Source organism: Ranitomeya imitator, chromosome 3 (assembly GCF_032444005.1).
Source record: "Ranitomeya imitator isolate aRanImi1 chromosome 3, aRanImi1.pri, whole genome shotgun sequence".
NCBI lineage: Eukaryota > Metazoa > Chordata > Amphibia > Anura > Dendrobatidae > Ranitomeya > Ranitomeya imitator.
Window position 1 is genome coordinate 129,380,310 of NC_091284.1, and position 72,089 is coordinate 129,452,398.

Sequence of the window (72,089 nt, forward strand, 5' to 3'; positions counted from 1 at the left end):
TTTCCTATTTCTAGTCCTTTTATTCCCACAAGGTATAAACCGCTTACACTGCCTATTTAGGATGTTCTTAAACATTTCCCATTTATTATCTGTATTCTCATTTCTGAGGATATTGTCCCAGTCTACCAGATTAAGGGCATCTCTAAGCTGTTCAAACTTTGCCTTCCTAAAGTTCAATGTTTTTGTGACTCCCTGACAAGTCCCCCTAGTGAAAGACAGGTGAAACTGCACAATATTGTGGTCGCTATTTCCTAAATGCCCAACCACCTGCAGATTTGTTATTCTGTCAGGTCTATTAGATAGTATTAGGTCTAAAAGTGCTGCTCCTCTGGTTGGATTCTGCACCAATTGTGAAAGATAATTTTTCTTGGTTATTAGCAGAAACCTGTTGCCTTTATGGGTTTCACAGGTTTCTGTTTCCCAGTTAATATCCGGGTAGTTAAAGTCCCCCATAACCAGGACCTCATTATGGGTTGCAGCTTCATCTATCTGCTTTAGAAGTAGACTTTCCATGCTTTCTGTTATATTTGGGGGTTTGTAACAGACCCCAATGAGAATTTTGTTACCATTTTTCCCTCCATGAATTTCAACCCATATGGACTCGACATCCTCATTCCCTTCGCTAATATCCTCCCTTAAAGTGGACTTTAGACAAGACTTTACATAGAGACAAACCCCTCCTCCTCTCCGATTTTTACGATCCTTTCTAAACAGACTGTAACCCTGTAAGTTAACTGCCCAGTCATAGCTTTCATCTAACCATGTCTCGGTTATTCCCACTATGTCAAAGTTACCTGTAGATATTTCTGCTTCTAGTTCTTCCATCTTGTTTGTCAGGCTTCTGGCGTTTGCGAGCATGCAGTTTAGAGGATTTTGTTTTGTTCCAATCTCCTCACTGTGGATTGTTTTAGAAATGTTCTTACCTCCCTTCTGAGTATGTTTTCCTGGGTCGTCTTTGTTCGAGTCTAATGTTTTTCTTCCCGTCCCCTCTTCTTCTAGTTTAACGCCCTCCTGATGAGTGTAGCGAGTCTTCTGGCGAATGTGTGTTTCCCAGGTTTGTTGAGGTGTAGTCCGTCTCTGGCGAGGAGTCCATCATACCAGTAATTCACACCGTGGTCCAGGAATCCAAATCCTTGTTGTCTGCACCATCGTCTTAGCCAGTTGTTTGCATCAAGGATCCTGTTCCATCTCCTGGTGCCATGCCCGTCTTCTGGAAGGATAGAAGAAAAAACTACCTGTGCATCCAGTTCCTTTACTTTCTTCCCCAACTCTTCAAAGTCCTTGCAGATTGTCGGTAGGTCCTTCCTTGCCGTGTCATTGGTGCCAACATGTATCAGAAGAAATGGGTGGACGTCCTTGGAGCTGAAGAGCTTTGGTATCCTATCGGTCACATCCTTGATCATCGCACCTGGAAGGCAGCATACTTCTCTTGCAGTTATGTCCGGTCTGCAGATGGCTGCTTCGGTGCCTCTCAGTAGTGAGTCTCCCACCACCACCACTCTTCGTTGCTTCTTGGCTGTACTTTTTGCTGTCACTTGTTGCTGTGTGCCCTTTTCTTTTTTGCTTGCTGGTATTCCTTCATTCTTAGGTGTGCCATCTTCATCCTCTACAAAGATTTGATATCGGTTCTTCAGTTGTGTGGTTGGTGATTTCTCCATGGTCTTCTTGCTTCTTTTGGTCACATGCTTCCACTCATCTGCTTTTGGAGGTTCTCTGACACTTTTTGCACCTTCTGTGACCAGTAGAGATGCTTCTGTTCTGTCTAGAAAGTCTTCATTCTCATTGATGAGTTTCAAAGTTGCTATTCTTTCTTCCAGACCCCGCACCTTTTCTTCTAAAAGGGCCACTAGTCTACACTTCTGACAGGTGAAATTGGATTCTTCTTCTGGTCGATCTGTGAACATGTAGCACATGCTGCAGCTCACCATGTAGGTTGTCACATCTGCCATGTTGCTCCTAGATCCTGCTGACTTGCTGTGTGTTTTCCTTCTTGTGTAATCTACTCAGCCAAGCTCTCTTGCAATAATGTCCTACAGGCAAAAATTTGCGCGCTGTAAGGCGCGCGGTTTGGTGATGCTTTCCAAGCAGCTGGTCCTGGCTGTACCCAACGATCTTCTTGCTTAGGGAGACTCTTCGCTTTTCCCAGAAGGCACCTGGAATATGCAAATTATCCTCCTCAAGCTTGAATCCCTGGTTTGGTGATGCTTTCCAAGCAGCTGGTCCCGGCTGTACCCAACGATCTTTTTGCTTAGGGAGACTCTTCGCTTTTCCCAGAAGGCACCTGGAATATGCAAATTATCCTCCTCAAGCTTGAATCCCTGGTTTGGTGATGCTTTCCAAGCAGCTGGTCCCGGCTGTACCCAACGATCTTCTTGCTTAGGGAGACTCTTCGCTTTTCCCAGAAGGCACCTGGAATATGCAAATTATCCTCCTCAAGCTTGAATCCCTGGTTTGGTGATGCTTTCCAAGCAGCTGGTCCCGGCTGTACCCAACGATCTTCTAGCTTAGGGAGACTTCGCTTCTCCCAGAAGGCACCTGGAATATGCAAATTATCCTCCTCAAGCTTGAATCCCTGGTTTGGTGATGCTTTCCAAGCAGCTGGTCCCGGCTGTACCCAACGATCTTCTTGCTTAGGGAGACTCTTCGCTTTTCCCAGAAGGCACCTGGAATATGCAAATTATCCTCCTCAAGCTTGAATCCCTGGTTTGGTGATGCTTTCCAAGCAGCTGGTCCCGGCTGTACCCAACGATCTTCTAGCTTAGGGAGACTTCGCTTCTCCCAGAAGGCACCTGGAATATGCAAATTAGCCTCCTGAAGCTTGAATCCCTGGTTTGGTGATGCTTTCGAAGCAGCTGGTCCCGGCTGTACCCAATGATCTTCTAGCTTAGGGAGACTTCGCTTCTCCCAGAAGGCACCTGGAATATGCAAATTAGCCTCCTGAAGCTTGAATCCCTGGTTTGGTGATGCTTTCGAAGCAGCTGGTCCCGGCTGTACCCAACGATCTTCTAGCTTAGGGAGACTTCGCTTCTCCCAGAAGGCACCTGGAATATGCAAATTAGCCTCCTGAAGCTTGAATCCCTGGTTTGGTGATGCTTTCGAAGCAGCTGGTCCCGGCTGTACCCAACGATCTTCTAGCTTAGGGAGACTTCGCTTCTCCCAGAAGGCACCTGGAATATGCAAATTAGCCTCCTGAAGCTTGAATCCCTGGTTTTGTTATTAGTCAAGTGTATCATATACGTTGTGTACTTTTTTGTTTTGAGTGAAACTGGGATGTTATCTAAAACGTTAAAGGTGCAAAGCCTTCATTTATGCCCCTCTTCCCAATCTCACTAAAAAAAAAAAAAAACAGAACAAAACAAAAACAGAAACTACTTATCAGACCTTTAAGATAACCCCTTTAAATAAAAATTAAAATGATAGGTAACCTTTAGGGTATGCACACACGTCAGGATTTCTTGCAGAAATTATCCTGACAAAAAAAACGGACATTTCTGCCAGAAATCCGCATGCGTTTTTTCGCGTTTTTTCATGCGTTTTTCCCAAATGCATAGAATAGCGGGAAAAACGCAGAAAATCCGTAAAATTAATGAACATGCTGCTTTTTTTTACCGCGATGCGTTTTTTTTTGCGGAAAAAAACGCATCATGTGCACAAACATGCAGAATGCATTCTAAATGAATGTATGCATTTTTAATGAGTTTTTATAGCATTTTTACCGCGAAAAAAACGTGAAAAAAAAGTGAAAAAACCTGAACGTGTGCACATACCCTTAAGGTCAAGCAGGTGCATTCACCTACATTCCGAAATAGCGTACTAGTTATCATACAGTCTGTGCATAAATTAATCAATCAGGGATTACAATGATGTTGAAAATTGGCATGCATTTACCGTATAATGTATAGATGAAGGTGGATCTTTAGACTTATTTTCACAGTTATCTAACAGATTATTCATTCTGGTTGAACTATATTCTAATTTTTAGGGTTCATTCTTTAATTTCTTTAAATAAAACTCCAGCCATGGGCCAATTATGCTAATCACACTCTGATCAGCATTTGATCAGAGTGTGATCATAGTGTGATCCGCTTTTTTCAGATGGAAAAAAAAGTTTCTCCATCTTCTACATTCTATCAGTCTATGAAAATCAGACCACATCAAAGTGCAGTCCGAGTGCAGTCCAGTTGTTTGCACAAAGTCATTGACTTGCATGGCCGAGTGTACTCCAAATATTGGATGCAAATCGTGCATGCTGCGATTTTTTTTCCTTGGATAGGCTCTGTCTGAGAAAAAAATTTGGCCACGTAAGTATAGACTAACATTGGTCTGAGTTTTGTCGGATCGCACTCGGACTGAAAATACGGCCATGTGCACAAGCTCAAAGTCTTGCCAATGTCATTTTGCAGAGAAAAGACTTGATTGCTGGAGTCTTAGTCTATAAATCTCATTAAATATTACATCCAACTGATGACATCCCCAACAAACAACTGATTTTTTCAGGAAGTTGCATCCATCTAAAATATAGTATTTGGCAGCGGCTCTTCTCTTTTATGAATTACTGTATATTGGGATCAGAAGCAGAAGACCCCCATCTGTGCCATCCTATGCAACACAGGGGTTGTCCAAATACCAGTTCTCAAGAGTGGCAAGAGATTTTACACCTATATTACATTTTTAGATGTACAATGTTTTATATATACCAAGCCGTTTTACATTTAATGAGACGACATGAGACCTTTTTTTATCTTGACAGCGTCCATATGTCCGGATTCCCCATTAGTGCATCATACATTCAGTTAGCACTAGATTCCAAGGTGTCTCATGAATTACAGTCGTCTGAGTCCTCAAGTAAAGAAGATGACGTGATGCTGCCGGCTCTGGACATTCCACCACATTAATGTCCGTATTAATGATGATTCTATAAGTGAAGAATGGATACATTTCTTTAGAACGTCTTATTTAAATTCTTTTGTAATTTTTTAATACAGTTAAAGTGGCTGTCCAGTCGTGAGCTGAAAGATGATTTGTAAGTTATTACTTAGGTCATCTCCATTAAGAAAGGAATGCTGAGCTGTGTTCGACCCCGCCCACAGCACTGTGCATTGACAGAAAGCTGCCAATCAGTGATTTAGGTGGGGTTACACAGAGCAGGACTACATAGCACTAGGAAACTAGTCCTCCAGTGATAATCTCCTGCTGATAAAACACTGATTTTATTGAAACAAGACACAGCCTAGTAAGTGGCACATCACTGGAATAAGGGTCTCTGTCCCTACATGATGCTGCTCTCAGATTAAATAGCAAAAACTTGGTGACAGATTCCCAATAACTATAGTGACTACAGGGGGTAAGTATGAAAACCGCTACTTGCCTCATTAATGGTTCAGATACCTGTTCCATACCTTCACATGCATATTCTTCAGTTGGCTGCTTAATTTAGCCTAATTTCATTGCAGTTCTCTATTGGTACAAATTGGTACTCCCTTTTTTTATTGCCCCCATTTTAAGATCATGATAATCGGAAGACGACACTGCTGGTAGAATCAAGCCCTGGACCCCAGAGATTATCCAAAACAAATCCATTATTAACTGAGCAAATGCTGCAACTGGAATTCTGGGGAATATAAGGATTTTTATTTTTTTTTATGTACTGTAATGTGACCAAAAATAGTGACACAGACATGCAGGTAATTATTTACACTGCGTGCAGAATTATTAGGCAAGTTGTATTTTGATCACATGATACTTTTTATACATGTTGTCCTACTCCAAGGTGTTCAGGCTTGAGAGCCAACTACCAATTAAGTGTTGTCTAATGACATCAAAACCCTATATAAGGTGTGCTTAATTATTAGGCAACTTCCTTTCCTTTGGCAAAATGGGTCAGAAGAGAGATTTGACGGGCTCTGAAAAGTCCAAAATTGTGATATGAATTGCAGAGGGATGCAGCAGTGTTGAAATTGCCAAACTTTTGAAGCGTGATCACCGAACAATCAAGCGTTTCATGGCAATTAGCCAACAGGGTCGCAAGAAGCGTGTTGGGCAAAAAAGGTGCAAAATAACTGCCCATGAATTGAGGAAAATCAAGCGTGAAGCTGCCAAGATGCCATTTGCCACCAGTTTTGCCATATTTCAGAGCTGCAACGTTACTGGAGTAACAAAAAGCACAAGGTGTGCGATACTCGGGGACATGGCCAAGGTAAGGAAGGCTGAAAAACGACCACCTTTGAACAAGAAACGTAAGATAAAACCTCAAGACTGGGCCAAGAAATATTTTAAGACTGACTTTTCAAAGGTTTTATGGACTGATGAGATGAGAGTGACTCTTGATGGGCCAGATGGATGGGTCAGAGGCTGCATCAGTAAAGGGCAAAGAGCTCCACTCCGACTCAGATGCCAGCAAGGTGGAGGTGGGGTACTGGTATGGGCTGGTATCATCAAAGATGAACTTGTGGGACCTTTTCGGCTTGAGGATGGAGTGAAGCTCAACTCCCAGACCTACTGCCGGTTTCTGGAAGACAACTTCTTCAAGCAGTGGTACAGGAAGAAGTCGGTATCGTTCAAGAAAAACATGATTTTCATGCAGGACAATGCTCCATCACATGTCTCCAACTACTCCACAGCGTGGCTGGCCAGTAAAGGTCTCAAAGAAGAAAAAATAATGACATGGCCCCCTTGTTCACCTGATCTGAACCCCATAGAGAACCTGTGGTCCCTCATAAAATGTGAGATCTACAGGGAGGGAAAACAGTCCACCTCTCGGAACAGTGTCTGGGAGGCTGTGGTGGCTGCTGCACGTGATGTTGGTCGTAAACAGATCAAGCAACTGACAGAATCTATGGACGGAAGGCTGTTGAGTGTCATCATAAAGAAAGCTGGCTATATTGGTCACCAATTTTTTTGGGTTTTGTTTTTGCATGTCAGAAATGTTTATTTCTAAATTTTGTGCAGTTATATTGGTTTACCTGGTGAAAATAAATAAGTGAGATGGGATTATATTTGGTTTTTATTAAGTTGCCTAATAATTCTGCACATTAATAGTTACCTGCACAAACAGATATCCTACTAAGATAGCCAAATCTAAAAAAAAAAAACCACTCCAACTTCCAAAAATATTAACCCCTTCCCGACCCAAGACGCCACGTAGGCGTCATGAAAGTCGGTGCCATTCCGACCCATGACGCCTATGCGGCGTCATGGAAAGATCGCATCCCTGCAGATCGGGTGAAATGGGAGTTAACCCTTTCACCCGATCTGCAGGGACAGGGGGAGTGGTAGTTTAGCCCAGGGGGGGTGGCTTCACCCCCTCGTGGCTACGATCGCTCTGATTGGCTGTTGAAAGTGAAACTGCCAATCAGAGCGATTTGTAATATTTCACCTATTATAACGGGTGAAATATTACAATCCAGCCATGGCCGATGCTGAAATATCATCGGCCATGGCTGGAAATACTAGTGTGCCCCCACCCCACCCCACCGATCGCCCCCCCAGCCCCCCGATCTGGCCGGTACACTGCTCCGGCTCCCCTCCGTCCAGTGCTCCGCTCCCCCCAGTCTCTTGTCCGCCCCCCCCCGTGCTCCAATCACCCCCCCGTGCTCCAATCACCCCCCCTGCACTCCGATCCACCCCCCCCGGTGCTCCGTTCCAGCCCCCCGTGCTCCGTTCCAGCCCCCCGTGCTCCGTTCCACGCCCCCCGTGCTCCGTTCCACCCCTCCCGCACTCCGATTCCCCCCCCCCGTGCTCCGATCCCCCCCCCCGTGGTCCCCCCCGTGGTCCCCCCGCCACCCCATCATACTTACCGATCCAGCCGGGGTCCCGTCCGTCTTCTCCCTGGGCGCCGCCATCTTCCAAAATGGCGGGCGTATGCGCAGCGCCCGCCGAATCAAAATAAAAAAAATAATAAATGACCCCCCCCCCCCCTTTGTCACCCCCATAGGTAGGGACAATAAAAAAATAAAGAAATTTTTTTTTTCCCACTAATGTTAGAATAGGGTTAGGGCTAGGGTTAGGGTTAGGGGTAGGGTTAGGGCTAGGGGTAGGGTTAGGGCTAGGGGTAGGGGTAGGGGTAGGGGTAGGGTTAGGGCTAGGGTTAGGGTTAGGGCTAGGGTTAGGGTTTCGGTATGTGCACACGTATTCTGGTCCTCTGCGGATTTTTCCGCTGCGGATTTGATAAATCCGCAGTGCTAAACCGCTGCGGATTTATGGCGGATTTACCGCGGTTTTTCTGCGCATTTCACTGCGGTTTTACAACTGCGATTTTCTATTTGAGCATTTGTAAAACCGCTGCGGAATCCGCACAAAGAAGTGACATGCTGCGGAATGTAAACCGCTGCGTTTCCGTGCAGCTTTTCCGCAGCATGGGCACAGCGATTTTTGTTTCCCGTAGGTTTACATTGAACTGTAAACTCATGGGAAACTGCTGCGGATCCGCAGCGTTTTCCGCAGCGTGTGCACATACCTTTAGAATTAGGCTATGTGCACACGGTGCGGATTTGGCTGCGGATCCGCAGCAGTGTTCAATCAGGTTTACAGTACCATGTAAACATATGAAAAACCAAATCCGCTGTGCCCATGGTGCGGAAAATACCGCGCGGAAACGCTGCGCTGTATTTTCCGCAGCATGTCAATTCTTTGTGCGGATTCCGCAGCGTTTTACACCTGTTCCTCAATAGGAATCCGCAGGTGAAATCCGCACAAAAAACACTGGAAATCCGCGGAAAATCCGCAGGTAAAACGCAGTGCCTTTTACCCGCGGATTTTTCAAAAATGGTGCGAAAATATCTCACACGAATCCGCAACGTGGGCACATAGCCTTAGGGTTGGAATTAGGGTTGTGGTTATGGTTAGGGGTGTGTTGGGGTTAGGGTTGTGGTTAGGGGTGTGTTGCGGTTAGGGTTGTGTTTAGGGTTATGGCTACAGTTGGGATTAGGGTTAGGGGTGTGTTGGGGTTAGTGTTGGAGGTAGAATTGAGGGGTTACCACTGTTTAGGCACATCAGGGGTCTCCAAACGCAACATGGCGCCACCATTGATTCCAGCCAATCTCGTATTCAAAAAGTCAAATGGTGCTCCCTCACTTCCGAGCCCTGACGTGTGCCCAAACAGTGGTTTACCCCCACATATGGAGTACCAGCATACTCAGGACAAACTGCGCAACAATTACTGGGGTCCAATTTCTCCTGTTACCCTTGTGAATCAAAAAAAATGCTTGCTAAAACATAATTTTTGAGGAAAGAAAAATGATTTTTTATTTTCACGGCTCTGCGTTGTAAACGTCTGTGAAGCACTTGGGGGTTCAAAGTGCTCACCACACATCTAAATAAGTTCCTTGGGGGGTCTAGTTTCTAAAATGGGGTCACTTGTGGGGGTTTCTACTGTTTAGGCACACCAGGGGCTCTGCAAACGCAACGTGACACCCGCAGACCATTCCATCAAAGTCTGCATTTCAAAAGTCACTACTTCCCTTCTGAGCCCCGACGTGTGCCCAAACAGTGGTTTACCCCCACTCATGGGGTATCAGCGTACTCAGGAGAAACTGGACAACAACTTTTGGGGTCCAATTTCTCCTGTAACCCTTGGGAAAATAAAAAATTCTGGGCTAAATAATTATTTTTGAGGAAAGAAAACGTATTTATTATTTTCACGGCTCTGCATTATAAACTTCTATGAAGCACTTGGGGGTTCAAAGTGCTCACCACACATCTAGATAAGTTCCTTTCGGGGTCTAGTTTCCAAAATGGGGTCACTTGTGGGGGGTTTCTACTGTTTAGGCACATCAGGGGCTCTGCAAACGCAACGTGACGCCCGCAGAGCATTCCATCAAAGTCTGCATTTCAAAACGTCACTACTTCACTTCCGAGCCCCGGCATGTGCCCAAACAGTGATTTACCCCCACATATGGGGTATCATCGTACTCAGGAGAAACTGGACAACAACTTTTGGGGTCAAATTTCTCCTGTTACCCTTGGGAAAATAAAAAATTGCAGGCTAAAAGATCATTTTTGAGAAAATAATTTTTTTTTTTTCATGGCTCTGCGTTATAAACTTCTGTGAAGCACTTGGGGGTTCAAAGTCCTCACCACACATCTAGATTAGTTCCTTTGGGGGTCTAGTTTCCAAAATGGTGTCATTTCTGGGGGATCTCCAATGTTTAGGCACACAGGGGCTCTCCAAACGTGACATGGTGTCCGCTAATGATTGGAGCTAATTTTCCATTCAAAAAGTCAAATGGCGCGCCTTCCCTTCCGAGCCCTGCCGAGTGCCCAAACAGTGGTTTACCCCCACATATGAGGTATCGACGTACTCGGGAGAAATTGCCCAACAAATTTTATGATCCATTTTACCCTACTGCCCATGTGAAAATGAAAAAATTGAGGCGAAAAGAATTTTTTTGTGAAAAAAAAGTACTTTTTCATTTTTACAGATCAATTTGTGAAGCACCTGAGGGTTTAAAGTGCTCACTAGGCATCTAAATAAGTTCCTTGGGGGGTCTAGTTTCCAAAATGGGGTCACTTGTGGGGGAGCGCCAATGTTTAGGCACACAGGAGCTCTCCAAACGCGACATGGTGTCCGCTAACGATGGAAATAATTTTTCATTCAAAAAGTCAAATGGCGCTCCTTCCCTTCCGAGCCTTACCATGTGCCCAAACAGTGGTTTACCCCCACATGTGAGGTATTGGTGTACTCAGGAGAAATTGCCCAACACATTTTAGGATCCATTTTATCCTGTTGCCCATGTGAAAATGAAAAAATTGAGGCTAAAAGAATTTTTTTGTGAAAAAAAAGTACTTTTTCATTTTTACGGATTAATTTGTGAAGCACCTGGGGGTTCAAAGTGCTCACTATGGATCTAGATAAGTTCCTTGGGGCGTCTAGTTTCCAAAATGGGGTCACTTGTGGGGGAGCTCCAATTTTTAGGCACACGGGGGCTCTCCAAACGTGACATGGTGTCCGCTAAAGAGTGGAGCCAATTTTTGATTCAAAAAGTCAAATGGCGCTCCTTCCCTTCCAAGCCCTGCCGTGCGCCCAAACAGTGGTTTACCCCCACATATGAGGTATCAGCGTACTCAGGACAAATTGGACAACAACTTTCGTGGTTCAGTTTCTCCTTTTACCATTGGGAAAATAAAAAAATTGTTGCTAAAAGATAATTTTTGTGACTAAAAAGTTAAATGTTCATTTTTTCCTTCCATGTTGCTTCTGCTGCTGTGAAGCACCTGAAGGGTTAATAAACTTCTTGAATATGGTTTTGAGTACCTTGAGGGGTGCAGTTTTTAGAATGGTGTCACTTTGGGGTATTTTCAGCCATATAGACCCCTCAAACTGACTTCAAATGTGAGGTGGTCCCTAAAAAAATGGTTTTGTAAATTTCGTTGTAAAAATGACAAATCGCTGGTCAAATTTTAACCCTTATAACTTCCTAACAAAAAAAAATTTTGTTTCCAAAATTGTGCTGATGTAAAGTAAACATGTGGGAAATGTTATTTATTAACTATTTTGTGTCACATATCTCTCTGGTTTAACAGAATAAAAATTCAAAATGTGAAAATTGCGAAATTTTCAACATTTTCGCCAAATTTCCGTTTTTATCACAAATAAACGCAGAATTTATTGACCTAAATTTACCACTAACATGAAGCCCAATATGTCACGAAAAAACAATCTCAGAACCGCTAGGATCCGTTGAAGCGTTCCTGAGTTATTACCTCATAAAGGGACACTGGTCAGAATTGCAAAAAACGGCAAGGTCTTTAAGGTCAAAATAGGCTGGGTCATGAAGGGGTTAAGCTTTGATATTTATGAGTCTTTTGGGTTGACTGAGAACATAGTTGTTGATCAATAATAAAAATAATCCTCTAAAATACAACTTGCCTAATAATTCTGCACGCAGTGTAGTACTTTGTATGAATGAGATAGCAATGTGTACTTGAAAAGCCTATTTATAGTTTGCTATATACATATAATAGCTTAAAGAAGCAGTCTCATGAAAGTTTTTTATCCTCTTAATATATTGCAATCATCATATTATACAGCACTGTGTATTTACAATTGCTCAATTTGCCTTTTTACCCTGATAATTTTTCTGTTTTTTTTTTTCCGGATATATGTAGAAACAGGACGTCTGTTATCCCTGCATTTCTCATTCCCCTCTTCAACTCTTGACCCAGCTGCTCCTACCCAACCTCCCCACCACTATAGACTTTTGCAGTGACTCATGACTTGTGCTGGCAAAATTGACCTCCTGTCTCTACAAAGAGCGTAGAAGGATTCAGGGAGTCAATTTTTAATCACATGATGTCATAGACCTAATGGGAAAGAGAAGAATTAGCTGGGTAGAAAGGCAAAATGTGCAATTGTAAGTAAGTACATAATGCTGTATAATATGATGATGAGGATACAAACTTTGATGGGAGTGGCTTCTTTAATTGTCAGATAAAATGCCACTTTTATCACTTTTGATCTTTTCATTAGTGTGTTTGGCTCAGGTAGACATTTATGCTGAGGATGGAGGAGAGGCTGCAAAATATCAATGGTGCAAATTATTCTGTGGTGAATAAAAAAGATTCCAGAAAAAAATTCAGTAATAGACTATTACTTTCACAGGTGTGTTAGATGCAACAGACTGTCACTCTACACCTGGCTGCAGAAAGTCTCTGCATTTGGCATTACAGATGCCTCCTTAATCCTTCTGCCTCTTGGACCCAGCGGCAACCTCCCTCTGACACTAGTTGACACACCTGGACCTGGGTGTTTATAAATCCCCAGTCTGCTGCAGAAAATCAACAGTGATATTCACATTTTCCCTTGTGAAGGCTTGGAGTTGTAACAGTCAGCTAAATTCCTCTATGGAGATGTTTGAGGACGTTTGGTCTCTGAGTCTGCTCAAGGTAAGTTCACTCCCCTTGTCTGTCTACCTTTTTTTCTTTAGTTTAGAGTGGGGACCAACCAGTGCCTCTCCCACCCCCTCCCTATCCAAGGCCTAGCTTTAGGGAGATACAGGACTTAAGTTATCTGCTTGGCGATTGGTGAGGAACCAATTTAAGGACAGTAGGGCAGGTTGGGTGTAATTAGATCTGTCTAGGGGGTCTCTACTCACCCTTTCCCTAGTGTCTGGGCTTCCTTCCCCTTATCCCTTTGTGTTGCACTTAGTCTTTCCCACACTGTGCGTGAAAATTACTTTTTTTGCCCAAGCATGATCTGGAAATGTTTCCTGTACATCACAGAGAAGTACACCGTGGAGCGTAGACATAAAGGGTATGACCACTTTATTTTAACAGATGTGTTGGGGACATGATTCTGTGCCACTTACAAATATATCAGATATGCTCAGTAATTCCCGTTTGCTACTGTAGACTTGCTCACAAATTGCACAGTCCTCCTTTTGTCAAATTGATAGTGGATGGAGGAGCAGATGACCTGACCTCCTACAATTTAAATCACAGCTCAGTGGCTTAAAATCCTAAAATCAATAACACTGTCAAATTAAATCAATTTCCAAAAATGAACCGTCCTTACTGCACAAATTGACATGGGTACTGTGTGCATGCTCCTGTAAAGACGGAACAGTTATCCTCCCCTCTTGCACCTTTTGACTGTGTGATAAACGCAGTGCAGAAGTGAAGGAGGGCCTAGGGCCGGTTTACTGTGGGCCACAACTGACCTCACTATGCCTTTCTTCTAAACAGGAGCCTGTCAGGAGTGTGTGGTGCGGTGGAGTTGGTTCTTTACTCACTGTTCTTCAAGGAGTTGTTTCTACCTCCTGGTCCATGAGATCGGGTCCGGCTGTAGTTACAGACAAAACAGGAGATCTTGGGTCTGGGTTAACAGGTTCAGCTTTACAGTGCAATTCAGTTACACATGGCTGCAACATATAGAATAAGACATTGTCCCATTTTAGTGATGTTTAACCCCTTAATGACCGCCAATACGTCTTTTAACTGACCTGAGATATAAGAGAATAGCCTCCCCATACAGATGACAATCCAGCATCTGTTGGTTGTACACTATAGCTGACAACTTGCTGTATCATCCACGATCAGTGTTTGCACCATCCAAATCTGTTTAACCCCTTAGATGCTGCTGTCAATAGTGACTACATCATTGTAAATGGTTAACAGAGTGTGGGGGCTTCTTCTTTATCCCAATTGGTGCCCTCAGATCATGATTTTGTTGTCCTGATGTTTGCGATGGCAATTCATGACCAAATAGCGGCCTTAGAGTCTGACGGCTATAGTAATCTGTTTAGAAGTTAGCAACATTTAGGTGGTAAAAATACACATTTTCATTTCTGTCATGTCACTTTGCATTAATTCCTGTAAAGCACCTGAAGGGTTAATAAACTACCTGACAGCAGTTTTCAATATGTCAGGGGGTGCTGTTTTTAAAATGGTATCACGTTTGGGGGTTTCCCAATATATGAGACCCCTAAAGTCACTTCAAACATGGATAAGTCCCTAAAAAAATAAATGTGGTAAATTTCTTTGAAAAAATGAAAAATTGCTGCTACATTTTTAAACCTCCTAAAATGCTAACAAAATAAAATAACATGTTACAAATGGTGCTGATGTAAAGCAGACATGTGGGAAATGTTATTTATTAATGGTTTGCTGTTGTATGACTATCTGGATTAAAGGGATAATCATTCAAATTTAGAAAATTGCTAATTTTTTAACATTTTTCTCAAATTTTTTTATATTTTTTATAAATAAACACAAAAAATGTTGAACTAAATTTACCATTATCATAAAGTATAATGTGTCACGAAAAAACAATCTCAAAATCACTGGGATTTGTTGAAGCGTTGCAGAGTTATTACCACATAAAATGACACTGGTCAGATTTCAAAAATTTGGCTCGGTCACTAAGGGGTTAATGGCCTGTCAGTTTTCGTCTCCTTTCTGCCTGACTCGTCCCTTGCCCAACTGCTCTTGCTTACCCTAGGGACCCTCCTTCCAGCATAACAGCTTCCCTGAAGACCACCAATCTTCCCTTTCTCTGCGACTTGTCTGACATCTGTCTCACAAGGGGGACATGGGTATGGCACTCAATACCTCTTTCAAACCTCGAGCCCAAGACTTCCCAGGCGTCCGGACGAAACTTCGGATGTGTCCTCATGTTGTGAGGAAACTTGCACTGACAGTACCTGTTCAACTCTGCCACAACGACCTTCTTTTGCACCTGCTAAAACTGCCTTGTCCAGCTTTACTCTCCACTCTTTCACTTACTAGACTCCACTCCTAAACTTTAACACTCTCTCCCCAAACTGGAAAACTTTTCTATATGAAACTGGCCTAACCTCTTCCCAACTGTGGGTTAATCCCAACTGTTAACTGCCTAATGCCTTGTGTAATGCAAGCTACATTAATATTCTTAGTGTAGTTCTTCTAGTGGACATACCTCATGCATTCCCAGGGACAGCCTTAAGGTAAAACATAGAAAACAACTGAACACAACCCCTGCCATAGGAATAAAATATAACCTTTTTATCATACATAAAAATAATCACACATCAACATCAGCATATCAAACTACAAACAGCATCATGTCACCCCACCTGTCCACCTGTTGTCATGACATCTTAATCAACCCTGCTTCCCCCCTACAGAAGTACCAGCCATGAAAGGTGTATTCCCAAGTTTGGAAGTTATTAACTGCTGGATTCCCCACCAATCCCTAAAACCAATGGTCTAAATGGATCGGTGAGAGGTCATCTGTAGTGCCGCTTCATTCATTCTTATGGGAGTCCGGAAAATCAACTGAGCACCACGCTCGCTTATCTTCACCACTCCCTTTAGGAATAAATGGCGCAGAAGTTCACGTGATCGACCTCTGCTCCATTCACACTGGGCTCTGAAGAGCCCAGGTTCTCAGGATCGGTGGGAGCTCTAACAGCTGGATCCCCAACAATCAGGAAGTTATCCCCTATCCAATTTTTTCCATATTTGTTATTATGTACACCTCAACCTGTACAAGCAACTGTCAGAAACCAATCAGAGCCCAACGCTAGCTTTTTAAACCGCTCTATTGAAGTGAAAACTGCTCTGTGATTGGTTGCTATGATCAACACATAGAAAAACACAGAATTTTAGGCTGAAGGATTTAAAACCTTCACACAAAGTGGTAGGGACAGAGCGGAATTCCATTTATCTATAGTACTATCTATCAGTACTATGCATAGCACCATAGCTTCATGTTTATTCTTGTCAGCTCTGCCCCGGGGACCACTAGTAGGGAACGCAGGAGATAAAGAAGTAGGAAATGTTGTCTGTACATGGGGGGCAGCGGGATGCAGGGGGTTGTGGGTAATGTAGTTTTTGAATGGTCACATGGGCAGCAGTGAAAGACCGCTCACTTCACACTCAAGCCATCTACATAGGTAGAGCTGTTGAGCTTAATGACTGGCTGCAGTGCTGTTAACGCTGTAGCCAATCATGAGAGACTTGGCTAGTGGTGATGACACGGCACTGGACCAGGGGAGGGAATGCAAAACTATTTTTTTTTTTACACAACACTGAGCCTATGGGTTAAAGTTAGTGGAAAAGGGACAACCCTTTTAAAGGGACTCTGTCACCTGATTTTGGAGGGAACAATCTTCAGCCATAGGGGCGGGGTTTTCAGGTGTTTGAATCACCCTTTCCTTACCCGCCGGCTGCATGCTGGCTGCAATATTGGATTAAAGTTCATTCTCTGTCCTCCGTAGTACATGCCTGCACAAGGCAATCTTGCACAGCGCAGGCATGTACTACGGAGGACAGAGAATGAACTTCAATCCAATATTGCAGCCAGCATGCAGCCGGCGGGTAAGGAAAGGGTGCATCAAACACCTGAAAACCCCGCCCCTATGGCTGAAGATTGTTCCCTCCAAATTCAGGTGACAGAGTCCCTTTAAGGAATAGCTTTCCCATGTGAGGTCTTTTTGAATTGCAGGATGATGATGGAGAAGTCACATCAGGACAGGGGTGCTGTTATGTTTGTGAGGAAGGCTGCAGTAATAAGGATGACATGCTACCAGGGGTTCTGTGTAAATCATTTTAGAGGTAAGATTTTAAATTTTTTTCCTTCCACTTTGCATTAATTCCTGTTTAGTGCCACAAGGGTTAAATATATTCTTGACAGCAGTTTTGAAGTATTTGAGTGCACTCTTTTTAAAATGGTATCACTTTTGGGAAGTTTCCAATATATAGGCATCTGAAAGTCAATTTAAATCTAAATAGGTCCCTAAAGAAACAGGTTTTGTAAATTTCTTGAAAAAAGTAAGACATTGCTGTTAAACTTTTAACCCTTCTAACATCCTAATAAAATAAAATTACTCTTGAAAAATGATGCTGATGTAAAGTACACATATGGGAAATGTTATTTATTAATTATTTTGTACAGCATGACACACTGGTTTCAGAATATCAAAATAAAAAATTTGAAAATTGCAAATTTTACAACATTTTCACCGAAATTCCAATATTTTCACAAATAAACGCAAAACATATCAACCTAAATTTACCACCAACATAAAGTACAATGTGTCACAAAAAAAACAACCTCAGAATTACTGGGATACGTTGAAGTGTTCCAGAGTTATTACCACATAAAGTAACATTGGTCGGAATTAAAAAATTTGGCCTAGTCAGTAAGATCAAAATTGGCTCCGCCACTAAAGGGTTAAGCAACCAATATTTTTGTTATACTACCAAATAAGCTGTCATCAAGGACATCTGGCAGTTGTTCTCTCCCCATTGGAAGCATGTGAATATCTAGAGATACCTGTTTGGGCAACATCTCTCAAAGGCAGACTTGGGCAAGGCCGCCCCAGGCCCTCCCCAGCCTGTCTGCCGCTGCCCACTGTCACCGCCATCTGCATCCTTGAGGTGCAGGCAGTGGAGTATGCATTGGTAGAGGAAGGGCCGTCAGCCTCTTCTTTCACCAATCAGTGAGTGAGACAGCTGATGCAATGGTGTCATTTTATCGCATCAGCTGTTTAGCTGTGCACTGCGGAGAGTCAGGTGCATCGGAGAGAGCATAGGCAGAATGGGAGTGAGGTGAGTATGTGTATGGGATGTTTGGCTGGGGATGGCTATGTGAGGATCTCATGCTAGACTTGGGGAGACTATGCTGGTTTCATGCTGGACATGGGGAGGCTATGGAGCTTTTCATGCCAAGACCCCCAGGAAGAAGCCACGTTGCGAAACGCGCGTCGGGGTTATCCACCTCACGGCAAATCCCTCCATCAGCAGGTATGCACACAGCGTTACTATTTTACCTTTGACCTCCCTTACATGGTTCCTATAGGAGTATATCTGAACTCCATTATGCACTGACACTTTACTTTGTGCCCACTTGGTTAATTAATAATCGGCACTGCCCCATATTCACTGGCCACTTTGGCACTCCTTATAGGTACAATTTGATGACCTTAGACTATATGGGTTTCAGTAGCCCTTAATGGGCACATTGGTTACTGTTATGCTGTGCTATCAGGCAGCACAGTGTGCAGTAATCAGCGCACATACAGTGATATGGCAATAACCCAAAAACAATAGAACAAGCTCTGAGACGTGGAATCTCTGCAGACTGCAATACCTGAACCTATCCTCACACAACTAAAAGCAGCAGTGGATTGCGCCTAACACTACCTATGCAACTCGGCACTGCCTGAGGAGCTGACTAGCCTGAAGATAGAAATACAAGCCTGACTTGCCTCAGAGAAATACCCCAAAGGAATAGGCAGCCCCCCACATATAATGACTGTTAGCAAGATGAAAAGACAAAACGTAGGAATGAAATAGATTCAGCAAAGTGAGGCCCGATATTCTAGACAGAGCGAGGATAGCAAAGAGAACTATGCAGTCTACAAAAAACCCTAAAGCAGAACCACGCAAAGGGGGGCAAAAAGACCCACCATGCCAAACTAACGGCACGGCGGTGCACCCTTTGCGTCTCAGAGCTTCCAGCAAAAGAGAATAGCACAGCTGGACAGAAAAAACGGAAACAAAAACAAAGTAACACTTATCTAGCAGAGCAGCAGGCCACAGGAAAGATGCAGTAGCTCAGATCCAACACTGGAACATTGACAAGGAGCAAGGAAGACAGACTCAGGTGGAGTTAAATAGCAAGGCAGCCAACGAGCTCACCAAAACACCTGAGGGAGGAAGCCCAGAGGCTGCAATACCACTTGTGACCACAGGAGTGAATTCAGCCACAGAATTCACAATAGTACCCCCCCCCCCTTGAGGAGGGGTCACTGAACCCTCACCAGAACCCCCAGGCCGACCAGGATGAGCCACATGAAAGGCACGAACAAGATCTGGGGCATGGACATCAGAGGCAAAAACCCAGGAATTATCCTCCTGAGCATAACCCTTCCATTTGACCAGATACTGGAGTTTCCGTCTAGAGACACGAGAATCCAAAATTTTCTCCACAATATACTCCAATTCCCCCTCCACCAAAACAGGGGCAGGAGGCTCCACAGATGGAACCATAGGTGCCACGTATCTTCTCAACAACGACCTATGGAATACATTATGTATGGAAAAGGAGTCTGGGAGGGTCAGACGAAAAGACACCTGATTGAGAATCTCAGAAATCCTATACGGACCAATAAAACGAGGTTTAAATTTAGGAGAGGAAACCTTCATAGGAATATGACGAGAAGATAACCAAACCAGATCCCCAACACGAAGTCGGGGACCCACACGGCGTCTACGATTAGCGAAAAGCTGAGCCTTCTCCTGGGACAAGGTCAAATTGTCCACTACCTGAGTCCAGATCTGCTGCAACCTGTCCACCACAGAATCCACACCAGGACAGTCCGAAGACTCAACCTGTCCTGAAGAGAAACGAGGATGGAACCCAGAATTGCAGAAAAATGGAGAGACCAAGGTAGCCGAGCTGGCCCGATTATTAAGGGCGAACTCAGCCAACGGCAAAAATGACACCCAATCATCCTGGTCAGCAGAAACAAAACATCTCAGATATGTTTCCAAGGTCTGATTGGTTCGTTCGGTCTGGCCATTAGTCTGAGGATGGAAGGCCGAGGAAAAAGATAGGTCAATGCCCATCCTACCACAAAAGGCTCGCCAGAACCTCGAGACAAACTGGGAACCTCTGTCAGAAACAATATTCTCAGGAATGCCATGCAAACGAACCACATGCTGGAAGAACAAAGGCACCAAATCAGAGGAGGAAGGCAATTTAACCAAGGGCACCAGATGGACCATTTTTGAAAAGCGATCACAGACCACCCAAATGACCGACATCTTTTGAGAAACGGGAAGGTCAGAAATGAAATCCATCGAAATATGTGTCCAAGGCCTCTTCGGGACCGGCAAGGGCAAAAGCAACCCACTGGCACGTGAACAGCAGGGCTTAGCCCTAGCACAAATCCCACAGGACTGCACAAAAGCACGCACATCCCGTGACAGAGATGGCCACCAGAAGGATCTAGCCACTAACTCTCTGGTACCAAAGATTCCTGGATGACCAGCCAGCACCGAACAATGAAGTTCAGAGATAACTTTACTAGTCCACCTATCAGGGACGAACAGTTTCTCGGCCGGACAACGATCAGGTTTATTAGCCTGAAATTTCTGCAACACTCTCCGCAAATCAGGAGAGATGGCAGACACAATGACTCCTTCCTTGAGGATACTCGCCGGCTCAGATAACCCCGGAGAGTCGGGCACAAAACTCCTAGACAGAGCATCCGCCTTCACATTTTTAGAGCCCGGAAGGTACGAAATCACAAAATCAAAACGAGCAAAAAATAACGACCAACGGGCCTGTCTAGGATTCAAGCGCTTAGCAGACTCGAGATAAGTAAGATTCTTATGATCAGTCAATACCACCACGCGATGCTTAGCTCCCTCAAGCCAATGACGCCACTCCTCGAATGCCCACTTCATGGCCAGCAACTCTCGGTTGCCCACATCATAATTACGCTCAGCAGCAGAAAATTTCCTGGAAAAGAAAGCACATGGTTTCAACACTGAGCAACCAGAACCTCTCTGTGACAAAACCGCCCCTGCTCCAATCTCAGAAGCATCAACCTCGACCTGGAACAGAAGAGAAACATCTGGTTGACACAACACAGGGGCACAGCAAAAACGACGCTTCAACTCCTGAAAAGCTTCCACGGCAGCAGAAGACCAATTAACCAAATCAGCACCCTTCTTGGTCAAATCGGTCAATGGTCTGGCAATGCTAGAAAAATTACAGATGAAGCGACGATAAAAATTAGCAAAGCCCAGGAATTTCTGCAGACTTTTCAGAGATGTCGGCTGAGTCCAATCCTGGATGGCCTGGACCTTAACCGGATCCATCTCGATAGTAGAAGGGGAAAAGATGAACCCCAAAAATGAAACTTTCTGCACACCGAAGAGACACTTTGATCCCTTCACGAACAAGGAATTAGCACGCAGTACCTGGAAAACCATTCTGACTTGCTTCACATGAGACTCCCAATCATCAGAGAAGATCAAAATGTCATCCAAGTAAACAATCAGGAATTTATCCAGATACTCACGGAAAATGTCATGCATAAAAGACTGAAAAACAGATGGAGCATTGGCAAGTCCGAACGGCATCACCAGATACTCAAAATGACCCTCGGGCGTATTAAATGCCGTTTTCCATTCATCTCCCTGCCTGATTCTCACCAGATTATACGCACCACGAAGATCAATCTTAGTAAACCAACTAGCCCCCTTAATCCGAGCAAACAAGTCAGATATCAATGGCAAGGGATACTGAAACTTAACAGTGATGTTATTAAGAAGGCGGTAATCAATACACGGTCTTAGCGAACCATCCTTTTTGGCTACAAAAAAGAACCCTGCTCCCAATGGTGATGACGATGGGCGAATATGTCCCTTCTCCAGGGATTCTTTCACATAACTGCGCATAGCGGTGTGTTCAGGCACGGACAAATTAAATAAACGACCCTTAGGGAATTTACTACCAGGAATCAAATCGATAGCACAATCACAATTCCTATGCGGAGGTAGGGCATCAGACTTGGGCTCTTCAAATACATCCTGAAAGTCAGACAAGAACTCTGGGATGTCAGAAGGAATGGATGACGAAATAGACAAAAATGGAACATCACCATGTACTCCCTGACAACCCCAGCTGGTTACCGACATAGAGTTCCAATCTAATACTGGATTATGGGTTTGTAGCCATGGCAACCCCAACACGACCACATCATGCAGATTATGCAGTACCAGAAAGCGAATAACTTCCTGATGTGCAGGAGCCATGCACATGGTCAGCTGGGCCCAGTACTGAGGCTTATTCTTGGCCAAAGGTGTAGCATCAATTCCTCTCAACGGAATAGGACACCGCAAAGGCTCCAAGAAAAATCCACAACGTTTAGCATAATCCAAATCCATCAGATTCAGGGCAGCGCCTGAATCCACAAACGCCATGACAGAATACGATGACAAAGAGCATATCAAGGTAATGGACAGAAGGAATTTGGACTGTACAGTACCAATGACGGCAGAGCTATCGAACCGCCTAGTGCGCTTAGGACAATTAGAAATAGCATGAGTGGAATCACCACAGTAGAAACACAGCCTGTTCAGACGTCTGTGTTCTTGCCGTTCAACTTTAGTCATAGTCCTGTCGCACTGCATAGGCTCAGGTTTACTCTCAGACAATACCGCCAGATGGTGCACAGATTTACGCTCGCGCAAGCGACGACCGATCTGAATGGCCAAGGACATAGACTCATTCAAACCAGCAGGCATAGGAAATCCCACCATGACATCCTTAAGAGCTTCAGAGAGACCCTTTCTGAACAAAGCCGCCAGTGCAGATTCATTCCACAGAGTGAGTACTGACCACTTCCTAAATTTCTGACAATATACTTCTACATCATCCTGACCCTGGCATAAAGCCAGCAAATTTTTCTCAGCCTGATCCACTGAATTAGGCTCATCGTAAAGCAATCCAAGCGCCTGGAAAAACGCATCAACATTACTCAATGCAGGGTCTCCTGGCGCAAGAGAAAACGCCCAGTCCTGTGGGTCGCCGCGCAAAAAAGAAATAATAATCAAAACCTGTTGAATAGGATTACCAGAAGAATGAGGTTTCAAGGCCAGAAATAGCTTACAATTATTTTTGAAGCTCAGGAACTTAGTTCTGTCACCAAAAAACAAATCAGGAATAGGAATTCTTGGTTCTAGCATAGATTTCTGATCAATTGTATCTTGAATCTTTTGTACATTTATAACGAGATTATCCATTGAGGAGCACAGAGCCTGAATATCCATGTCCACAGCTGTGTCCTGAAGCACTCTAATGTCTAGGGGAAAAAAAAAAAAAAAACTGAAGACAGAGCTGAGGAAAAAAAAATGATGTCAGGACTTCTTTTTTCCCTCTATTGAGAATCATTGGTTTGGGCTCCTTGTACTGTTATGCTGTGCTATCAGGCAACACAGTGTGCAGTAATCAGCGCACATACAGTGATATGGCAATAACCCAAAAACAATAGAACAAGCTCTGAGACGTGGAATCTCTGCAGACTGCAATACCTGAACCTATCCTCACACAACTAAAAGCAGCAGTGGATTGCGCCTAACACTACCTATGCAACTCGGCACTGCCTGAGGAGCTGACTAGCCTGAAGATAGAAATACAAGCCTGACTTGCCTCAGAGAAATACCCCAAAGGAATAGGCAGCCCCCCACATATAATGACTGTTAGCAAGATGAAAAGACAAAACGTAGGAATGAAATAGATTCAGCAAAGTGAGGCCCGATATTCTAGACAGAGCGAGGATAGCAAAGAGAACTATGCAGTCTACAAAAAACCCTAAAGCAGAACCACGCAAAGGGGGGCAAAAAGACCCACCGTGCCGAACTAACGGCACGGCGGTGCACCCTTTGCGTCTCAGAGCTTCCAGCAAAAGAGAATAGCACAGCTGGACAGAAAAAACGGAAACAAAAACAAAGTAACACTTATCTAGCAGAGCAGCAGGCCACAGGAAAGATGCAGTAGCTCAGATCCAACACTGGAACATTGACAAGGAGCAAGGAAGACAGATTCAGGTGGAGTTAAATAGCAAGGCAGCCAACGAGCTCACCAAAACACCTGAGGGAGGAAGCCCAGAGGCTGCAATACCACTTGTGACCACAGGAGTGAATTCAGCCACAGAATTCACAACAGGTTACCATCTGTTACATTTAGGTCTTTAGGACACTTCTTAACATATATGCTTTGTTGAGAGGTACTTTATTGATTATAGTTGCATCTACTTTGTGGTCAAAATATTCCTTTCTGTAATCCAGGGCCTGCTGGTGCATGTACAATTAGTTATTTATTTATTTATTTATCCCCTTTTATATGTATTTATATTTATACACTACTTGGATTTGCTCTGAGTCCATTCTGCCGTGTTCTCATTCCCCTTGTATTGTATATATTTGAATATTATTCATATTTTTGTCTTTTAATTGATGTTAATAAAATTTCTTAAATTTTATTTTTGGTGTGTTACTTCCCTTTTCCTTTGGGTATATGTGGGTATCCTGCAGATCATGGGGAGGCTATGCGAGTCTCCAGCAGATCATGGGTAGGCTATGTGGGTCTCCTGCTGTTTATGGGGAGGCTATGTGGGTCTCCTGCTGATCATGGGGAGGCTATGTGGGTCTCTTGCTGATCATGGTAAGTATAGTTGGGTCTCCTGTAGATCATGGGTAGGCTATGTGGGTATCCTGCAGATCATGGGGAGGCTATGCGAGTCTCCAGCAGATCATGGGTAGGCTATGTGGGTCTCCTGCTGATCATGGGGAGGCTATGTGGGTCTCTTGCTTATTCATGGGGAGGCTATGTGGGTCTCCTGCAGATCATGGGGAGGCTATGTGGGTCTCCTGCTGATCATGGGGAGGCTATGTGGGTCTCTTGCTTATTCATGGGGAGGCTATGTGGGTCTCCTGCTGATCATGGGGAGGCTATGTGGGTCTCCTGCTGATCATGGGGAGGCTATGTGGGTCTCTTGCTTATTCATGGGGAGGCTATGTGGGTCTCCTGCTGATCATGGGGAGGCTATGTGGGTCTCTGTTATGGCTGGCAATCAGGCAACACAGCGTGCAGTAATCAGCGCACATACAGAGATCTGGCAATAACCAAAAACAATAGGACGAGCTCTGAGACGTGGAATCTCTGTAGACTGCAGTACCTGATCTATCCTCACACAACTATAAGCAGCAGTGGATTGCGCCTATCACTACCTGTGCAACTCGGCACTGCCTGAGGAGCTGACTAGCCTGAAGATAGAAATACAAGCCTGACTTACCTCAGAGAAATACCCCAAAGGAATAGGCAGCCCCCCACATATAATGACTGTTAGCAAGATGAAAAGACAAACGTAGGAATGAAATAGATTCAGCAAAGTGAGGCCCGATATTCTAAACAGAGCGAGGATAGCAAAGAGAACTATGCAGTCTACAAAAACCCTAAAACGAAAACCACGCAAAGGGGCAAAAAGACCCACCGTGCCGAACTAACAGCACGGCGGTGCACCCCTTTGCTTCTCAGAGCTTCCAGCAAAAGATAATAGCAAGCTGGACAGAAAAAACAGAAAACAAACTAGAAGCACTTATCTAGCAGAGCAGCAGGCCCAAGGAAAGATGCAGTAGCTCAGATCCAACACTGGAACATTGACAAGGAGCAAGGAAGACAGACTCAGGTGGAGCTAAATAGCAAGGCAGCCAACGAGCTCACCAAAACACCTGAGGGAGGAAGCCCAGAGACTGCAATACCACTTGTGACCACAGAAGTGAACTCAGCCACAGAATTCACAACAGTACCCCCCCCTTGAGGAGGGGTCACCGAACCCTCACCAGAACCCCCAGGCCGACCAGGATGAGCCACATGAAAGGCACGAACAAGATCTGGGGCATGGACATCAGAGGCAAAAACCCAGGAATTATCTTCCTGAGCATAACCCTTCCATTTGACCAGATACTGGAGTTTCCGTCTAGAGACACGAGAATCCAAAATCTTCTCCACAATATACTCCAATTCCCCCTCCACCAAAACAGGGGCAGGAGGCTCCACAGATGGAACCATAGGTGCCACGTATCTCCTCAACAACGACCTATGGAATACATTATGTATGGAAAAGGAGTCTGGGAGGGTCAGACGAAAAGACACCGGATTGAGAATCTCAGAAATCCTATACGGACCAATAAAACGAGGTTTAAATTTAGGAGAGGAAACCTTCATAGGAATATGACGAGAAGATAACCAAACCAGATCCCCAACACGAAGTCTGGGTCCCACACGGCGTCTGCGATTAGCGAAAAGCTGAGCCTTCTCCTGGGACAAGGTCAAATTGTCCACTACCTGAGTCCAGATCTGCTGCAACCTGTCCACCACAGAATCCACACCAGGACAGTCCGAAGACTCAACCTGTCCTGAAGAGAAACGAGGATGGAACCCAGAATTGCAGAAAAATGGAGAGACCAAGGTAGCCGAGCTGGCCCGATTATTAAGGGCGAACTCAGCCAACGGCAAAAATGACACCCAATCATCCTGGTCAGCGGAAACAAAACATCTCAGATATGTTTCCAAGGTCTGATTGGTTCGTTCGGTCTGGCCATTAGTCTGAGGATGGAAGGCCGAGGAAAAAGATAGGTCAATGCCCATCCTACCACAAAAGGCTCGCCAGAACCTCGAGACAAACTGGGAACCTCTGTCAGAAACAATATTCTCAGGAATGCCATGTAAACGAACCACATGCTGGAAGAACAAAGGCACCAAATCAGAGGAGGAAGGCAATTTAACCAAGGGCACCAGATGAACCATTTTAGAAAAGCGATCACAGACCACCCAAATGACCGACATTTTTTGAGAAACGGGAAGGTCAGAAATGAAATCCATCGAAATATGTGTCCAAGGCCTCTTCGGGACCGGCAAGGGCAAAAGCAACCCACTGGCACGTGAACAGCAGGGCTTAGCCCTAGCACAAATTCCACAGGACTGCACAAAAGCACGCACATCCCGTGACAGAGATGGCCACCAGAAGGATCTAGCAACCAACTCCCTGGTACCAAAGATTCCTGGATGACCAGCCAGCACCGAACAATGAAGTTCAGAGATAACTTTACTAGTCCACCTATCAGGGACGAACAGTTTCTCGGCCGGACAACAATCAGGTTTATTAGCCTGAAATTTCTGCAACACTCTCCGCAAATCAGGGGAGATGGCAGACACAATGACTCCTTCCTTGAGGATACTCGCCGGCTCAGATAACCCCGGAGAGTCGGGCACAAAACTCCTAGACAGAGCATCCGCCTTCACATTTTTAGAGCCCGGAAGGTATGAAATCACAAAATCAAAACGAGCAAAAAATAACGACCAACGGGCCTGTCTAGGATTCAAGCGCTTGGCAGACTCAAGATAAGTAAGGTTCTTATGATCAGTCAAAACCACCACGCGATGCTTAGCACCCTCAAGCCAATGACGCCACTCCTCGAATGCCCACTTCATGGCCAGCAACTCTCGGTTGCCCACATCATAATTACGCTCAGCAGCAGAAAATTTCCTGGAAAAGAAAGCACATGGTTTGAACACTGAGCAACCAGAACCTCTCTGTGACAAAACCGCCCCTGCACCAATCTCAGAAGCATCAACCTCGACCTGGAACGGAAGAGAAACATCAGGTTGACACAACACAGGGGCACAGCAAAAACGACGCTTCAACTCCTGAAAAGCTTCCACGGCAGCAGAAGACCAATTAACCAAATCAGCACCCTTCTTGGTCAAATCGGTCAATGGTCTGGCAATGCTAGAAAAATTACAGATGAAGCGACGATAAAAATTAGCAAAGCCCAGGAATTTCTGCAGACTTTTTAGAGATGTCGGCTGAGTCCAATCCTGGATGGCCTGAACCTTAACCGGATCCATCTCGATAGTAGAAGGGGAAAAGATGAACCCCAAAAATGAAACTTTCTGCACACCGAAGAGACACTTTGATCCCTTCACGAACAAGGAATTAGCACGCAGTACCTGGAAAACCATTCTGACTTGCTTCACATGAGACTCCCAATCATCTGAGAAGATCAAAATGTCATCCAAGTAAACAATCAAGAATTTATCCAGATACTCACGGAAAATGTCATGCATAAAAGACTGAAAAACAGATGGAGCATTGGCAAGTCCGAACGGCATCACCAGATACTCAAAATGACCCTCGGGCGTATTAAATGCCGTTTTCCATTCATCTCCCTGCCTGATTCTCACCAGATTATACGCACCACGAAAATCAATCTTAGTAAACCAACTAGCCCCCTTAATCCGAGCAAACAAGTCAGATATCAATGGCAAGGGATACTGAAACTTAACAGTGATCTTATTAAGAAGGCGGTAATCAATACACGGTCTTAGCGAACCATCCTTCTTGGCTACAAAAAAGAACCCTGCTCCCAATGGTGACGACGATGGGCGAATATGTCCCTTCTCCAGGGACTCCTTCACATAACTGCGCATAGCGGTGTGTTCAGGTACGGACAAATTAAATAAACGACCCTTAGGGAATTTACTACCAGGAATCAAATCGATAGCACAATCACAATTCCTATGCGGAGGTAGGGCATCAGACCTGGACTCTTCAAATACATCCTGAAAGTCCGACAAGAACTCTGGGATGTCAGAAGGAATGGATGACAAAATAGACAAAAATGGAACATCACCATGTACTCCCTGACAACCCCAGCTGGTTACCGACATAGAGTTCCAATCCAATACTGGATTATGGGTTTGTAGCCATGGCAACCCCAACACGACCACATCATGCAAATTATGCAGTACCAGAAAGCGAATAACTTCCTGATGTGCAGGAGCCATGCACATGGTCAGCTGGGCCCAGTACTGAGGCTTATTCTTGGCCAAAGGTGTAGCATCAATTCCTCTCAACGGAATAGGACACCGCAAAGGCTCCAAGAAAAATCCACAACGTTTAGCATAATCCAAATCCATCAGATTCAGGGCAGCGCCTGAATCCACAAACGCCATGACAGAATATGATGACAAAGAGCATATTAAGGTAATGGACAAAAGGAATTTGGACTGTACAGTACCAATAACGGCAGAGCTATCGAACCGCCTAGTGCGTTTAGAACAATTAGAAATAGCATGAGTAGAATCACCACAATAGAAACACAGTCTGTTCAGACGTCTGTGTTCGTGCCGTTCTACTTTAGTCATAGTCCTGTCGCACTGCATAGGCTCAGGCTTACTCTCAGACAATACCGCCAGATGGTGCACAGATTTACGCTCGCGCAAGCGACGACCGATCTGAATGGCCAAGGACATAGACTCATTCAAACCAGCAGGCATAGGAAATCCCACCATTACATCCTTAAGAGCTTCAGAGAGACCCTTTCTGAACAAAGCCGCTAGTGCAGATTCATTCCACAGAGTGAGTACTGACCACTTCCTAAATTTCTGACAATATACTTCTACATCATCCTGACCCTGGCATAAAGCCAGCAGATTTTTCTCAGCTTGATCCACTGAATTAGGCTCATCGTAAAGCAATCCCAGCGCCTGGAAAAATGCATCAACATTACTCAATGCAGAATCTCCTGGTGCAAGAGAAAACGCCCAGTCCTGTGGGTCGCCGCGCAAAAAAGAAATAATAATCAAAACCTGTTGAATAGGATTACCAGAAGAATGAGGTTTCAAGGCCAAAAATAGCTTACAATTATTTCTGAGGCTCAGGAACTTAGTTCTGTCACCAAAAAACAAATCAGGAATCGGAATTCTTGGTTCTAGCATCGATTTCTGATCAATAGTATCTTGAATCTTTTGTATATTTACAACGAGATTATCCATTGAGGAGCACAGAGCCTGAATATCCATGTCCACAGCTGTGTCCTGAAGCACTCTAATGTCTAGGGGAAAAAAAAGACTGAAGACAGAGCTAAGAAAAAAAAATGATGTCAGGATTTCTTTTTTCCCTCTATTGGGAATCATTGGTCTGGCTCCTTGTACTGTTATGGCTGGCAATCAGGCAACACAGCGTGCAGTAATCAGCGCACATACAGAGATCTGGCAATAACCAAAAACAATAGGACGAGCTCTGAGACGTGGAATCTCTGTAGACTGCAGTACCTGATCTATCCTCACACAACTATAAGCAGCAGTGGATTGCGCCTATCACTACCTATGCAACTCGGCACTGCCTGAGGAGCTGACTAGCCTGAAGATAGAAATACAAGCCTGACTTACCTCAGAGAAATACCCCAAAGGAATAGGCAGCCCCCCACATATAATGACTGTTAGCAAGATGAAAAGACAAACGTAGGAATGAAATAGATTCAGCAAAGTGAGGCCCGATATTCTAAACAGAGCGAGGATAGCAAAGAGAACTATGCAGTCTACAAAAACCCTAAAACGAAAACCACGCAAAGGGGCAAAAAGACCCACCGTGCCGAACTAACAGCACGGCGGTGCACCCCTTTGCTTCTCAGAGCTTCCAGCAAAAGATAATAGCAAGCTGGACAGAAAAAACAGAAAACAAACTAGAAGCACTTATCTAGCAGAGCAGCAGGCCCAAGGAAAGATGCAGTAGCTCAGATCCAACACTGGAACATTGACAAGGAGCAAGGAAGACAGACTCAGGTGGAGCTAAATAGCAAGGCAGCCAACGAGCTCACCAAAACACCTGAGGGAGGAAGCCCAGAGACTGCAATACCACTTGTGACCACAGAAGTGAACTCAGCCACAGAATTCACAACAGGTCTCCTGCTGATCATGGGGAGGCTATGTGGGTCTATTGCTGATCATGGGGAGGATATGTGGGTTCTTATGCTGATCATGGGGAAGCTGTGTGGTGGCTCTTAGAATATGGGGGGCTGTGTGGGCTGTTGCATTATATGGGGGCTGTGTGGGGGCTCTTACATTAAATAGAGGCTATGTGTGCTCATACAATGTATAGAAGGGGCTGTGTGTGGGCGCAAACGGTATATTGGAGGATGTCAGCATACTTTATTCTGTTCAATATTGAGTGATACAATTTATATTAATATAAAATTATAATGAATGGACTTCCGGGAGGCGGAGCTTGTGAATGGCCGCTTCTTAGTAGAGCTCCTGGACTAAGGGCGCAAATTCCAGCCAAAGCGCCAACTTCTCCTACCCGGAGACCAGGATAAGGACCGGACAAGGGGCACCCGTGGTAGTCCCAGCTCTCCGGACCCCCCGGGAGTCACGAGGCACAATCAGCGCCACATACCTCGCAGCACACGGCGCCGCTCCCGGCCAGCAGGGTCGGAGGCGGTGAAGAGATCGGAGGAGAGAGAGTGCTCGGCACACAGCGGCACCGATCTTAGCCAGGAAGGAGGGAAGGAGTCACCGACGAGGATCCGAGGCGTCCCAGGACAGTAAGCGGCACCAGAGGGGTGCAGGAAGATCAGCGCGGGAAGATGAGGTGAGCCGGCGCCATTTTGCTGGAAAGCGCGCCAGTCCTCACAGCCCGCTGCGCACCGCTGGAGGGGAGAGGAGAGCCAAACCGCAACTGCCGCCGCTAGTGCAAGGTGAGTGGCACAGGGGACATATACATTACCATTGCACGGGGGAAGCAGGTGAAGGGTGCGGGACCTGGAGTACTCCAGCGGAAGGCGCGCCAGACCCCCCCCCACACTGTGGACACTGCCCCGTGGAGACTTATAGGAGATAGCAGCGCCGCTGCAGGAGAAGGTGAGCAGCACCCCTGACCTAGGTGAGTCATAACGCCAGCAGAGGTGTGAGGCGAGGAGAGAGACGCTTCTGAAAGTTTGCAGGAAGCACACCTGCTGCACAAACTGCATAGCTGGAGCTCAGTACTGGCTCCTGTCACAGCCCTATAGTAACTACAGTGTATTTGCAACATTTTTAGACGGCACAAAGTTTTAAGCGAAAGCTCACCTGATGCATTAACGTAAGAGACGTTTAAACTCATCCCCAGATGTAGTTACCAAGCACAAAGATATCACTGACAACTTAAATACTTCAGGCATCCATCTCACCATGGACAAATTTGTGGGAAAAAATGCCAAGGCCGGCAGAAGTTCTACACGTAACCAGGCAGGCACATCTCCGGTATCACAAAAAGCTGATACCAATACAGATAACCCACAGTCAATCGCAACTGCTATCATAGAACGGCTGATGCCTGAGATAGATAATCGTTTGGCAGCTTTCCAAACTTCATTGGACACAATAGTCTCACAAGTTAATACCCAGAGCGCACGCATAACAGATGCGGAACAAAGAATATCAGACCTGGAGGACTCCACCATAACTCTCACAGACAAACTAGATGATAAAAAAAAGATCATTTCGGATCTTATCTTAAAGTAGATGACCTTGAAAACAGATCCCGTCGCAACAATTTGAGACTTATAGGCCTCCCAGAGTCTATCCCTCCCTCGGAGCTAGTAAAAATTGCATCTGAGTGGCTGCCTAAAACTCTTGGGGTATCGCCAGCATCGGGCGTCGTGGCTGTTGAGAGAGCGCATAGACTAGGACCCCCGAGGGGAGGAGAAGGGGACAGGCCGCGTCCAGTCATCTTTAAAATCCTGGACTTCCAAGATAAAGTTCGCATCTTGGCAGCATTTAGAAAACAACGTACTCTGCTGTATGAGAACCACAAACTACTACTGTTCCAGGACTACTCAGCCGCTATGGCAGCCAAACGCAAAGCCTTCAACCCTGCTTGTAAAATACTGGTGGATAAAAACATTCGCTTTAGTCTGCAATATCCTTCGATCCTGCGCTTTGTCATGGAGGGGAAAAACCGGTCCTTCAGTGATCCAGGAAAGGCTCTGGAATTCCTTCGGGAAGCACCCGGGGCTCACTCTAATTCCAATAATTCCTGAATAAGAAAGCTACTTTAATATGTCATTATTATGTGATATCGTGTTTATGATAATACTCCTATGCCCTTAAGCGGCATGTTTATTTTCTATGTTATGTTCACTCTAAGGTTGAGTACATCTGTTATTGTTATAAAGTTAAATTGGGGAAGGGAATTGGGAGGGGGGAAGGGCTCTGCTTACGTACACTTAAATCTTGGGTCCTGGGAGATCATACGCTCACTCGCTGGGATGGGTGGAGATCTCACTTACAACTTATGCAGGGTCTGGCGGTCACCCGAAAAGGGATAGGTTAATGACTGACCAGGCAGGCACTAAAGACACCACTATCCGCTCCTTGCAATGGTGCTCATGGAATGTCAATGGACTAAACTCCCCAGTCAAGAGGAAAAAGGTTATAAATTTTCTACAAAAACAAAATTTCCACATCATTTTTCTTCAGGAAACACATTGGATTAAGGGTAATCATCCCTCTCTGTTAAGCAGAAAATATACACTCTGTGCTGAGGCCTCATACACAAAAAAACAACGAGGAGTAGCTATACTGATATATAATGGCCTCAATTATGAGATACTTGACACTTTAGAAGATCCTCAAGGCAGATTTCTGCTGGTTAAAATTATGATTGAAGGAATGTGTTTTAACCCCTTAGTGACAGAGCCAATTTGGTACTTAATGACCAGGCCAATTTTTGCAATTCTGACCACTGTCACTTTATGAGGTTATAACTCTGGAACGCTTCAACGGATCCCGCTGATTCGGAGAATGTTTTTTCGTGACATATTGTACTTCATGTTAGTGGTAACATTTCTTCGATATTACTTGTGATTATTTATGAAAAAAACGGAAATATGGCGAAAATTTTTAAAATTTTGCAATTTTCAAACTATGTATTTTTATGCCCTTAAATCAGAGAGATATGTCACGAAAAATAGTTAATAAATAACATTTCCCACATGTCTACTTTACATCAGCACAATTTTGGAAACAAAATTTTTTTTTGTTAGGGAGTTATAAGGGTTAAAAGTTGACTAGCAATTTCTCATTTTTACAACACCATTTTTTTTTAGGGACCACATCACATTTGAAGTCATTTTGAGGGGTCTATATGATAGAAAATAATGAAGTGTGACACCATTCTAAAAACTACACCCCTCAAGGTTCTCAAAACCACATTCAAGAAGTTTATTAACCCTTTACGTGCTTTACAGGAACTGAAACAATGTGGAAGGAAAAAATGAACATTTAACTTTTTTTTGCAAACATCTTAATTCAGAACCATTTTTTTTATTTTCACAAGTGTAAAAACAGAAATGTAACCATAAATTTTGTTATGCAATTTCTCCTGAATACGCCAATACCCCATATGTGGGGGTAAACCACTGTTTGGGCGCACCGCAGAGCTTGGAAGTGAAGGAGCGCCGTTTGACTTTTTCAATGCAGAATTGGCTGGAATTGAGATCGGACGCCATGTCACATTTAGAGAGCCCCTGATGTGCCTAAACAGTGGAAACCCCCCCACAAGTGACACCATTTTGGAAACTAGACCCCTTAAGGAACTTATCTAGATGTGTGGTGAGCACTTTGAACCCCCAAGTGCTTCACAGAAGTTTATAACGTAGAGCCGTGAAAATAAAAAATCGCTTTTGTTTACACAAAAATGATCTTTTCGCCCACAAATTCTTATTTTCACAAGGGTAACAGGAGAAATTAGACCACAAAAGTTGTTGTGCTATTTCTCCTGAATACGTTGATAACCCATATGTGAGGGTAAACCACTGTTTGGGCGCACCGCAGAGCTTGGAAGTGAAGGAGCGCCGTTTTACTTTTTCAATGTAGAATTGGCTGGAATTGAGATTGGACGCCATGTCGCGTTTGGAGAGCCCCTGATGTGCCTAAACAGTGGAAACCCTCCACAAGTGACACCATTTTGGAAACTAGACCCCTTAAGGAACATATCTAGATGTGTGGTGAGCACTTTGAACCCCCATGTGCTTCACAGAAGTTTATAATGTAGAGCCGTGAAAAAAAAAATCGCATTTTTTCTACAAAAATGATCTTTTCGCCCACAAATTTTTATTTTCACAAGGGTTACAGGAGAAATTAGACCACAAAAGTTGTTGTGCAATTTCTCCTGAGTACGCTGATACCCAATATGTGGGGGTAAACCACTGTTAGGGCGCACCGCAGAGCTTGGAAGAGAAGGAGTGCCGTTTTACTTTTTCAATGTAGAATTGGCTGGAATTGAGATTGGACGCCATGTCGCGTTTGGAGAGCCCCTGATGTGCCTAAACAGTGGAAACCCCCCACAAGTGACACCATTTTGGAAACTAGACCCCGTAAGGAACTTATCTAGATGTGTGGTGAGAACTTTGAATGCCCAAGTGCTTCACAGAAGTTTAGAATGCAGAGTCGTGAAAATAAAAAATATTTTTTTTTTCCACAAAAAAGATATTGTAGCCCCCAAGTTTTTATTTTCACAAGGGTAACAAGAGAAATTGGACCCCAGAAGTTGTTGTCCAATTTATCCCGAGTACGCTGATGCCCCATATGTGGGGGTAACCCACTGTTTGGGCGCACGGCAGAGCTCAGAAGGGAGGGAGCACCATTTGACTTTTTGAGCGCAAAATTGGCTGTCGTGTTTGGAGACCCCCTGATGTACCTAAACAGTGGAAACCCCCCAATTCTAGCTCCAACCCTAACCCCAACACACCCCTAACCCTAATCCCAACCTGATCCATAATCCTAATCACTAACCATAATCACAACCCTTACCCCAAAACAACCCTAATGTCAACCCTAACCATAACCCTAATCAAAACCCTAAATCCAACACACCCCTAATCCTAATCTCAACCCTAACCTCAAACCTAATCCTAATCCCAATACACCCCTAATCACAACCCTAACCTTAACCCTAATCCCAAACCTAACCCTAATCCCAAGCGTAACCCTAATGCCAACCCTAACCCTAATACCAACCCTAATCCAAACCCTAACCCTAATCCCAGCTCTAACCCTAACTTTAGCCCCAACCCTAGCCCTAACTTTAGCCCCAACCCTAACTTTAGCCCTAAGGCTACTTTCACACTTGTGTCGTTTGGCATTCCGTTGCAATCCGTCGTTTTGGACAAGAAACGGATCCTCATATATACCCAAGAGAAATCTTTATTGAATTAGATTAAAAATGCCACCAACCTGTGGCTGCACCAAAAAGAAACAAAAACAAAAACACACAAAAATACACCGTGAAAAAAAAACTAGGGAGGGGGAAAAAACAACAAATCCCTAGACCATACCTAGGTCAGACCTGCCTAACAGCGGGGGTTGGCACCCTATGGGAAACGTTATGGCGCCCCCGCTCCGCGTCGGCTGACCCTCGGGTCCCTAATAAACCCTAATGATACCCAAGGGGTCCCTCTACCCACACAATGGATAACTAAAGGTTCCCCTGAAAGCTATACAGATCTCAACTGATTCTAGGGAAGCCTCAACATCCCACACCTGTGAATTAAAAACAATATGAGAACATGCAGAGGGCTGTATTATAATTGCATATTGCCAATATTAAATACTATCACTGATCTTTTTGGCAAAGCTTAATTTGAGCAGATGATGCTGCCTAGACTACCAACAATCTTGTGGGGGGCATGCATCAGCAAAATTCCACCCCAACATCAGCAAAGCACATAAACAATCTATGTCTCATAGCCCAGAAACCAATGTTATTGACAGATACAGGCATAGATATATAGCGATACTCATCGTCAGGTACTCTGTCGTCAGCCCACTGTGCCTTTATGGCCTCAACGCGTTTTGCCTCGCTGGCTCATCAGGAGGCCCGATTTTATATCATGTGTCTCGATGGTGCAAGATATCATAAGGATTTTGATGTAAGTTACCTCAGTTTTAAGCGGTGCCCGCCGGAAAAGAACGCCACCATACACTTCCTGTGTCAATCCGGAAGTGAAATGGGTATCCAGCCCTCATTGGTGGATCAGAGGGCAATCACTGCAGTTGCGCATAGTGGACCGCAATGTGCGTGTCACCCTGTGTTGAACGCTAGAGTTCAGAGGAGACCTTTTCCTCTACTGCTGCGCCTGCGCTCCTCTCCAGAGCGCTGTCCTGATGGATAGAGCGGAGAGGGCTATTGCTGCAGCTGCGCAGCCTGAACCGCACACTGCGTGTCACCCCAGAGCTCTGATACAGAGTGGGCGTGTACAGCGCCAGCAGTCCGGCCCGATATTCTTACTACGGCTGCGCAACTTTAGATCAACTTCTCCTCTCAAGCGCTCAGCGCTGGTTTGTAAGCCGCACGTAAAGTGCCGCCCAAAATCCTAATCGGCAGTGGGCGTATACACAGGCAGCAGCGCAACAGATTGTGTTTCTGCGGCTGCCTAAACAGATAAGAAAAAGAGGGAAACCCCTCTATCTACCCCCTGTCCCTGCAGAAGTATGTATTTGGACGTTTCAGAACAACGGTGGAATGGGTCATCATCCCAATAATATAGCTAAGAGCTCTGAATAAGATTTTGTGACCCCTCTAGTCTCTGATATATCCCTAAATCACATGTAATTGTATTATTGATCCTTATCTAAGATATAGACACCGGATCTGCAGTCTAATTAATTAAAGGGATATCAGAAAAACTCATAATTACTAAACTTCGATAACATATGTGAGATGGGGTGCCACTTATAGGATGCACGAGGTTACTCCTCTTATCTAAAGTACTTCAGGTAGCAACCTAAAAGTCTATGGATGGATATAGCAATCCACCACAGTCAAATGGGAAGACCCAATCCAGATGGGCATCTTTACCCGGCTACTATTCTTATATGGCCCCCATAAGGTGCAAAGAATCATCTGAAACCCCATGAACTGCAAGAAAAAGGGGTGGGTACATACATATATATTTCATCTCTCCCCTATCACAGCCATTCCAATACAGAGGGCACTAAACTCGAGGTTTTCTATTACAACTATATCACACACTGATCTGTGTATCCCCCCAAATAAACGGGGCCAAGGTCTAGAGTAAAACACGAAAAACCTTACTTATGGCAGAAAGCATATCCCAATTTTTTTATCCTTAAGGACTTAATGAGATTTATAAGCAATTGTGGAGGATAGGAGTCCGGGCAAAAAGCACCTATACATACTACAGGAAACAAGCGTAGGATTGTTGTTCATTCAGGCCTTTTGGGCTAATTGAGTCCATCCTAAAGATCCACTCACATTCTCTCTGTAAGATGGTTTTATCCATGTCCCCTCCCCTCGGGTTTGGTTTGACCACCTCCAGCACAGTAAATTTTAGATTCAGGATATCATGAGGATGTTTTAATCTCATGTGTCTGGCCAATGGAGTGTCTCTATCATGCCTTATATCGCCCAGGTGTTCCCCCACACGTCTACGAAACTCACTCTTTGTTTTCCCGATATAGTCCAGGGGGCATGGGCACGAGACCCTATAAACCACCCCTGTTGATTTACAATTGGAAAAATCACGTTGGAAAAAGGTCTTGCCTGACGAGGAACTACTGAAGGATTTGTTTGGACTCATTAAACTACAAAAATGACAGCTACCACACCGGTAAAAACCGCAAGGTCTCCTCTCTAGCCACGTACCTCTGGAGAGGAGCGCAGGCGCAGCAGTAGAGGAAAAGGTCTCCTCTGAACTCTAGCGTTCAACACAGGGTGACACGCACATTGCGGTCCACTATGCGCAACTGCAGTGAGCGCCCTCTGATCCACCAATGAGGGCTGGATACCCATTTCACTTCCGGATTGACACAAGAAGTGTATGGTGGCGTTCTTTTCCGGCGGGCACCGCTTAAAACTGAGGTAACTTACATCAAAATCCTTATGATATCTTGCACCATCGAGACACATGATATAAAATCGGGCCTCCTGATGAGCCAGCGAGGCGAAACGCATTGAGGCCATAAAGTCACAGTGGGCTGACGACAGAGTATCGCTATATATCTATGCCTGTATCTGTCAATAACATTGGTTTCTGGGCTATGAGACATAGATTGTTTATGTGCTTTGCTGATGTTGGGGTGGAATTTTGCTGATGCATGCCCCCCACAAGATTGTTGGTAGTCTAGGCAGCATCATCTGCTCAAATTAAGCTTTGCCAAAAAGATCAGTGATAGTATTTAATATTGGCAATATGCAATTATAATACAGCCCTCTGCATGTTCTCATATTGTTTTTAATTCACAGGTGTGGGGTGTTGAGGCTTCCCTAGAATCAGTTGAGATCTGTATAGCTTTCAGGGGAACCTTTAGTTAACCATTGTGTGGGTAGAGGGACCCCTTGGGTATCATTAGGGTTTATTAGGGACCCGAGGGTCAGCCGACGCGGAGCGGGGGCGCCATAACGTTTCCCATAGGGTGCCAACCCCCGCTGTTAGGCAGGTCTGACCTAGGTATGGTCTAGGGATTTGTTGTTTTTTCCCCCTCCCTAGTTTTTTTTCACGGTGTATTTTTGTGTGTTTTTGTTTTTGTTTTTTTTTGGTGCAGCCACAGGTTGGTGGCATTTTTAATCTAATTCAATAAAGATTTCTCTTGGGTATATATATGATGTTTTTTGCAATAGAAGCCCATTTACATATAATTTCTTGAAAGAAACGGATCCTGCAAATGTGCCCGCAGGATGCGTTTTTTGCCCATAGACTTGTATTGCCGACGGATCGTGACGGATGGCCACACGTCGCGTCCGTCGTGCACTGGATCAGTTGTGTTTTGGCGGAGCGTCGGCACAAAAAAACGTTCAATGAAACGTTTTTTTGTACGTCGCATCCGCCATTTCTGACCGCGCATGCGTGGCCGTAACTCCGCCCCCTCCTCCCCAGGACATAGATTGGGCAGCGGATGCTTTGAAAAACTACAGCTGCTGCCCACGTTGTGCACAATTTTCACAACGTGCGTCGGTATGTCGGGCCGACGCATTGCGACGGCTCCGTACCGACATAAGTGTGAAAGAAGCCTAACCCTAAATTTAGCCCCAACCCTAACCCTAAATTTAGCCCCAACCCTAACCCTAAATTTAGCCCCAACCCTACCCCTACCCCTAACCCTAACCCTAACCCTAACCCTACCCCTAACCCTAACCCTACCCCTACCCCTACCCCTAACCCTACCCCTAACCCTACCCCTAACCCTACCCCTAACCCTAACCCTACCCCTAACCCTACCCCTAACCCTACCCCTAACCCTACCCCTAACCCTACCCCTAACCCTACCCCTAACCCTAATTTTAGCCCCAACTGCTGTTCTCCTGCCGGCCGGCAGATGGAGACAGATGGCGGGCGCACTGGGCATGCGCCCGCCATTTTCTTCTGCCGGCGGCCAGGAGGAGCAGCAAGAGGATCCAGGGACCTAGGTGAGTATGCTAGGGTCCCCGAATCCCCCTATTTCTCTGTCCTCTGATGTGCGATCACATCAGAGGACAGAGAATTACACTTTACTTTTTTTTTTTTTTTTTTGCGGTCGCCGGTAAACAGTTAATTATCGGCGATCGCAAAACAGGGGTCGCTAATACCGACCCCGATCATGCTCTTTGGGGTCTCGGCTACCCTCGGCAGCCGAGACCCCCAAAGATTCTCCCGGTGCCGGCCGGCGGGCGCACTGCGCATGCGCCCGCCATTTTGAAGATGGCGGCGCCCACCGGGAGACACGAGGAGCATCGGGGGAGCTAGGTGAGTATTGGGGGGCCACCTGGGACCCCTTTTCTCTGTCCTCCGATGTGCGATCACATCGGAGGACAGAGAAATTAAAAAGAGATCGTTTTTTTTTTTTTTTTTTGCGATCGCCGGTAAACGGTTAATTACCGGCAATCGCAAATGCGGGGAGGGTTAAAAACCCCCCGAATCATGTTCTCTGGGGTCTCGGCTACCCCCGGCAGCCGAGACCCCGGAGAAAATCGGCCTCTGGGGGGCGCTATGTACTTTTTCCACAGCGCCGTTAATTAACGGAGCTGTGGTTTAAGTACCCTTAGCGGCCGCCGTTAAAAGGCGTATCGGCGGTCGCTAAGGGGTTAGTCTAGTCAATATTTACACCCCAAACGCGCCTGAGGTTCAGTTTCAGGTTAAACTAAGAGAGAGATTGGCGGGGTGGGATACGTCACGGGTGGTCATGGGAGGTGACTTCAATGAGGTAGCAGACATCTCCATGGATAGATCTAACCCTAAAGAAACTCATTGTTCGGTGCAGGATAGTGGTATTCAATCACTAATAGATCACTTTGATTTAATTGACATATGGAGACTACAACATCCCTTGGAGAGGGACTACTCTCATTACTCCCATGTACATGATTCACATGCCAGGATTGATTGCTGGTTGTTACACGAGTCATTGTTACCCTTAGTAACACAATCAAATATACAAAACATTCATATCTCAGATCATGCTCCGGTGACGTTTCAATCCAAACCAGTATTCCCAATCCACCAGGAGAGGAGGTGGTGCTTTCCTTCATACCTATACCAATCAGATGATTTTAGAAAATACTTACAAATGTCATGGGGAGTATATAAAAACGATAATCAGGTCCACTGTGATGACGCACACTTGTTTTGGATGGCCTCTAAGGCCGTGTTGAGGGGTCAAATTATCTCCTATGTCAGCCATAAAAAAAAGACATTATGAATAGAGCAAAGGAAACACAAAAATCAGTAACCCAAGCCTACAAGGATTTTAAACTAAATAACACCCCACTGACAAAGGAAAAATTTTTGAAGGCTAAAGGTACCTTCACACATAACGATATTGTTAACGATATCGTTGCTATTTGTGACGTAGCAACGATATCGTTAACGATATCGTTATGTGTGACAGCGACCAACGATCAGGCCCCTGCTGGGAGATCGTTGGTCGCTGAATAAAGTCCAGAACTTTATTTCGTCGCTGGACTCCCTGGAGACATCGCTGGATCGGCGTGTGTGACACCAATCCAGTGATGTCTTCACTGGTAACCAGGGTAAACATCGGGTAACTAAGCGCAGGGCCGCGCTTAGTAACCCGATGTTTACCCTGGTTACCATGCTAAAAGTAAAAAAAAACAAACACTAGATACTTACCTACAGCTGTCTGTCCTCCAGCGCTGTGCTCTGCACTCCTCCTGTACTGGCTGTGAGCCGGAAAGCAGAGCGGTGACGTCACCGCTCTGCTTTCCGGCTCACAGCCAGTACAGGAGGAGTGCAGAGAAGCAGAGCGCAGCGCTGGAGGACAGACGGCTGTAGGTAAGTATGTAGTGTTTGTTTTTTTTTACTTTTAGCATGGTAACCAGGGTAAACATCGGGTTACTAAGCGCGGCCCTGCGCTTAGTTACCCGATGTTTACCCTGGTTACCGGCATCGTTGGTCGCTGGAGAGCGGTCTGTGTGACAGCTCTCCAGCGACCAAACAGCGACGCTGCAGCGATCCGGATCGTTGTCGGTATCGCTGCAGCGTCGCTTAATGTGAAGGGGCCTTAAGGAAGAGGCAGATACTCTGGCCCATGAAATGGCTTTATTCAACTTAGACTACCAATAACAAAAATATTTTAAATGGGGTAACAAGCCGGGGAAGGTGTTGGCATCTCTCACAAGGCCATATAGGAAACCAACGAGAATATACAAAATACAACAACGTAATGGTCACACTTTAATTAAAAATGAAGAGATAGTGGATGAGTTTCGTTCTTTTTTCAGCGAGTTATATAGGTCAGAGGCAGGAGGAGGGAGTGGGGAATTCCTCAAAAACCACCTTGCTCCAGCACTCACAGAGGAAGAGAGGGAAACCATTAACTCCCCAATAACACCTTCAGAAATCGTACAGACTATATCTAAACTTAAAGTATCCAAAGCACCAGGCCCAGACGGGTTCAGCAACGAACACTATAAGATCCTAGGTACATGTATAGCTCCCCACTTGAGTGAGTTATTTAATAAGATAGTTGGACTTGGTCACCTGCCAGACCGGTTTAATGAGGCGGTGGTTATTGTTCTCCCAAAACCAGGTAAAGACCATACTCAGGTTGAGGGATATAGACCTATCTCATTATTAAATTCAGACTTTAAAATTTTCACAAAAATCCTGGCAGATAGACTACAGAAAATAATTCCAAAATTGATATCGCCACAACAAACTGAATTCATTCACAGGAAATCCATCACGTACAACATTAGGACAGCTGTGAGCGCCATATCTTATAGTAGAGCAAATAAACATATGAAAACTATTGTGGTAAGTCTCGACGCTGACAAGGCGTTTGATAGAGTAGCATGGAATTATCTATATGATTTGCTATCATTCCGAGAGTTTGGCCCGTGGTTTTGTGAAGCGGTCAAATCAGTTTACAGACAGCCATTGTCCAGGATGTCCGTGAACAATGTTCTATCTAGACCCTTTGAGATTCAGAGGGGGACATGACAGGGTTGCCCTTTGTCTCCACTTTTGTTCGACATAGCATTAGACCCCTTCCTGAGAACACTACAGAACAAGGCAGCTTTTGAGGGGGTGAGGGTGGGAGCTACATCTGTAAAAATCTCAGCCTTTGCTGATGATGTTCTTTTATTCATTGCCAACCCGGAAAAAGCAATCCCGGCCATCATGCATATCTTAGAGAGTTTTGGTAGATGCTCTGGATTCAAAGTTAACTACAGTATATCTGAGGCCTTGGCGGTTTTTAGATCCGGGAGGTTGAGCGACCCCACATTCCCATTCCACTGGTGCCAAGAATCTATCAAATACCTGGGGATACGGTTACCTGCAGACCCATCTATTTAATATAGAGCTAATTACAAACCACTAATCTCCTCCATAATTGATCTTCTCCATTCCTTGAAACACTTCACACTGTCGTTCTCTGGTAGATGCCATTTAATTAAAATGATAGTTTTTCCTAAACTGCTATACACCTTTCAGACTCTGCCCCTTCTCCTAACTCGATCAGATCTGAATTTGTTGAACCTAAACTTCCGAAAATTCATTTGGGGGGTTGGTGGTAGATCACGCATAAGGGTACCGTCACACTATACGATTTACCTACGATCACGACCAGCGATATGACCTGGCCGTGATCGTAGGTAAATCGTAGTGTGGTCGCTGGGGAGCTGTCACACAGACAGCTCTCCAGCGACCAACGATGCCGAGGTCCCTGGGTAACCAGGGTAAACATCGGGTAACTAAGCGCAGGACCGCGCTTAGTAACCCGATGTTTACCCTGGTTACAAGCGTAAAACTAAAAAAAAACAAACAGCACATACTTACATCTGGTGTCCGTCACGTCCCTTGCCGTCTGCTTCCCGCACTGTGACTGCCGGCCGTAAAGTGAAAGTGAAAGCACGTCACCGCTGTGCTCTGCTTTCACTTTACGGCCAGCAGTCACAGTGCGGGAAGCAGACGGCAAGGGACGTGACGGACACCAGATGTAAGTATGTGCTGTTTTTTTTTAGTTTTACGCTTGTAACCAGGGTAAACATCGGGTAACTAAGCGCGGCCCTGCGCTTAGTTACCCAATGTTTACCCTGGTTACAAGCGAACGCATCGCTGGATCGCATCGCTAGATCGCTAGATCGGTGTCACACACACCGATCTAGCGATGACAGCGGGAGATCCAGCGATGAAAGAAAGTTCCATACGATCTGCTACGACGTACGATTCTCAGCAGGATCCCTGATCGCTGCTGCGTGTCAGACACAGCGATATCGTAACGATATCGCTGGAACGTCATGAATCGTACCGTCGTAGCGATCGAAATGGTATAGTGTGACGGTACCCTAAGTCTCGCAAGACTACAGGCGACTAAATTGGAGGGTGGTGTTAATTTTCCTGATCTGGGAAGATATAACTTAGCAGCTAACCTCAGATATGCAATTGATTGGATTAGGGGTCTTTCTCACTTTGCAAATGTTGAATTGGAGAAACAATTTTACCCACACATTTCGCTACCGGCTTTATTACATCTAGGCGGGGAGGACCTTCCAGTGGGAATACATGACCACCCATCACTATGGCAAACGTAGGACAATGTAGGAAGATTTGTAAGCTAAGGTATAATCTATCCCCCTTCCAGACCTTTTTGGGAAATCCGGGGTTTCTGAAGGGCTCTGTACCGTCTTTTTATAAGCTTTTGGCTTCCCAGGGATGCGGGCAGGTAATAGACCTCCTGGATCTTAATTTCTCAATAATATCCTTTGAAACGGCGTCACAACGATTCCCATTATTTAACAATAAACCGTTTTTATTTCTCCAGGCGCGTAGCTTGGTACAGAAATGTCAGTCAATGGGGGGGATGGTGGAGGGGAGGACCAATTTAGATGGGTTTATCCGAAATGCAAAAACTCACCCGGCTTCTATAAGTAACATTTATTCAATATTGCGTAGGAAATGGGTGGGGGAAGGGAAAACCACGGGAGTGGCGAGGTGGTTGAGGGATATGCCATGCTTGGAGGTGAGTGACCTCTTTGAGGCTACCATGACACAAAGAAAGACTCTGCCATACAGCAGTTATACTGACATGGCACTTTTAATATTACATAGAGCCTATATCACACCTTGCCTGCAATCTAAGATGTCCCCATCCATCGTCTACCTATGCTCCAAATGTAAAGCCCGTAATACTGACATATATCATCACTTATGGAGCTGCCCGCAAATTCGGGGACTATGGAGCGAAGTACATAAAGAATTGCAAAAAATTTGTGAGGTGGGCTTCACACTCACTCCACAATGGGCCATTTTTAATATCCTAGATGAGACATCTCGCAAATTACCCAAACACATCAAGGCAACACTTACGATATGGGCTTCAGCAACTAGGAAGAGTATTTTGCACCAGTGGTTGAGTCCTTTGGTCCCTCCGCTCCCTTTCATTCGCACAAAAATTCAGTTCATATTCAGAATGGAGTGGTTGGACGCACTGACCAACAAAGAAAAACAAGTAGGCAAATTCTTTTCCACATGGGCTACATTTATTCCATCGCTCCCTTTAGAGACTAGGGAGAAACTGAGAGCACAGTTTGAAAATACTCAATGGTATTTATTACAGCGGATAGGTGGTAACTCACCAATTCCATGAGATACTTCTATGGTCAAGTGTACGCAGAGTCTGGAGGTTCATGTTTTGGTTTATGTAGGGGAGAGAGGGTTTTGGGATACATTATCATTAATATTGTTACATTACTGTATTATCAACATTGGAAATGTATGATTTGTACTGTTTCATAAAACTCTAATAAACAGATTTTCAAAAAAAAAAATTATAATGAATATGTTAATATTAATCCTGAGAAGAATTAATCTCAGCCTATTGATTCGGCCTTCCACAACAGTCACGGTCTCTCATATGGCCCCTCGGGAAAATTAATTGTCCACCCCTGCTCTAAGGTGTTCGGACACTGACAGTGAATATGACTGACCATATGTCTTGTGAGCATATTTCTGAACCCTTATTACATGTGATTAAATGATTAAATGTGTCATAAGGTGTTAATCTGACAGTATTAATAGAATATTTATACGTTTTTTTTCCTCCAAGTTAATATGTGAACATTAATACATACTTGTGTTCCTCACTGTTGACCCTACGCTACAGGCAGGAAAGCTTTGATGAAGATGTGTCAGAATGAGTAACACGGTAACATGTCATCTCCCTAATTTCTTACTTGGACTCCGATTATCCTGAGTTGTGGGTGACACATGATTATGCGCTTCAGATTTATAGTACACCTAGAAATATTATTTTTTCCATTGAACCTTTCTGGCTCAGTATTTCTCCTGGGAGGGTTAATAAAAGAAGCTTCAAGCTTAGGTTTACGGCTGACACGCACCTCATGTACCTCACAGAACCGGAATTTCTGCATTGCCTGGGACAGGTGTGCTGTGCGAATATCTACGTGGTCAGCATCACATTACCACAATGTCTCTGTTCAAAAGGAACCAATGAAGATACTTGGTTTATTTATAAAAGGACCAATTGTGTTTCCTACAGACCTTATATGGATGTAATGTCACGGCCTGGATAGTGACGTGGACGCTACTGTGTGCAGACGGTCCTGTAGAGGGCACACGGTAAATTCCTTGATTGCAGCACAAGACATACAGCTAAAAACTCATGCTGATTCATATGTAATTTACATGGTTTTCTTTGGACGTTTTCATTAAAAGGATCTGCTAGGACTTTATTAGCACATTTTATTGTAGGGTTTTGCTATTATTCTTTGGTTATACAAAGTGAAGGAAGTAAATAAATCAGAAAATCTATTAAAATATATTGAGACTACCCCTTTTTGCACAGTTAGATGTAGCACCCTTGATCGTCACGCATTATATATTTTTTGTGGTGCCCACTATTTTAGTCTTCTTCTGTTAAAATATATTTATGTATTTCAAAAACCATCAAGTACCTGCTATAAATTAGGATGAAAATGACAATTTTTTCTATGTATTTACATAGATTTGACACAAGTTCCTACGTTGTTAATAGATTATTTAGGTTTGGCTTTTCACTGAAACATGAATTCAGTTGTGCAGATTTAATTCACCATGAAAAAGCATATTGGTGGATATTACGGGGTTAAACAAGCCAAAATTATAATAAAACAATAATATAAAGAAGAAAATCTATATTCCATAAAATATCAGGTTTACCTTCTGCGTTATGTGAAACCAACAGATCATGGTATTAGTTATCCCAAATGACACATATGTAAGCGGACAAGCTATAACACTGTTCACATCATGCCTGTAAAGTTTGCCCTGGGTGTATGTCCAGAACAGGGCCGGTGTTAGAACAGGGCCGGTGTTAGGGGGTCTACTCGCCACCAGGGACACTGGTGCGCTATGGGGCCCATGGTGCGCTATGGGGCCCATGATTCAGGGGAGTCCAGTGCCAGCGTTGGCACCGCCCCCCTCAAATACTCAGCTCTCCCTGTTCCCCCACAGCTCCAGTGTCTTCACCGTCTTCTGATGTCTTGTGACGTCTCAGAGCAGAGGGCGCTACAATGTCACTACAGCGCGCCCTCTGTTCTGAGCAGTGCGGAGAGTCAGAATACACTGAAGAGCTGCGGGGAAAAGGAGAGGTGAGTATTTGATTTTTTTTATGTGTGGAGCATTATATTGGGCCCATTATACTGTATCGTGCATTATATAAGGATCATTATATACTGTATGGAGAAATATTTGGGGCTCATTATACTGTATGGAGCAATATATGGCACCCATTATATACTGTATGGAGCAATATATGAGACCCATTATACATTGTGAAACAATTTATGGGGCCCATTATACTGTATGAAGCAATATATGAGGCCATTATACTGTATAGAGCAATATATCGCACCCATAATACTGTATGGAGTAATATATAGTGCCCATAATACCGTATGGAGTAATATATAGTGCCCATAATACCGTATGGAGCAATATATGGGGCCCACAACACTGTATAGAGGACTATGTGGTGCCCATAATACTGTATGGATGACTATGGGGTACCCATAATTCTATATGGAGGACTATGTGGTCCCCATAATTCTGCTTGAAGTTTACCAATCAGCAGCCATATCGTGTCGTCAGTCAGTCGGTCAACATATCTTTAGTCTGGACCATATTAGGTACTTTATGAGTAAAGGAACTCTTTCTCTACTGCATTAGTTAATTGTTCTAGACTACAGTTTGTGGCATTATTGGGTAATACTGATCTTTACAATGCAAAGCTTGTGACTAGATTAGTTTGTCTTCTCATATGCGTACCAACTGAATGATAAATCTATTCAAATGTAAATTATAAGCATGCAAAGGTGAACAGCAAATAATCAAATAAAATGGAGGAGGAATCATTAGTGTCTGGGCTCATTGACCGCCACACCAATGTTTCTATCAGTCTACAAGCTGAAAATAGATTTTTAACCCTTTTTCTCACTTCTAAAGTCTAGCAGATTTGTAAAGAAGTCTTTGTTGCCCGTTACCTGCACACAAGACCATTTTCATAGCCAATCATTATTTTGTCGGTTCACAATGGAATTTCTGTTTAGCTCGAGAAGTAGCATATGGTGTAAGGACACACCTGGCGGGCTACTAACTAACTGACTATATTGTTCGACCTTCTGTCTAGTTAAAGGACATTTGTAAGAAAGGAGACTTGTGGTTTCTTAGGTTAAGGTTTCTTAGATTCATCTATTACATAGGAATTTGTTTGCAAGCACAGACTCAGAAATGTCCGAGTAGTATCGAGGTTCAGGCACTTCACAGTGAGCAGGTCCTCCTTCAAATTGGAAATCTCTGTGAAGACTTTCTTATATTCCTTATATCTTATGTGACTTCTCATATAATAAGAGTGGAATTCTCATTCAAAGAAGCTATACAGAAGTTTTACTCTTCTGTCTTGTACGTTATGTCTTGTATACATTCTTAAAAAAAAGAGTTCTCTCTGGAGGAGAAAGTCGCTGTCTAGTGGACAGGATGCTAATAAAACTTGTAAGTTCGCCATACACACTAGATAGTTTTCAGTCAAACCACCATCACACAGAAACGCTTGGCTTCCCTTTGTGTTCATGCATTCTCTATGAAAGGTCTTATAGCAGTGGCTTATCTCCACAACAAACAAAAGGATTAGGTGACTGAGATTCTTATGTCTCCAGACATAATCTGTCAGGTGGGCAACTGGGAGGCACCCATACACATTAGATGTTTGTCCAATTCTGCCTCCAACTTTGACAAAACTTCAACCTCCCACCCAAGTGGACTTTGAGCTGAATGCTTTTGTATTCAGAATGGAGAGAGGACCATACGCTGCTACCAAAAACCTTTAGTGGTGGCTTATCTTTGCTAATAAGAAAATAATCACGAATACTGAAATCCATCTGCCGTTTTTTTTTCTACTCCAACATCTGCAGTGGGACTGAAAAGTTGTGATATGCCTATAAACATTATATGGTCAGCCATACCAATATGTCACCTCCTCGCCCCTTGCTGTACAAGAAGCTGTAAGGTATCTTATTCACTTGAATACATTTATGTTATAGTTCCTGGCGTAGGCAGAGATCCAACTCACACTGATAATAACGTTATGGCACATCCCAGTGACATTTTATTGCGTTCTTAAGGTACCGTCACACTAAGCGACGCTGCAGCGATACCGACAACGATGTCGATCGCTGCAGCGTCGCTGTTTGGTCGCTGGAGAGCTGTCGCACAGACAGCTCTCCAGCGACCAACGATCCCGAAGTCCCCTTGTAACCAGGGTAAACATCGGGTTACTAAGCACAGAGCCGCGCTTAGTAACCCGATGTTTACCCTGGTTACCGTTGTAAATGTAAAAAAACAAACACTACATACTTACATTCCCGGTGTCTGGTCACGTCCCTCGCCTTCCGCTTCCCGCACTGACTGAGCGCCAGCCGTAAAGTACAGCGGTGATGTCACCGCTGTGCTGTGCTTTACGGCTGGCCGGCGCTCACCAGTCAGTGCGGGAAGCTGACGGCGAGGGACCTGACCAGACACCGGAATGTAAGTATGTACTGTTTGTTTTTTTACATTTACAACGGTAACCAGGGTAAACATCGGGTTACTAAGCGCGGCCATGCGCTTAGTAACCCGATGTTTACCCTGGTTACCAGTGAAGACATCGCTGAATCGGCGTCACACATGCCGATCCAGCGATGTCAGCGGGTGATCCAGCGTCAAAATAATGTGCTGGACTTTCCCCAGCGACCAACGATCTCCCAGCAGGGGCCTGATCGTTGGTCGCTGTCACACATAACGATTTCATTAACGATATCATTGCTACGTCACAAAAAGCAACGATATCGTTAACGATATCATTATGTGTGACGGTACCTTAAGATGAAGGGAACCTTCTTCTAAAATTCAATTTAAATGGACTAATGGGTGGCATAATACAAGCACCGATCGGTAAGCTTTTACCAATCAGCGGTTGTTTAAATACTTGTTTACACAGGCATACCAAAGTAAATGATGCGCATTGAGCGATCTGATGTAGATCATTTAGTGCACATAGGCTGCCATTGTTCTAAGCATTGCGAGTTCTGTTTGCACAGACAATGTACCTCCGGGAACAATGATTTTTTGAGTTGTGCAAAAAGATCATTTCAATCGATGAACGAGCATTTTGTTCATACATGAGGTGATTGGCAGCCTATTTACACTGCAAGATAATTGTGAAACGAGCACTTTTAATTATGCTCATTCACGATTATCTTGCATTGTAAATACAGCTTAAAGAAGCACTCCCATCCATGGTCCATGTTGTTATCCTCTTAATATATTGCAATCATCATATTATATAGCATTGTGTACTTACAATTGCTCATTTTGCCCTTTCTGCCCAGTCCCCTCCTCTGCAGCTTCACCTCCTTTTCAACTCTTCACCCAGCTGCTCCCTTCTTCCCCCTCCCAGGGACTTTGCAGTGATCTAGACTTGTTGTTCTAATGATGACTCTTTCCTGGAAAATAGACTTCCTGTTATTACATAGAGCTTAGAAGGATTCAGCTAGTGAGTTTTTCATCATGTGATGTCATGGACCCAATGGAAAAGAGAAGAATTAACTGGGTAGAAGGGAAAATGAGCAATTTTAAGTACACAGTGCTATATAATATGAAAACTGCAATATATTAAAAGGATACACACCTTGATGGGGATGCTTCTTTAAGTTGCTCCAGTATATGACACAACTACATTTAAAGACTACAATAAAAGAAATAAAATAACACATGGCATGGTATGACAAATGGTATGACTAAGAGGTCAAATATTGTAATAGTTTCTTGATGAAATCAAAATGGAAAACACCTACAGAGTATCGTACGGGTAAACTGTTTATGTACAATGCCAGAATAGAGCCAAAATTATGGGAAATAACTACTCATGGTGACGGTGATACTTTGGAAGCCTCTCCATAAAATGTACGTGTAGAATAATTGGCTGCTATAAGGCAGACAACATACCGTATATGCACTAGAGAACAGAATAAATAGAAGCCTAACCTAACCATTACATAAACTGCAAAACTATAATTACAGTTCTCTAAAGCAAGGAAATTATCTATTGCATGTATACATTGGCTGTTATGGTTATGTCCTTCAACATGGGCTGTAAATATGTACTCACATGTCAATATTTGCATCCCAAACGGTGGGATATTTTGAGCCCCACATCCATAGTGCCTAGAAACATAGCTTGTATAAGACCAACCTTTTTACACACATATTTGTAGGACAGTATTGCCCAAAACTGGACTGTTGAGATCTAAGTGGGAAGTTTAGGAAGCATGCAGATGTTTTATTATTAGTGATGAGCGAGTGTGCTCGTTACTCGAGTTTTCCCAGCATGCTTGGGTGTTCTTCGAGTATATTGGGCTTGCTCGTAGAATATGTTTGTGTCCCCGGAGCTGAATGATTTGCGGCTGTTAGACAACCTGAACACATGCAGGGATTGCCTGTTTGTTAGGGAATCCCCACATGCAATTCATGCAGCTGTGGAGACAAAAATATAATCTACTAGCATGCCCAAATACTCGGAGAACACCTGAACATGCTCCGTAAACTCTAGTAATGAGTATACTCGTTCATCACTTTTTATTGTAACATTGGTATGTGTCCAGCAACTCAAAAAAGCTACCAGGGTCAATCTTTAATTGGATAGGAGCTGACTTTCAATTTTCAGCAACGGCCACTAAACTGTGTAGGGAGCTGTGCTGTTTTCATTCCCTATAGCTGACAACAGGTGATTGGTGGGGGTGTCAGTGACGACCCTATCTAATCTATATTGATGAACTATTGTATGGCCAAGGCCAGATAAACCCTTTAAGAAGTAGAGTAAACTTAGTGCTAACCCAGGTCAGAATACAAAGACTCAATCCAATAACCACACCAGAGGCAGTGTACAATATAACTAACAAAGTACAGTTGTAACTTGGAGTTCTAAGTAGGATGCTGTCAGCCCCTATAGTCCATAAAGCCAACCCTCCAATTGTTCTGTTGGATAATACTAATCATAGTAATTGGCCAGTAGGAACTGTTTAAAAACATATTTAAAAACATCACTATACTTGGTTAGCTTGGCTATAGTACACCACCTACAGAGTACAAACCAATGGGGTAAAAAATTTTGAAAATGAAAAACCTCATGAAAAAAACTGAATTAAAGGCGTTTTTTTAACCCCTTCACCGACCAGCCTGTTTTCACCTTCCTGACTAGGCCAATTTTTTAAATTCTGACCGGCGTCAATTTATGTGACTCTGAGATTGTTTTTTTCATGACACTCCTCATACTCCCACTACTTCATATTAGTGAAAAATTTAGGTCAATATGATTTGCATTTATTTATGAAAATGTGACAAAATGTGAAAATTTAGCAATTGTCAAACTCTGAAATTTTTTGCCCTTAAACCAGAGAGATATACCACACACTATATATAGATAATCATAGGCATATTATAATGAGAGCAATGAAACCATAGCCATATTACCCTCCTCATAATGTTTTGTGCACCAGCCATCGACGGCGCACATATCCCGGCAAGGACCTCTCCTGAAGCTCCGCTGCCGACAATTAAGAATAGCAGCGCAGCTCTAGGGGAGTTCTCGTTGCCTCTGCTGTGACTAGCTGGCGCGATGATGTCAGCCGATAGATGCCACAAATACAATTGGAGCCTCGGGCCCACAATAGAGCACCAGGTGAGCGACGTGAGTATGGGGTGTTTGAGTTATTAATGTATATGGGATGTGTGCCTATATATGGGCTTGTACTGTATATAGGTTGTTATGTGGAAGCTCAAATTGTATATAGGAGGCTATATGGGGTGCATGCTGTATATAGACAGCTATGTGGGGTTCATACTATATTGAGGTTCATACTATATATAGGTTGCTATGTGGGGGTTCATACTGTATATAAGAGGCTATATTGGGGCTCATACTGTATGTAGGCAGCTATGTGGGAATCATACTGTATATAGGAGGGTATACGGGGCTCATTTTGTATATAGGATGCTATGTGCCAGCTCATGCTGTATATAGGAGGCTATATGGAGGCTCACACTGTATATAGGCAGCTATGTTTGGATTTGTGCTGTATTTAACCTCATCAGACCCAGAAGCCTTATAATAGAAAAAACGTTGTAAACTACAGTGTACGCGAGGTCTAAGGAGGTTAAATGTAATAATTTACATAGGAGACTATATGGATACTTTATATAGGCAGCTATGTGTGGGCTCATACTGTATATAGGAGGTAACATGGGGGCTCATATTGTATCAAGGGAGCTATGAGTGGGCTCGTACTGTATATAGGGAGCTACAGTATGTGCAGGCTTATACTTTATATAGGGTGCTATATAAAACACTTTTTCACACAGCTATAGGTAGTCCATGCCAATAACGTGACTATGAAGTATATGGGTTTTTAAACTAACTAAATAAAGATAATATTTTTTACACTTTTTTTGTTATGTTTACATGTACAGTATAAGGGCCCCTTAGGTTGATTACTTTGGTTGCTTATTGAGTGGGCTATGTGGGGCCTTAAACTGCATATAGGGATGTCAGCATACTTAATTCTACTCAATATTAAGTCAAACAATTCATATAAAAGTATTTCTAATTAATATTTAGCAGAATTAATTTCAGCCTATTGGTTCGGCCTCCACAACAGTCACGGTCTCTCATGTGAACCCTTGGGAAAATTAATCTCCCACGCTTCTATTATGCATAGCGCTTTGTTATGTACAGTGCTGTACATAAGGGAAACATTTGCACAGCGTGCATTCTCTGCCATTTTCAATCTACTGATGTGCACCAGAGCACTTGAATGTTACTCACATGACCTATCACATGATATATCAAAGGGGATCATGTGACATGTCATGTGATACATCTGGTGCCTGGGGCGGCACGCGTTCTAAGCTACCTGGGGCCCTGGCTACTCTTAATCCATCTCTGTAGATAATATGTCTACTTTACATCAGCAGCATTTTTGATACATTTTTTTTATGTTAGAAAGTTAGAAAGGTTAAAAATTTATCTGACATTTCTCATTTTTCCAATTTTATAAAACCATTTTTTAGGGACCACTTTCAATTTGAAGTGACTTTGAGGGGTCTATATCACAGAAAGTACCCAAAAGTGACAACATTCTAAAAACTGCACTACTACTCAAAGTGCTCAAAAACACATTCAAGAAGTGTATTAACCCTTTAGGAGCTTCACCAGAATTAAAGCAATGTAGAAGGAAAAAAATAGAATTTTTTCCCACCAAAATATTGATCTAGCCCTAAATTTAGCATTTTCAAAAGGGTAACAGGTGAAATGGACCATTCAATTTGATGTGCAGTTTATCCGGAGTACACCGATACCCCATATGTGGTAGAAAACTACTGTTTGGGCACACGACTGAGCTCGGAAGGGAAGGAGCACCCTCCAACTTTTGGAGCTCAAAATTGGCTGTCATTGATAGCGGTTGCCATGTCGCATTTGCAGAGCCCCGGATGTGCCTAAACAGTGGTTACACCACTCAAAGAACTTATCTAGAGGTGTGGTGACCACTTATAATCTGCAGGTGCTTCAAAGAATTTTATAACGTGGAGTCGTGAAAATAAAAAAATCACATAATTCCACCAAAAATGTTACTTTATCCCCTAATTATTTTCACAAGGGTAACAGGAGAAACTGGACCGTATAATTGGTGTGCAATTTCTCCTGAGTATACCGTTATCTCATATGTGGTGGAGAACTACTGTTTGGGGTGCACAGCAGGGCTCGGAAGGGAAGAGTACCATTTGTCTTTTAGAGCGCAAAATTGGCTGGAATCTATAGCAGACACCATGTATAACATTGAGCTTTGAAAATGAATAATATATATTTTTCCTGCCAAAAATGTTGCTTTAGCCCCAAATTTTTCCTTGTAACAGGAAAAAATAGACCCCAAAAATATGTTGAGAGATTTCTCCTGAGTATACCGATACCCTAAATGTTTTGGAAAACTACTGTTTAGGAACACGGCAGGGTTCGGAAGGAAAGGTGCGCCAGTTGAATTCTGGAGCGTAATTTTGGCTGAAATAGATTGTGGATGCCATGTCACATCTGAAGAACTCCTGAGATGCCAAAGCAGCAGAAACCTCCACAAGTGACCCCATTTTGGAAATTACACCTCTTGAGGAATTCATCTAGGGGTGTAGTAAGCATTTTAACTCTCAGGCAACTCACAGAATTGTGCAACATTTGGCCGAGTTAATTGAAAATTACAAATTTTTCCACTAAAATGTTGTTTTAGCTCCAAGTTTTTAATTTTCAGAAAGGGAAAATAGGAGAAAGTGTACCATTCAATTTGTTACGCAATTTCTCCTGAGTATACCATTACCCCATATGTGGTTGAAAACTACTTTCGAGGCAGTGTGGAAACCTCAGAAGGGAAGGGGCCCAATATTGGAGTTCAAACTTACCTGGTATGGTTTGGGGGTGCCATGTCACATTGGCAGAGACCCTGAGATGCTAGAACATCAGAACCCTTCATAAGTGAACCCATATTACAAACTACACCTCTCAATCAATTCATCTAGGGGTGCAGTGATCATATTGAAACCACGTGAGCCTCACAACATTTTATACCTTTAGGCGGTGAAGAAAGAATAATTACATTTTTACCACTATAATGTTTTTAGCTCCAAGTTTTACATTTTTATACAGGGTAATATAAAATGGACCTCACAGTTTCTTGTGCAATCTCTCCTGAGTGTAACAATACCATACATGTAATCAGGGACTACTTTTCTGGCAAAGTGCAAAACTCAGAAGGGAAGAAGTGCCAAAATTTAGTGCAGATTTGGTTGTTATGGTTTGCGGGTGACATGACCAACTGGAACAGCCCCTGAGATGACGAATCAGCAGAACCCCCAATAAGTGACCCCATTTTACAAACTACACCTCTCAATAAATTAATCTAAGGGTGCAGTGATCATATTGACAGCACGGGTGTGTCACACAATTTTATTCCATTGGGCAGTGAAGAAAAACTTATTTCATTTTTAATGCAAAAATGTTGTTTTAGCCCCAGATTTAAAATTTTCGCAACAAAATTTGTCACACAATTTCTGCTGAACGTGGCCATATTCCATATGTCAAATGTGTGATACATGAAATGGGAATAGCATAATGGCTTGTGAAATATATGAAAAAACACATGAGATTATTAGCACAAGATTTGGCCAAAAGTTGTGAGCCCATCCACCAATCGTCAAGGTAATCTCAGAACGGATGGGTACCTGAGCTGACTGCCTAGTGTGAACACTTACCTATGGCTAATAACGTGGTAAAGCCTGCTTATATAGGAAGCTCAGAACCAACTGTGTTAGGATGTAGTTAAAATCACAGCATGGTGAAGGGCGGGGCGTTCAAGTCAGAAAAAATAGTACATAGTAGATATAGAAAAACTGACTGAACAGCAATCTAGTCTGAACTGGTGCATAACCAAAAAAGTCACATAGCAAAAAGATTAATGACTGCACTCAAAATTAATCTGTGCTAGAGCAAGGAAATGTGCGATACATGAAATGGGAATAGCATAATGGCTTGTGAAATATATGAAAAAACACATGAGATTCTTAGCACAAGATTTGGCCAAAAGTTGTGAGCCCATCCACCAATCGTCAAGGTAATCTCAGAACGGATGGGTACCTGAGCTGACTGCCTAGTGTGAACACTTACCTATGGCTAATAACGTGGTAAAGTTTTTCTATATTTACTATGTACTATTTTTTTCTGACTTGAACGCCCCGCCCTTCACCATGCTGTGATTTTAACTACATCCAAACACAGTTGGTTCTGAGCTTCCTATAAAAGCAGGCTTTACCACGTTATTAGCCATAGGTAAGTGTTCACACTAGGCAGTCAGCTCAGGTACCCATCCGTTCTGAGATTACCTTGACGATTGGTGGATGGGCTCACAACTTTTGGCCAAATCTTGTGCTAAGAATCTCATGTGTTTTTTCATATATTTCACAAGCCATTATGCTATTCCCATTTCATGTATCACACATTTCCTTGCTCTAGCACAGATTAATTTTGAGTGCAGCCATTAATCTATTTTGCTATATGACTTTTTTGGTTATGCACCAGTTCAGATTAGATTGCTGTGCGGTCAGTTTTTCTATATTTACCATATTCCATATGTGTCTGAACAGTACTGCCTTGCCACATACCGAGACTCTGAAGGGAAGGAAAGCTGTTTGACTCTTGGAGAAAAAATTATTGTAGAATAGTTTGCGCACTCCATATACAAAGAACCTAAGTTACAAAATAGCAGAATCCCTCCCTCAAGTGACCCTCTTTTGGAAATTATACCCCTCTAGGAATTTATCTAGAGATGTAGTGATGATTTTGACTCGCTTGTGTGCTTTCCAGAAACAAGTAGTAGTGGGTATTGCGAAGTGAAAATTACAAATCTGCCATTGAAGAGCCCGTACATTACAGTGCCCAGTACATTGTAGTGTCTATTCATTGTGTCCAGCTCCTGCCTCTGGAGATATGGACCCCTTAAATTAGGCGGGCTCTCATGGCAACAGAAATGCCAAACGTGGCCTCTAAATATGGTTTATGGATTTCTTTTTGGGGGGGCAAGGAGCTATTTTGCTTTTCCAGAGGCTTTGTGCTACCAGTAACGTGGAAGCCCCCTATATTTCCACTAGCAGATAACGGACCTGAGTGGGGACTGGCTTTTTTCTGTAGATTGAGTTGAAGCAGTTATTGGGAACCTTTTACATGTCATTTTGGATCACATTTATCTAGCGCTCTACGTTGAGCACTTGCTTTGAGGGTTCCATCTTAATCTCCGAATGACGTGATTCAGATGAAACCCTGGACTGATCCATTCAATATATTGAGGCAGCAGAGTTACTCTGAACTCCATCTGGCTTCTGTTCAGTGGTGTCCTTTTTTTCAGAGGTGAATAAAACTGTGGTCGACTGTGCTTTTATGCACGCCTAAAAAGACAGACCCCTCTGAATCATATGACAGCGTGCCTAAATCTGCGTCACTATAGGGAATCTTTTGCCGGTTAAATAGTGATAACCTACAAAAAACAAGTACTTTGCTATGTATTAAGTTCGTGTAAGAAGTTCCGCTCCTATACATCAACCTCTCCTTAATGTGCTTATCACTTGCAATTGTAATGTCATAATCATAAATGTTGTTTAAATGTAAAAGTCATTTTCTAGCTGAAAACTACAGTACAAAGTGGATTGTTGACTTTTACAACACCAGAGCCATCAAAAGTTAATGTTCAACTGTTTTTACGACTATTCCCTGTCTTCATTACTTTACAAATTGAGTACCATAGCAATATGCAAATAATTTATGATACTGAATGTCGTCCATTTATTTATCTCCAAAGCCATATCTCATTGATTGAAGACATTAGGGGAGATTTATCAAGATAAATACACAGGACGTGTTGCAGACAAGCATTATGTTCCTTCGTTGGGTGATTAGTGGCCTCTTCACACTGCTCAATTATCGGAAGACGAGTGTTCTTAGGAAGGCTCGCTCATGATAATCAGGTAGTGTAAATCCAGCTTAGTATTGATACATGTGCTCCATTCTGCTCTTTTCTGCTCCTGTCTGATTTATAAAAATCAAGTCAATATGGAATTTCAACATTGTTTAAGCCAAGTTTTCATCATTTTTACCATTTATTTTTCATTAAGTCTTCTTCTTTCCCAATCTGATGCTTCCTTGTCTGTCACTTTCCAGCAGTCATCTCATTATAATCAAGGCTAGAAATACTATGAAATTGTCCCGGACATACAGTTAAATCTATGATCTTGTCAATATGCAACAGCTTCCTCTACCTCTCTGCAAATGATACAAGAACATACCTAGACAACCCCTCCATAGAAGTTAATAAACATCTCTTATTGTCTTATTGTTTTCTATGGTCCATGTTGGTGCTGTAAAGTATATCTCTTAATGCTGTAAACAGAAGCATAGGCAAGATGGCTACTCCCATAACAAAAAGCATATAAAGTCAGAAAATAGTATACATTAGTATCTGGTTTTCATTATTAAAACATTTTATAGGGGATACATTCCTTTAAAAGGGAATCTGTTAGCAGATTTTTAATATATAATATGCATGAGGTTGGGGTTAAAGGGAGTCTGTCACCCCCAAAATCGTATATGAGCTACGTCCACCGGCATCAGGGGCTTATCTACAGCATTCTGTAATGCTGTAGATAAGCCCCCGATGTAACCTGAAAGATGAGAAAAAGAGGCTAGATTATACTCATCCAGGGGGCGGTCCCGCTGCGGTCCGGGTCCGATAGTTGTCGCAGTTTGGGGCCGGCGCCTCCCATCTTCAAACGATGACATACTTTTCTTCTCTTGCCGTGGCTCCGGTGCAGGCGTACTTTGTCTGCCCTGTTGAGGGCAGAGCAAAGTACTGCAGTGCGCAGGCTCCGGGAAAGGTCAGAGAGGCCCAGCGCCTGCGCACTGCAGTACTTTGCTCTGCCCTCAACAGGGCAGACAAAGTACGCCTGCGCCGGAGCTGCGCAAAAAGACAAGAAGAGGACATCATCATGTGAAGATAGGAGGCCCCGGACCGGACCGCGATGCCCATTGGACCGGACCGCAGTGGGACCACCCCTGGGTGAGTGTAATATAACCTTTATTTCCCATCTTTCAGGTTACATCTGGGACTTATCTACAGCATTACAGAATGCTGTAGATAAGCCCCTGATGCCGGTTGCCATAGGTCATATATGATTTTGGGGGTGACAGATTCCTTTTAAAACACAGAATCTAATGATGTGTCACATGTTAAGGTGTGTGCTGTTGTTTATTTACACTGAAGGTTTTATCACCTGGTGTTTACCATTGCTATCACTGGCTGATGTAATGTGCTTGCAAGTCTGACTCCCCCCCCCTCCCCCCTGTGATAAGCACTTCATTGTCAATTTACAATGTACACAGAAAGCTGTGGTGTGGGCGGGATTATCTTTCTCAGCTCTGCTGCATTGCTAAATCTTAAATGCTGATTGCATCAGAACTGCTTCACCCAGTAGATTAAGTGATACATCATTGGAATCAGGGTCATTGCCTACATCATGCTGCTCTTAGATGAGGTAGCAAAAACTTGCTGACCGATTCCCTTTAAGAGATTCACATAAAAATCTGGGTGATTAGTTGGAAAATCTAGTGGAAAGTGACAAATATTCTTCTCAGGACCCATTTAGACAGGCCAATAATCAGGAATAAGTGTTGCTAGGTATTGTAAAATGCTTGTTCGTTGGGTGAGAGCATTTTTAAGAAACCTGTTAAAAAATGATTGTTTTTCAGTACATGTGCAACTAAGGTCAATATGTTCTATGCACACGATCATTCTGTGTATGGAAGTTGGCTGGCCAGCCTAAACAGACTATTAAATGACTGCTGGTTGGCTTGCATGCAGCTGATCTGCAGTCATTTAGCGGCCATGCTTGTGTAAATGGACCCTTAGGGTGCACTGTAGAAATATTGGTAAGTTTGGGTGCAGAGTTAGGTGGGAAATTTGGGATTTTTATTAATCTCTGGACAAATGTTAATTCTCTAGTAAATTACAAGTCTAATGCCCCAAGTTATCAAAGCTTTTATGCCAGAATTCTGGCATGATGAGCGGTGGAGTTCCTCGTGCCATAAATCTTACTCCAGTCTTTGACTGGAGTAAGATTTGTGGCCAGCCACACACTTGTTAGACATGCCTGATTCATTAAGAAGGAAGCACCTATTAATAAATAAGGCGCCTCGCACTCCATCCCACCCTCTCATCAATAGCAACATAAAAAAAACACTACTCTTAATGAATCGGGGGTCTATGTGTTTGGATGCCACAAGTGGAATGTTATAGTCCTCCTGTTTTTATTATTCATTTGTGAAAAAATCTAGTACTTTGTTCTCTGTCTATAAGTAAAAATGTTTATGGGGAAATGTGTGTCTAGCTGTGGTCATTGGTTTCATTATTGCATTTTAACAATGAACTAAGAACTAATAGGCAGAAAGATTTTGGAGGATTCTTGCTGACTGCAAACAGAATGCTGCAGTATCATGTTTAACCTATAGGGGGCAGAGCACAACACGAAGTAAGCCTTATTATATGACTGAGTGTCACATATGACTTACTGAAGCATAAACATTTTGTATTCCTGAGGGTTAGCTTTTGGTTTACATATCTAAATATATTTGTTAAATGATAAAATGCATAAGCAGCGTCCTGTGGCTAGGAAACTCAGCAAGTCCAGCACCCAAACTAAAGCTTAAGGAGGCTTGTCTCCACTTAAACTTTTGCCCCGGCTCCCGACTGGATGACTTTCCTGAAGACTAAGACAAGAGGTTGTAGAGGGTTATTGAACCCCCCACTCAACAGAAGAGTCACTTAAAGCGGTTGTCTCATGAATAAAGTAAATTTGAATCAATAGATCTTTGAATAATAATATGTTCCACAATTGGATGTGTTAAAAAATGTTCCTGTGCTGAGATAATCTTATAAATGTGCCCCTGCTGTGTACTGTGTAATGGCTGTGTCTTAGGGTACCGTCACACAGTGGCATTTTGATCGCTACGACGGCACGATTCGTGACGTTCCAGCGATATACTTACGATCTCGCTGTGTCTGACACGCAGCAGCGATCAGGGACCCCGCTGAGAATCGTACGTCGTAGCAGATCGTTTGAAACTTTCTTTCATCGTCTAGTGTCCCGCTGTGGCGGCATGATCGCATGGTGTAACAAAGGTGTGCACGATATTGTATACGATGTGCGCATAGTAACCAACAGCTTCTACATCGCACATATGTCATGAAATTATCGCTCCAGCGTCGTACATTGCAAAGTGTGACAGCAGTCTACGACGCTGGAGCGATATTGTTACGATGCTGGAGCGTCACGGATCGTGCCGTCGTAGCGATCAAAATGCCACTGTGTGACGGTACCCTTACAGTGCAGGAACATGGTCTGATCATACCCCAGCTCCTGGGCAGGGGTGGAAGCCTGAGAAATTATACAGACATTACAACACGGGATCGCAGATGCTGGTTTCTTTAAAGTAAAACATTTCCCTACCTGTTTAAAAACATATTTTACCTCACAGAAAAAAAACCAGCTGAGATCCCGTGCTGTCCTGCCTGTATACTGAACCTGAACTGGAGCAGCTCTGCACAGTCAGCCATTATACAGTACACCAAGGGCACATTTATAAAATTCTCACAGCAGGAACATTTTTTACAACACATCCAATTGTGGAACTTATTATTATTCAAAGATCTATTGATTAAAATGTACATTGTTTGTGGGACAACCCCTTTAAGAGGCACTACTACAGGTGCTATGGAAATATGGTTACAAAACAAAAAATGCTTCATCTTAGTGACTAGCCTGAAGGACCGCTTTCAGTTATTTTTGGGAACACTTTGCCACTGTACTTCTGCACTTTATTATTATTATTATTATTTATTATTATAGCGCCATTTATTCCATGGCGCTTTACATGTGAGGAGGGGTATACATAATAAAACAAGTACAATAATCTTGAAAAATACAAGTCACAACTGGTACAGGAGGAGAGAGGACCCTGCCCGCGAGGGCTCACAATCTACAAGGGATGGGTGAGGATACAGTAGGTGAGGGTAGAGCTGGCCGTGCAGCGGTTTGGTCAATCGGTGGTTACTGCAGGTTGTAGGCTTGTCGGAAGAGGTGGGTCTTCAGGTTCTTTTTGAAGGTTTCGATGGTAGGCGAGAGTCTGATATGTTGTGGTAGAGCATTCCAGAGTAGGGGGGATGCACGAGAGAAATCTTGTATGCGATTGTGGGAAGAGGAGATAATAGGGGAGTAGAGAAGGAGATCTTGTGAGGATCGGAGGTTGCGTGCAGGAAAGTACCGGGAGACGAGGTCACAGATGTATGGAGGAGACAGGTTGTGGATGGCTTTATATGTCATGGTTAGGCTTTTGTACTGGAGTCTCTGGGTGATGGGGAGCCAGTGCAGGGATTGACAGAGGGGAGAGGCCGGGGAATAGCGGGGGGACAGGTGGATTAGTCGGGCAGCAGAGTTTAGAATAGATTGGAGGGGTGCAAGAGTGTTAGAGGGGAGGCCACAGAGCAGGAGGTTACAGTAGTCAAGGCGGGAGATGATGAGGGCATGGACTAGGGTTTTTGCAGATTCTTGGTTTAGGAATGTGCGGATCCGTGAAATATTTTTGAGTTGGAGGCGGCAGGAAGTGGAAAGGGTTTGGATATGTGGTTTAAAGGAGAGATCAGTGTCAAGGATTACCCCAAGACAGCGGGCTTGTGGGACTGGGGAGAGTGGGCAGCCGTTTACTGTAATGGATAGGTTCGTTGGGGAGATCGCGTGAGATGGGGGAAAGATGATGAATTCTGTTTTGTCCATGTTAAGTTTTAGAAATCTAGTGGAGAAGAAGGATGAAATAGCAGACAGACATTGAGGGATTCTGGTTAGTAGGGAGGTGATATCTGGTCCAGAGATGTAGATCTGTGTGTCGTCAGCATAGAGATGATACTGAAAGCCGTGAGATTCTATGAGCTGTCCCAGGCCAAAGGTGTAGATGGAGAAGAGCAGGGGTCCTAGAACTGAACCTTGCGGGACTCCGACAGATAGGGGGCGAGGTGAGGAGGTGGTGTGTGAGTGGGAGACGCTGAATGTACGGTCAGTTAGGTATGATGAGATCCAGGATAGGGCCAATTCTGTGATGCCAAGGGATGAGAGGGTCTGCAGCAGCAGGGAATGGTCCACTGTGTCAAAGGCAGAGGACAGGTCCAGGAGGAGGAGGACAGAGTAGTGTCGCTTGCTCTTGGCGGTTAATAGGTCATTGGTGACCTTAGTTAGGGCAGTTTCAGTGGAGTGGTGTGACCGGAAGCCTGATTGAAAGCGGTCGAAGAAGGAGCAGGAAGATAGATGGGAGGACAGTTCAGTATGGACATGTTGTTCCAGTAGTTTTGAGGCAAAGGGGAGAAGTGATATAGGGCGATAGCTAGATACAGAGGATGGGTCAAGAGAGGGCTTTTTGAGGATAGGTGTGATTGTGGCATGTTTAAAGCTTGAGGGGAAAATGCCAGTTGTTAGTGATAGGTTAAAGAGATGGGTTAGGGTTGGGATGAAGACTGTGGTGAGGTTTGGGATGAAGTGGGATGGGAGTGGGTCAAGTGCACAGGTGGTGAGATGCGATCTTGAGAGTAGAGTGGAGAGTCCGTCTTCTGTAATGGTGGAGAAGTTGGTTTTGGAGGTGGAGGGCTGGGTAGTTGGGAGGAAGGGTTCTGGGGGTTGTTTACTAAAATTGTCTCTGATGTTCTCAATTTTCTGCTTGAAAAATGAGGCGAATTCTTCAGCTGAGATGAGTGGGGAGGGAGGAGGTGCTGGGGGACGGAGGAGAGAGTTGAAGGTGTTGAATAACTGTTTGGGGTTGTGAGACAGGGAGGATATGAGAGATGAGAAGTAGGTTTGTTTTGCTGTGGCGAGCATGGTTTTGAAAGCAGTGAGGGACTGTTTGAATGCGATGAAGTGCTCGATGGAGTGGGATCTTTTCCATCTGCGCTCAGCAGCTCTGGAAGCTCGCCTCAGTTCTTTTGTCATGCTGGTGTGCCAGGGTTGTCTGTTGATTTTGCGAGCTTTGGTATGTGTGAGAGGGGCAAGAGATTCCAAAGCTGCAGCTATTGTGGTGTTATATAGAGTGGCAGCATCATCCGCATTGTGTAGGGAGCTTATGTCTGTGAGAGGGAGGAGGGATTCAGAGAGTGAGTGAAGATCAAGGTGTTTAAGATTTCTGCGAGGGTGTGAGAGTTTGTGGGGTGGGGGTTGTAGACAAGGAGTGGAAAGGGAAGAGAATGTAAGTAGGTTGTGGTCAGAAAGAGGAAGAGGTGAGTTTGAGAGGTTAGATAGGGAGCAGAGGCGGGTGAGAATGAGGTCCAGTGTGTGACCATCTTTGTGGGTGGCTGTAGAAGACCATTGAGTGAGGCCAAAGGAGGAAGTGAGAGATAGAAGTTTAGTGGCAGCTGAGAGGGAAGTGTCAATGGGGATGTTGAAGTCGCCCATGATGATAGTGGGGATGTCAGCGGCGAGGAAGTGGAGTAGCCAGGTGGTGAAGTGGTCGAAGAAGGTGGTGGCTGGCCCTGGGGGACGGTAGATGACAGCCAGTTGGAGGTTGGAGGGGGAGTAGATGCGCACAGAGTGCACCTCAAAGGAAGGGAGGATAACAGAGGGTGGCAGTGGGATTGGGGTGAAGGAGCAGTTATCTGACAGGAGAAAACCAACTCCTCCGCCATGCTTGCTGCTGGGGCGGGGTGTGTGAGAAAGGTGGAAGCCACCGTAAGAGAGTGCCGCAGGGGAGGCTGTGTCAGAAGGGGTGAGCCAGGTTTCAGTGATGCCGAGGAAGGAGAGTTTGTTATTGATAAAGAGGTCATGGATAAATGGAAGTTTATTGCAGACAGAGCGTGCGTTCCATAGTGCTCCAGATAGGGAAATTGGGGGAGTGGGGGCAGGATGAATGGGTATGAGGTTACTGTGGTTGCGAGGACGTGTAGAGGATCGTGGCAGGGGATTAGAAATGAGTGTGGGGATGTGATGAGGAGGGCCAGGATTTGGGGATATGTCGCCGGCAATGAGAAGCAGCAGACAGAGCGTTAGAAGGTGTGAGCTGGATAGGTCATGATGTGGCCGTGTGTGCCTGGCGAGAAAGGATTGTATGTGGAGGAATAGTTCTGTGGAGGAGGTGAGATGACTGGGGAGGATGGAGGGAGAAATGACTAGTTCTTTACTGGGTGGAGGGACTACAGGAGATAGGAAGAAATAGAGTAGTATGGGGGTGAATGTGAAAAGAAACCGAAACATTATAGTGGTTTTCTATTCCTTTACCTTCCAGTCAATTCCAGTCCAATTCTAGTCTAATTCATAGCAATTAAAAAACTGCAATTTAAAAATGCAATTTCTAAGATGGTCAGACACGTCTGGTCAGACTCATGGCTATGAATTTATGGGCACCTAAGGGCTCACAGCTGAGAGGGAGGATGTGGGCGTGTGTGTCTAGAGCACATGTTCACAGTTAAGCCAGGTCATAAAGAGGGGGTGGGGTAGATGGCCACTCAGGTATGCAAGCAAGAAGCAAGGGAAGTGAAATATGAATGGATAGAAAACAATGGGTAAGCAAAGCATACCAGGTGGGAATTATATGCAGTTCACATAAACACACATTGCAGGAAAGGCAGAGTAGATGGACAGCAGCATACCAGGTGGGAATTATATGCAGTTCACATAAACACACATTGCAGGAAAGGCAGAGTAGATGGACAGCAGCATACCAGGTGGGAATTATATGCAGTTCACATAAACACACATTGCAGGAAAGGCAGAGTAGATGGACAGCAGCATACCAGGTGGGAATTATATGCAGTTCACATAAACACACATTGCAGGAAAGGCAGAGTAGATGGACAGCAGCATACCAGGTGGGAATTATATGCAGTTCACATAAACACACATTGCAGGAAAGGCAGAGTAGATGGACAGCAGCATACCAGGTGGGAATTATATGCAGTTCACATAAACACACATTGCAGGAAAGGCAGAGTAGATGGACAGCAGCATACCAGGTGGGAATTATATGCAGTTCACATAAACACACATTGCAGGAAAGGCAGAGTAGATGGACAGCAGCATACCTGTGGGTAGACAAAACATGTATTGTGTAGAATATAGTAATTTGTGGTCCACAAGTAGCAACTTCTAGACTATTCGGGACTCCCGTCTATGAGCTATAATGGTTAAAAAGCAGCTGTGGCAGACTTGTGCGGTCTACGAATCACACGGACAGTTATTCACCAAAATGGCTGCCAACTGGATACCCAACTGGAGAATGTCTGGTAGGACATCTAACAAAATTAGGTAAGTGCAAGGACCTGAACAATTTGTCGTCTATAATCCCCCCTTTAAATAGGTTGCCTTAAAATATTTGAGTTACTTTTAAAGGGATTGAGTCATCACAGCTCCCGTTGTGACACATATGGAGTCTCCATTGGTCTCAACTTCCTGATTCTGGACCATTTCTCGGGATTTTGGGGTTCCAGCAGTCAGACCACCAGCAAACGGAAAGTTATCCCCTATCTCATGGATAGGATATTACTTCGAAATGTGAGAATACTCCCTTTATGCTACCAATGTTTTTTTACATTAAAAACATGACTACGTATGTCCATATTTGTTACCCTTTTGATTATTATGTCATAGAAAACGGATATGGAAAGGCTAAAATCCATCCCCTTACGAAGTCAAGGTGAATTTCGTATCAGTCTCTTCAACGTATGACATTGTTTGCACGCCTGGCTTTCTCTCTCCAGGTAATCTCTCTCCATTGGTTTTGTTGGAGTTTCTCCCCTTCCCCCACTGCTCCATTTTCACATAAACACACAGGAAGACACAAAGATCTCTCTGTCCCTCCCTAGTCTCAGGTGTCACATTCTTCTCTCGCTCATCTGCTCACTACCTGTGTCACATGGCAGTGACGTCGCCCCACCGCACCCTCTCCCCGAGCGGCACAACGCTTCCATTAGTTTCTGTCTTGGCAGGCTGCACATATTTGGTCAAAAAGCAATTTTTTTTGCGGTCTGCTGGAATTACTGTAGCATTAGTCAGATAAAGAAAGTCACTAATTTTAGATACAAACGAATGACACAAGATGCAATTTTTCAGAAAACAAGAAAAGTTATAATTCTAAGATAATGTAACAATGAAGAATTAAAGAAGCCCTACCGGGAAGGTTTGTTTTTTTCACTAAATCTGTGTATATGTGTATACAGTGTAGTGTGTGTTAACATACTCACATACTACCATCCTCCCTGTAACCAGCGCCCCTCTGCTCTTTTCCTTAGTAATGTCGCCGCATTCAGACCCTCCGGGTCACACTGGCATAGCTCGGGTCATACGAGTGCTGCAATGCATGAGACCAATGGTCAAACTAAAAAATATTAATGTCCCGCAATAATTCTAAGTGAAAAAAATAAATAAATAAATAAATAAAATATATGTAAAAAAGTTTAAAAAAAAACAACAAACAAAGAAAATGTACACTTATCCCAAAATCACACAGTGTTAAAATAAAAAAATGTACATATAATTGGCATCCCCATGCCCGGAACAACCCAAACTATAAAACCGTAACGTTTACTCCATATTATGAACATTGTAAATGAAAAATAATAATAAAACATACCAAAAATGGAGCCTTTTCACCATACTGGCACACAAAAAAATAGAATGAAAAGAAATCAAAAAGTCGAATGTAAAAAAAAAATGGTGTAAATAAAAACACCAAATCTTCCCACAAAAAAACAAGCCCTTATAGCTTATTATAATAAAAAATTAAAAAGTTACAATTCTCAGAATATAGAGATGCAATAACATTTACATTTTTGCTAAATATTGTTTTTAGTGTGTAAAAGTAGCCAAAAAAACAACATAAATCTTGTATCACTAAAGTTGTACTGACCCAAAGAATAAATAGGTCTTATCGCTTTAACTGCATGGTGAACCGCACAAAAAAAAATATAAAACAATAACTGAATTGCTGGTTTTTGTTCATTTTTGAGCTTGAAAATATGAATAAAAAGTGATCAAAAAATGTTACATACTCAAAAATCGTACCACATAAATCTTTAACTTGTCACTCAAAAAATAAGCCCTCATACAGCAGTTTGTCAAAAAATAAAAAAGTTACAGATCTCAAGACTATGGCGCCGAAAAAAATATTTTTAACAAAAAGCATTTTTATCGCATGATAGTATAAAAAACTACAAAAAAAATAAGCAAATCTATAATATAGCCGACATATTGCTTATGCTGCACAAAAATCCCAAGAAAACGTGATTCAGACAATACCTCTGACAGAACTATGGAAAGGGTCCTTGGCTATGCTGTGGCCCTTCTGTATTTATATGAGCCTCCTTTTATAAATTTTGGTAGCTCCAACCACCCACATTCATATCTCAGCATTTTCCAGTAAAATGGCGCAAGAGGTGTAGCATGCTCAGACTAACCTTCTGCAGCCTCCAACTAAAATGGCTGCGCATGCACAGATTGGGAACTCAGCTTAATGACTTGTCAAGATCTAAATCTGTGCATGCATCGCCATTTTGCTGGGGTCCATAAGGTTAATTTGAGCATGCCCCACCTCCGGGGGCATTTTGCTTGAGTCCGCCGGAGGTTATTCTGAGCATGAGTCACCTTCAGCGCCATTTTGCAGGAGAATAGAGATGAGCAAACCTTTCAAAGTTCGGTTCGGATTGGCGAACGTACTAATGTTCATGAAACAGTTAGCTGAACAGTTCCTCAAACATATCCGAACCCCACTGAATCCAATGGGAGGCAAAACCAAACGCATAGACAACACCTTAAGGGGGTCAAAAAGCTGCCAAAACAGCTAAAATTATGGGCAGACACCAGGAAAAGTGGCATCAATTGACCCAGAGTACAAATATTATAACTGCGCAGCATGGATGCATGGGACAGGGCCTGGATCTACATTTTTAGCTTAAAGGGACTCTGTCACCTGAATTTGGCGGGACTGGTTTTGGGTCATATGGGCAGAGTTTTCGGGTGTTTGATTCACCCTTTCCTTACCCGCTGGCTGCATGCTGGCTGCAATATTGGATTGAAGTTCATTCTCTGTCCTCCAAAGTACACGCCTGCACAAGGCAAGATTGCTTTGCGCAGGCGTGTACTATGGAGGACAGAGAATGAACTTCAATCCAATATTGCAGCCAGCATGCAGCCAGCGGGTAAGGAAAGGGTGAATCAAACACCCGAAAACTCCGCCCATATGACCCAAAACCAGTCCCGCCAAATTCAGGTGTCAGGTTCCCTTTAAACATTGATCAGGAACAGTTGGATAGTATAACAGTATGGATGAGTGACAGGTGTAGGCCTGGTGCTCTGATAGCCCTGCCAAAGTCAGGCAACACACATGAAGGAAACCCAACTTGGAGTCCAAACGTTTCCAAAAATTAGGGGCAGACACCAGAAAAAGGGACATCAAGTGACCCACAAAATAAATTTTAAAATGCACAGCAGCGGTCAGGCATGGGCCATTTACGAGCCAGTATCTGGGCCCGCATTTACAGCTTTGAATTTAAGTTCAAAATAAGAGGTGGGTGAGGGACCAGTATAAGCATGCTGTGCTGGGAGCCCTAATACCTAAAGCAACAGCTCAAACTGCTTTTCTGCTCAACCACACTCAGGCTGCACAAACATCAGTTTCGTAGACTACCATTATTACAAGGGATGGAAAGCCTCTCATATGATGAGAGGTTAAAAAAGTTGGGCTTGTTTAGCTTAGAAAAAAGACGCCTCAGAGAGGATCTCGTTTACATGTATAAATATATATTTGGTCAATACAGAGGAGTGGCGCATGACTTATTCCTTCCAAGGACCATACTAAGGACCAGTGGGCACTTATTACGGGTGGAAGAAAGGCGATTCCAAGAGGTAAATAGGAAAGGGTTCTTTACCGTTAGATCAGTCAGACTGTGGAATACCTTACCAAAAGAGATAATAATGGCAGACACTATAACAGCTTTTTAAAAAGGGCTGGGTGATTTCCTCAATACACATAACATTGCGGGTTATAGTTAATTTAGTGACAAAATTAACAATTGGTGAAAAAATCTATGTACCGTATTTTTCGGACTATAAGACACACTGGACCATAAGTTGCACCCCAAATTTTCAGAAGTAAAATAGGGAAAAAATTAATGCGTCAAATGGGGGTCCATCTTACAGTCTGAATTCAGCTTACTGGGGGATATCGGCAGTGCTGCTGGAGCAGGGTCACAGGAGGTGTTCGGTGGTCTGGCTGTCATGGGATTTCCGCAACAGAAAGGAGCCAGAACACCTTGTTTTAATGGTGTTTATTTCTTTTAGCAGAACAGGAGTAATCGGTTAATCGGCCATGTTGGAAAATCTGAGCTCTCAGCTGGGCTCGGTTAGCCACTCCCATCCTCTTTATAATCTAGGTCCTGAATCAGATCCATGTCAGAGCTAACCTTTGCTGCATGGCTTAGGAGGAGAGGTGTTCATATGAGAAGGAGTTTTGGAGGAGTTATCTGTGACTGTTGCATGGTTTGTAAGTGTGGTAATTCCCTTCCACTTCCTCCACTCCCCGCTGCATTCCTCTGTTATATGTGAGTGAATTTGTA

General features: G+C 43.8%; 1 long non-coding RNA gene across 1 annotated transcript; it reads right to left on the reverse strand.

The window, feature by feature from the left end:
• Positions 1 to 4,315: 4,315 nt before the first annotated feature.
• LOC138671953 (uncharacterized) lies at positions 4,316 to 51,269 on the reverse strand. Its single transcript, XR_011319502.1, has 3 exons — positions 51,176 to 51,269; positions 13,728 to 13,856; positions 4,316 to 4,915 (listed from the first exon to the last, which is right to left on the reverse strand). It is a non-coding gene; the product is annotated as an uncharacterized lncRNA (long non-coding RNA).
• Between the last annotated feature and the right edge of the window lie 20,820 nt (positions 51,270 to 72,089).